The following is a 72,089-nucleotide window of genomic DNA, read 5'->3' on the forward strand; positions in this document are numbered from 1 at the left end:
TACAACATGTTGCACATGTAAGTTAACATAAAACAAGATTGTCAGTTGTTGGCCAGGCTCTGAGACTGCCCTTTGTGCTTCATGTCCAGACAACACACTGACATTTTCCAGAATGGTTGCTTAGGGCCAAATCTGTGTTTGAAGTGTTCGACAAGCACCAGAACACAATTCCCTAGAAAACGTACCTACTGAAGATTCCAGTTTGGTCTGACCAGCTGCCAAACACAGGCGAAGCTTGTCAAACTAGTACACCATTTTGCCTGCTTGTAATGTGCTGGTAGAAATGAAGGTTTCTGCATTACTGTACTAATGCCATGTCAGACAAGTGGCTTTAAGAAAATAACACAATAGTAACTCAAACGTTTGTTGTATAAATAATGCGCCACTTGGCAAAGATTGTCTATCAGCTTGACTAGCTCTGCCTGTGTTTTGAAAGCTGGAAGCTTGCCAAACCAAGCTGGATTATTCAACAGGATTGGCACTATCAAAGCAAGGGAAGGTGTAATCAAATGTTAAGGGAAAAAAAATGACACATCTTACTAACTGCCTGAGAAAATGACACATCTTACTAGCTGGGGAAATTGGCCAGTTCCTGCATAACAAGACTTTCTCAGCAAGACTTCCTCAGCGTTTTGACACACTGTTTAACACACTGAACATTTCAGAAGTATTCAAGGTAAGACTTGTGATAGATCTAGATGGTTTTTTTCTCATCATATCCTGTAGTAGTGAATGGTTTAGACCAGTGGTTCTCAAAGCAGGGTCTGGGGACACCCAGAGGGTGCATGATTTTTCTTTAGTTACTTACAGTGTTGGAAATTACAACCTACAATTATCAAAGTTAGATATTTATTATTCAGTTTTATTGCTATTATCCAGTTTGACTGCTCACTTAAATTGAATGGATTGAATTCAGACCTCATGGAAATTGAATGGATTGTATCCAGTAACTCAAAAACTAGTCAGCCTATAAATAAATTCAGCATGGACCTAGTATGTTCTGTTGGAGGAAAGGAATAGCAACCTAAATGGACAAAATATTATTGGACACATTTAAATAAGTGAAATAAATTTATTGGAATTTAAATTAGAATTTATTTTATATTATATTGAGAGCATAGCTGATATTGCATAATGCTAAATGAATCATTGCTACTGATTTTAAAGGATTTTAATGAAAATATCATACAGTAGCTGAATCTGTACAGGTTTTAATGAGCATCATGGTTTAGGAAGAGCCACTGAGTTTGACTTGTGTCATACAGAAATGATTTTTATGAAAAAGTATTAAGCAAGAAGAAATTTAATTCTTTGTGTATATATTTTCACAGACTGCTGCCTATATCTGGTAACATTAAAATAACATTGGAGAATGAAAAGATTTTTTGAATCTGCAGGGGTTTAGGACATACATCTGTTTCCTTTGTTTTTTCCAGTACTTGAAACGATACTATTAAATGACTCTAAATTTAAATTTATTTAATAAGCACAAAACATTGCTTTTCTGCTACACCGTAACCCGTGTTCGCCATGGTAACCATTTGTGCCAGTGCATTATGATGGATATCCGACATGTTCAGCATGAACTCGACCTTTTGGACTGCTGAGCTGATTTATATGACTATGCACTCAGCATTTTTCAGCTGAAATCACAATCGACTGAAGTGGAAGGAAGGAATTAAATCAGTATTTAAAAGCATACTACAAGAGCAGAAAAGGGAAAGAAAGACAATGGGAGTCATAAATGAATGAGGTTAATTTTCTCTAAGAAAAATGCACTGTAATTACTCTATTACACTGTAAATTCTTTTCACTGTACCTTCTTTTTATGAGGGATGACAGAGAGCATGGGCTTAGCGGCTTCTCATTTGCTCTTGATATATAACTGAAGCTGTACATATTCTCTAACCATGCAGAATAAATTCAATATTTTATGCCTTGTGGATAGTTAAGCAAATGATTTAGTGTCTTTTACCAAGAGTAGATCTTAGGACATGCAATATGTTTTTTTCTACTTCAGTAAAATATGAAATCATGGAAATGTGTTTAAAAATTAGTGCTAAAGAATTATCAGTAAGAGGTCATACTTATAATGAACTATGAACACATTCATATGTTATAATGATTCATAAAGCATTAAACACAATGTAATAGTTTTTTATAAAATGCATTAGACTTTATAGCTATCTTTATTATGTGTTAGGTAATGTTAACATGATATAAGTTCTGTTCATTATAAAACCACTACCGAAGAAACCAAGCACCTTTGTACAGTGCATTATGAGACCTGTTTCTTTTTTTCTTTAATAAATCAGTTATACCAGAGATTATCAGGAAATCATATTACAAACATCTTATCAATAACTTTACCATGAACTTTATGATGAAATATAATGCACTAATTAACTGGGGCAGAATTGATTTGGTATTGCTGATATGATGTGTTATAAGCACTGCTTATAATGATAGAGATGTACAGTATATAATGCCTTATGGATGCATTATAGCAAGTTATAAATGTATTCATAGGGCACTAAACATATGGGCTTTACAGAAAGTGTTACCAAATTTCCTCCTCAACAATTAGTATAAATGCAATCTGGAGAATTTTATACATACCATGTAGTAGGAAACATGTTGGTGCATAAATAGTTTTATTGAAAAAGAAGCATTTTATGCATCTTTGCTTATCAGCTTTGTTTCATGGTCTTCTGTATTATGTAATGACAGTGTTTGTATATGTAGACTGTCATTCAGACTAGCTGTTTGGAAATTTAGACCCTGAGAGTTATCCTATCATTTTCACCAAAGGCAGGGAACTGATACGAAGTCCAACCCTGCAGTTTTCCCACCAATAATATAACGCAGCCAGAAAACGTATCTCTGCCCATATGTCTCAGTATTGCTGCTTTGTCTCTGGCTCTACATTGTCCTGTCTAGCCTTGATACTCACAAGGTTGACATCAGAGGAGAGCTCTGACACCGGGTGAGTTAGGGCTGCCAGCTGGGAGCAATCAAGTCTATTTTGAAGTCAGGGACATAAGGACCCCCAGGGCCAAAGCTGTAACTAGCCTAACCTGTAGACCCTTCTCCCCCCAAAACCTCTAGTTACCCAGCCTAGCGCTATTGATTCCAGATGTGCTAACCCCTCCGTAAAGCGATTTTACCTAAGAGGACCCTGAAATAATCACAGCTTCACAAGCGCTGATGAAGGGGCCAAAGAATGTAGCAGAGCCAACTTTAACATAAATAAGCCTACTTCTGCCCACTTCATTAGTGTGGTAAAGGACCCCAAATGGTCAATTAACCCTACTGCATGCTTTATGGTTGACCAAAATATCTTTCCGCAAATGTTCCTTGTGCGTGAAAGTCGTTACTCATTACTATTATCATTGTTATTGCTTATTTATTGATGTATGTACCAAAGTAAAGGATATCTAAATGATTAAGATTTGTAGATTTTTTAAACATGAACTTCTCCATGATGTCCATCCTACATATTTACAAGTCATACAAATTAAATTGTGTCCTTACTAAGGTATGTAGTTACGCATCATGGAAAAATCTAATGTTTACCAACTGTGTAACCTGACGTGGGATCCTGTCACAGTCCATCAGTAAGAGATTGATCAGGTTAACCACTGGATTTGTTTAAGTTTGTGTGGGACACGAAAAACAATCTCATGAAGGTTGCATTCGGTTCTGCTGACCTATCACAACACGCAGGCCGAAGTCATCATGATGTTATCAGGAAATGAGCAGTGATATGAGGAATGCCCTCAAATGGACCTCTTCAACCTTATACCCCCACTAAAACACACACACACACACATTTTATAAAAATTGGAAAAATATATGTCTAAAATATATTGTAAGATTTACATTACACTGTTAAAGTCATTTTCATTTCTGGTTCTTTAAAACATCTTAGTGATCCATGAAACCTTTTTTTTAGCCAGATTTAAGGATTAATGGATTGTATTTCTTGGGCTTTCCCACAGTTTTACAGATGACCTGACTGAAAGCTCTGTGCACCAGATGTAGGCAGGGGATGCTTCATCCAATTTCGCTTCATCAAACTTTAAAGATCAATGAGCCCACACACTTTTTTAGGTAAATAGATCCATTCAAGCCATTCAAGCTTTTTTTTTCCCCTGAAGTTTTCACTTTTTCACAACCCAAATCATGTACACTGTGTTAAATTATAGATTTGAAACAGTGTGTGTTGTTAACAGCACCTTTCCCAGGTTGATTAAAATGAGTTAGATTCAAGATGAATTTGTGTATACTACCTTTTTATTTAGTTTTAAATTAAGAAATAAATAATTTGATAAAAGCCACAGGCATTTTTAAAATTCAAGTTATTAGCCAAATAGACTTATAAACATTATTACAATATAACTGTATGTGGCGGGGTCCAAGCACCCTCTCAAACAGCTCCCTCAATTACCTTTCCTGGCCAAGTTACATTGAGCACTCTAAATCAGGGATGCTAAACCCATCTTAGGTAATGGGCCACATGTCAAATGGGCTGGACCCAAAGTTTGAACATTCTACATTTTGTAGTGCAGCAACCTTAATAAACTTATCACAAATCTACAAAAAAAATAAAGCCCATAATATTGAAGTGGGGGCAAAATCAGTATAGTTTCCAAACTTATTTACCCATAAAAACATTTTTAAAAAATTGATTGCATATGTTTTCACCCCACTGAACTGGAACCTCTAAATTCTTTTGGAAAGAAACACATTTTGTCAGTAGCTGAGTTCATGGCCCAGAGTTTATTGCTCTATTTTCTCCTCTAGTTATAACAGAGACTAGCTTTTTTTTCCCCTCAAATCTTTTACTTCAATTATGATTCACAAGATGATTTTAATGTAGAACAAGGATTCTGAATTTATTTGGTGGGCTGGATTATCGGGCCAGTCTGTGTGGAGTTATGTATGTTCTCCCTGTGTTCGTGTGGGTTTCCTGAGATCCACTGCAACCCTGACCAGGATAAAGTGGTTCGTGAGAATGAATGAATAAGTATTATTATAATAGATGGTAGCAGATAGTAGATGTGTGATTGAAAAATAACAATTACATGGCAGACCCCACTTTGAGAACCATGCAGCTACCTCTAGTCATTATGGTGGAGGGGAGATAGAGACCCCTATTTAACACATGGTGAGCTGCTGCCCTCTATAGGAAATGACAGGATGTTGCACCTGGACCACAAACCCATCCCATTTTTATTCTCTTCTCCATTTTTAAGATCATAAATACTGCAGAATCTTGCAAATTTCAAACACATGCTTATGTTGAAGGGTCAAGGTGAAATGTGATCAACTGTAAGGGTTTCTTATAAAGTATAAACCGACATGTTTCACTTCTGTCATTTCTGAACTGTACGTTTTCTGTAAAAACATAAAAAAATAGAAGAAGAAAGAAGAAAAAAGAAAAAAGAGTAAGCTATATGCCTTCTCTTAGGCTGTCACCTTGAGTCGGAAGTGGGCATTTCCGGCAGAATAACAGAAAGGGGAAAAAGAGAGTGGAAAAAAAAGCCGGAAACGTTTCGAAACAAACCTCTTACTGGAAATGGTTCAGTCTTCGAGCTGAAATGACGGTGTCTCGCCCCGCCCGCGCCATGACGTCAGAGCCGTACAGTGCTTTTTACATTCTAATATTAGCCACATTACGGTAATTTTACTGTAGTTACTGTAGTTTTAGTTTACTGTAACACGGCGACCGCTCACAGTACCACACAGCTCACAGTCACGTTATTCCGCGGACATGTTAGCAGCACCAAAATGAGGAGTTTTGATTGAAACACGGCCTTTAAAAAAAAGCAAGAATTGTTTTTATCCTGCATAAAGTCTGAATAAAACGCTTTATTCTGTTATGGATGTACAGATATTAATATTAAACCTATTACTGTCTCAATTTAAAAAACAAACAAACAAGCAAACAACAACAACAAAAAAACCAACTAGTTATTCAGTTCTGTCTTATCTACATGATTCGCGTGTGTGTGTGTGTGTGTGTGTGTGTGTGTGTGTCCTCCGGGCGGCAGGATGAGCTTTTTTATGTGCCACTGACTGGAAAGTGAAAGTAGAGTCTAGTTGGGAAGGGAAACAACAACACTACGCTACACTAACACACACACACACACACACACACATATACACACATATACACGCACACACACACCGCATACACGGAAGGAGCACACACTTCTTATTTCTCTTACATGCTTTTAAGAGCTGGAGACAACCAAAGGTAAGTTTAAGTTTAACACCATTAAGGGCACCATTTTGTCTTCCTTATGTCTTTTTAGCAGGTATTTCCGGTGTCAGTGTGTACAGTAAAACCAGACTCGGTAAGAAAAAAGGCTTACCGACGCACTTAACTCGTTTTAAAGCTCGACTTGTTTCAGAAGCGCGAAGACACCAGCGACAAAAACCTACCACAGATAAACACTTATTTATTGCACTGTGTCGCAGTTACTGAAGTTCAAATTGTTTACATTAAAGCGACTTTACAAGCTCCTGAGATGAAGCTGGGAGAAGGACAGGCCTAGAACAGGCCTTTTTTCTCTTTTCTTTTTTTCTTTTTTTCTTTAGGAATTAGCCTATATCTTTTGGTGAAGTGGAAACCTGTGGATTTGGACAGATATTTAGACAAAATGTCTCTCAGTGTCAGGAGTTTGTTAGTAGTCGCAGTCTTAGCGTTATGGAGTCATTTGTGACTATTATTATCATGAAACAAATCATTTTTTTCGAGAAACTAACAGCCTGCTACTTTCTGTTCCCTCTCCACTACATGTGCTGTAGTTTCTCTGAGGCCCACCCAGCTTTGCAGTACTATAAACCTCCAGGATGTTGTTTAGTACAGCAAAGAAAGGACTGTTTTGCATGTTGAACGCTGCATTAGTACATGACTGGTCATTTAGAAGTCAGTGTATTATAAAGTATATAAAGACACAAGGCCTGAGAGCTTTACTTGGCTGGAATGTAGTGGGTTGTATCAGGACCTGTACATATCAATCTCTCAGTTTTGACTATATCAGAATGTATCTGTGTACATTAAATGTCATATAGCACTGAGATGGCAGTTTAAACATTTCAGTCACTGGTTTGGGAAAACATTGGCATATTTATAATCTGATTTGCTCCTAGCTGTTTTTTGTTATAACACAGTTTTGGGTGTAATACAGTATCTGTGTATGTTCAGTGTCGTATAACATTATAATGGCAGTTCAGACACTTTACGCACTGGTTTGGGAAAATATTGGCATATTTATAATCTGATTTGCTCCTAGCTGTTTTTTGTAATAACACAGTTTTGGGTCTTATACAGTATCTGTGTATGTTCAGTGTTGTATAACATTATAATGGCAGTTCAGACATTTTAAGCACTGGTTTGGGAGTGTACTTGAATGATTAAATCCGACTTGCTCTTAGCGTTTGGTTGTTTATAAAAATTTTCTTCCCTGTGCTTCCTCCTTTCTGGTATTTACTCATCAACACCCTGAGCATATTTTAAATGGTACGGCTTGTCTAAGAATGAATGTCATCAGTGACATCATCATTGTCTACATAGCATCACATTAAATATTACATGTACCTTCACACGGTCCACGTCCCTAAATATACTATTACACGTTGTGTATTTCCTCAGGATGTATCATGCAGAAATGTGGATGATTGTAGATGATTTTCCCATACTGCACATTCTGTTTGCTATGAGCATTCACGTTGTGGATTCCGTCAAGCATTGTCAAGCATTCAGATGATTTTAAAACTTAATACAGATGCTTACATTGAAATGAACATATATATATATATATATACACATATATATATATATATATATATATATATATATATATATATATATATATATTATTTAAGTATGCAAAATTGAGTGTGTGTAAGGCAGTTATGTGAGGAGTGGGCCTTGGGATTTGCATCCACTGGTTATCATTTTTGGTTTTCCTGTGATATACTGTAAAAAGTAGAGCAACATTATGCATTTTATTACAACATACGTTTTGCACTGCAACTAGGAGTGAGTTATATGACAAAAAATCATATCATGATACTTGTAGACATTCCTATGACATAAAATATATAGAATATATAGTAGATTATATGAAGATCTAGTACAAAATGTTAACATCATATAAGCTGCCTTAAACGTGAGGTTGTGATTGTAATAAAATGTATAAAAATGTATTAAAAAGGTATTGTGCTACTGCAATATCTCAGAAAATTGTATTCTGACAATTTATAACAATATTGATATTATATCATCATTTTGTCCAGCTAGGATTGCAACTAATGACAAAGCAAAGCTATAACTCGTGATTAATATACACTCAGGGGCATGCAACCGAATGCAAATGCTGCACCTTTCACATCTCTCAGGGACTCCCCTCACTAAAAGCCTCTCTTGATGACTCATTCTAGACACATTCTGGTGTGTTATGGTTTTGCTACTTCTAGCATTACTGCCATGTCACAAGAATGATGGAAAGCAAAGTAGTCGTCCGGTAGAGTTGGGGTTTGTTTTAAAGCTAGAGTTTACCGTTGAATATTGCTGTTATGTGTTTGCTTCACATTAAAAAAAAAGAGTGGTTTGTGGGCATCTAATTTTTACAGATTTTCAGTTTACCTGCAATGTAATCAACCAGTCAGGCTTTTTTTCCCCTCCACGTTATTTCTACTCAATTTGGTCACCTGGCTGTTCCCACCACCAGCCTGCTCTCCCCATCATACGACAGTTACCAGCTGAGCAGGGTGAGGGCTAACATGTGCTTCCTGAAAGACACTTGAAGTCAGCCACTGCATGATTTCTAACTGCTGATCATGCTGCATCACTGGGTGAAGTAACACATTCGAAGGAAAGTGCTATCTGCCCTCTTCCACATACAGTGGATATTAAAAAGTCTACACTGTCCTGTTAAAATGGCAAGTTTTTGTGACTTGAAAAAAACAAAACCAAGATAAATCATGTCGGATCAATTTGTGATATAGAAAAGCTTACAACAACCTGGTTGCATAAGTATGTGCACCCCTTTACTAATATTTTTAAAGCATCTCTTGCTTATAATATAGCACTCAGTCTTTTAGGGTAAGAGTCTACCAAGTTGATGCATCTTGGTTTGGCAATTTTATTCTGTTCTTCCTTGAAAAAATGCTCCAGATCTATCAAATTGCGAGGGGGTGTCTTGTGCATAGCCCTATTCAAGTCATTCCACAGGTTTTCAATAGAATTTAGGTCTGGGCTCTGACTGGGTGTCAAAAATGTTAATATTCTTCTTCTGAAGCCATTTTTTTGTTGACCTGGATTTGTGCTTTGGGTTGTTATCATTCTGGAAGGTGAAATCTTCAGTTAGATTTCAGAGGCCTGCAGGTTTTGTGCCACAATACTGTAGATCGGTATCTATGTGTCCCTTTATCTTGACTAGAGCCCAAGTCCCAGCGGAAGAGAAGCAAACCCATAGCATGATCCTGCCACCACCTTGCTTCACCATGTGTCTAGCCACATTATCCCATAGCCTAGACATGTGAAGAAGACAAATAGTAGTTGCCAGATATTCTTGCACCTTAAATGTTACCTTTTTGTCAGCCTCCCTGATAAGTTTTTGTGTTGTCCTTTCGTCTAGTTTGGAGGTATTTCCTGTTCTTGGTAATGTCACTATGGTGACACTGTGGGAAAAAAAATCATGATTTACCTCTGTTTTATTTTTTACATAACAAAAAACTGCCATTTTAACAGGGGCGTGTAGACTTTTTGTATCCATTGTACATGAGCTAACGGATACCCATGATTGGCTAATGACAGCATTTAAGTTGTTTAAATGATATGATACGTGACTCTAGTTTGCCATAAACTTCTATTACTTTTAATTACATTAGCATCAAAGCTACAATATAAAACAAACAAACAGACAAAAAAACCCTGATCGACTACATTTGAGGTTCAGATCTGAATTCCTACTTTTTTTTTTAAATAGACCAGTCAGTGTAGTCTGTCTCAACAAAACCTGGCTTTGGACCATGTGTACCAGACCTCTGGCTAGTTTCTTAAATACAAATAGTTGCCTATTCTTAATAAAATAAACACTATAAACTTGTATTAAACAAAAAATACTGCCAGCTGACATTACACCTTGCATGATCAAGCTAAAAAAAAATTGGCAACATAATGCCAGCATTCTTGCGTGACGTTTTTGCTAGCGTGCATTACATAAGGGAGCATATTCTTTTAAGATGGAGGATTTTCGTGTCTGTTTCACACATGCACACTCACTTAAATGTGAGTCGTAGAGAAAGGTGTTAAAGGCAACATGTAAAGCAGATTTGCTTTAGTTTTTTCCACATTTTTTTTTCTCCTCAATCTAATCACCTGCCAGTTCCCACCCACCAGACAGCTCACCCTTAACACGTGATCTTTTCCAACTGCTGCTCATGCTGTCACAGGGCAGTGCAACACGCTCAGAGCTCACAGACAACCATGATTGACAGTGTTTAATTTGCACACTGATACATAATTTTTATCCATTTATAGTTAGATCTAATGTTGTGGAACAGCCACAAGTTAGTTCCTGTTATTACTTGCATTATAGCAGCTATAAGCAGCCCATGTCAGAAAACTTAATGCTATAGCTTTGCTTCTGTACTGACAGTGGAGACATGCTAAATAAACACACAAAGTTTCACCATATCAGCAATTACACATATTTTTAACCCATTTATGTGGAGTGTCCACCTTACAAGTCCCTGTGTCATCTGTTACTATAGAAATAGATAACATTAGAATGAGCACGTTAATATAAACCTGTGATATACCTTACAGTCAAACTACTGTCAGAGCTGCTACTACAGAAAATTAATCAGCACCTTCTGACCAATCAGATTAGAGAGTTCAAAAGCTGTGGTGTAAGTGAAATATGAGAGAAAAAAATCGTGACTAATCAGCTAGTCTGCTGTTGTGTGATAACCGATTAGTTAGTCATTCTGACTCCTTCATTTGAAGTGAGTGGAAAAAATTGAGTCAGTTTGTTTTTACTCGAACCATCCCATTAAAATCCTGTGTACTGATCAGAAACAATATTTTTACATTCCTGCTCCAGCGTTCCATGCCCCTTCTTTACATTTACAGCCCTTATCCAGAGTGTATGTGTATTCCTTTTCAGAGCGTCATTCAGCTTTGCAGTGTAATTTGTTTCTTGCAGAATTGCAGGCAAAATACTTTCTGCATGGCTATCTTCATGTATTAAGGAGTACAGGATGTGACCAGTTCTGGACAGGACTTTTGGCCTATCGGTAAAATGTTTAGGTTTTGGCTACACCTTCTTGAAATCACACAGGAACGGAAAGCCCTTTTTAAAATATCCTTTTCACTCTGGAATATTTTAGAGTTGTTTGTGTTTTAGATTACGTTCAGTGAATAAATTCATTCGTTTTCAGTTTTCATTTTCTGTTCCCTGTAACATTTCTAATTCCTGCTTCTATATCGGGTCTTATAACAGTCTCTATTATAGTTATATGGGAACTTTTTCAGAAGACAAAAGGGGTTTTCTTCTGCTTGTTTTATTATGACAGGGACATGTAACATCCTATAACAACAAGGAGCCAAAACCAACCAGTGAACACCATGTCAAACCTGCATTAATCATCCAAGCATTAACCGCAGCCAGTTCAACCCAATGGTTAATAGAATTGGGTTGAGAATATAATATTGTGTTAAGTTGGTGGCTGTTATCTTGTGTTTATGTCTTAGTTGGTCTTCTTGTAGGCTGTGTACCCATATCATAGCTGCATCTAAAACACTGCCAAGACAAACCATCTATTGTATATGGTGTGGTTGGTCTCCTTATGTTAACTGGAGATAAAGCTGACAGGATGTACTCTTTTTGAGCACAAATAAAAGTCAGGACGAGCCTTGTTCCTGTTCGTAAAATACAAATGCAGCCCATGCACTGTTAACTAAGCCTGACACACTGATCTTTTTTAAACCTGTGATTCAGAAAAGAACAGAAACGTCTTTGGTGTGGTAGTTTTATTAAGCCTACAGTTATTCAAGTCTACACGCCTTACAATTATTCAAAGTATCAGGGCTCAGGATAACGTTCATCAGATACCTTAAAACCTGCAGTGACAAACTGGAGACTGCCAAGCATAATACCTAAACAGCTGTTCTTGGCATTTTGTTTAAAGTGCATGACAAAAGAGAGCATGTTCCTGTAAGACAGAGGATTATTTTTTCACACATTATACATTCGCATAACCTGTTAGCTTTGAGTCATAGAGGATGGTGTTAAAGGCAACATGTAAAGCAGATATGCTTTCTAAAAATAAATAAATATGAAGCACATACAAGAGACCTTAGGTGAATGCTCAGTATCCCACACAAAAAGTCCTTAAACTCCTAAATGACTTTTATTTATTTAGGGTTTTCTTAAATTTAATGATATACAATTAAGATTCCCCTCATACCAGCTACCAGAAAATACTAGCCGGATTATTATTTCAGAATGAAATGTAACCTCTTAAAATTATGCATCAAGATTTTTTTTTGCATTATAATTTTCATGCTGTTTATGATTGTACATGAGGCAACAGGTCCTGAAATTTTGCATGTCACATGGTCAGACTTTCACATGACGGTTAATTGACCTATGACCTCTAAGAATATGAACCAGTGTGTCTATAATTTATGTACAGTCAGGTCCATAAGTATTCAGACAGGGACACAATTTTCATAATTTTGCCATTTTGCCATTTTTTCATAATTTTCTGTGGATTTGAAATGAAGCAATCAAGATGTGATTGAAGTGTAGACCTTCAGCTTTAATTCAAGGGGTTTAACAAAAATACTGTGTTAACTTTTTAGGAAGTACAGCCATTTTTTACATAGTCCCTCTAGACACACAACCGACTGTACCTCCGTTGAGGCTGAGAAAAAATGTCTTGGTGCATGAGAAAACAGCTGGTATCCATAACGTCAATAACCAACAGTAACCCACAAAACAAATAAACTCACCATTAATCATTTTCTCATCTAAGGAAATGTCTATACACTGAGGACATAACATTATATTTTAGGCAGCAAGTTTTCCAATGATATAATAACTAAATATGGAGAGATTTAAAACCCCAATAAAAATACAACAAATGTGCCACGTGTAGTTAATAAAGTTGTAATAAAATTGTAAAAAAATATTGTGTGTAATAGCAGTAATTTGATTATTTTTTTTACATATTGTATAAAAACTCTAGGGATGGAAATTGGAAACAAAAATCTAAAAATGACAGTTGGACTTGGATAATACAGGTTTTATTACATTTCTGTTGGCAGTGGAAGTTTTCAGGTGACTTGACATTTCTCGTTTCATTTCCTCAGGAAAATACTTAATATAGTCAGGTGCTACTTGTTGGTGTTGTGTTTTTCTGTTCAGAAATACAGTGAGCGTGAGCAACACTTTTCCTGAAGTGATGACAGCAGCTGCATAGAAGAACAGAACAATGAGCTAGGGTACTGGTCTTTTGCTGCTGTACGTTGCGTTCATTCGGTTTTCTTTTCAAAATGGAAATAGGAAAACAGGGAAAGGGCTTTTTATTTATTTCTGTTTATCTTGGCAATTGGAAATGAAATAATTTGTCATACATTTGTTTGTAAATAATCTTAAATAATTTTGTAATTATAAATATCTTTTCATAAAATTATTTCTGAAAAAGAATACAATATTGAATTTTTCTAGTTTTCTTTCGTTTTTGTTTTTTTACTTGTTTCACAAAACAAGGTCTATAAAAACAATTATTTATTCTCTGGTCAAAATGTGTATCCTGGATCCATATTCTGTTGGACATATGCTAAATAAATTTTGGTTGATTAAAATACTGTATTATTAAATTGCAACACCTGGAAAATCCTGCTGATTCTTTCAGCCTCCGTGTCATCCTGCTTTATGGACACCCTCTTGCTGTTTTTGAAAAGCACGTAGTAGACAGTATTAGCAGCACATCAGGCACTAGCAGCAATCTGTAATCTGCCCAGTACTTGCTGATACACACATGGGTCATTCAAATTCGTTCAGTAATTTTACCCCCAAAATGGATCAGAAATGATGAAAAGCAGGCAAAGGAGAAATACGACAGCTTGACATCATATTTAGTGTCTTAAAGCCAAAAATGGTTTTGAGCATTTTGTCTACATATATACTGTATACATACACTCACCGTCCACTTTATTAGGAACACCTGTACACCTGCACATTCATGCGGGTATCTGATCAGCCAATCAGCGTGTCAGCAGCACAATGCAAAAAAATCACGTAGATGCAGTTCAAGAGCTTCAGTTAATGTTCACATCAAACATCAGAATGAAGAAAAAGTGGGATCTCTGTGACTTTGATCATGGCATGGTTGTTGGTACCAGATGGGTTGGTTTGAGTATTTCAGAAACTGCTAATCTCCTGGGAGTTTCACACACAACCGTGTTTAGAGTTTACACAATGGTGCGAATAACAAAAAACACTGAGTGAGTGACAGTTCTGTTGGTGGAAACGCCTTGTTGATAAGAAAGATCCGAGGAAAATGGCCAGATTGGTTCAAGCTGCCAGGAAGGATATAGTAACTCATATAATCACTCTTTACCACCATGGTGAGCAGGAAAGCATCTCAGCATGTACATAACAACTGTCCAGTTTGGGTGAGTCTGTGCCCATGATAGCCTCAGATTCCTGGTCTTGGCTGACAGGAGTGGAACCTGATGTGGTCTTCTTCTGCTGTTGTAGCTCATCCACCTCAAGGTTTGATGTGTTTTGCATTCTGATATGCTTTTCGCTTCACCATGGTTGAAAAGAGTACTTATTTGAGTTACTATAGACTTCCTGTCAGCTCCTGTCATTCTCTTCAGATATATATATATATATATATATATATATATATATATATATATATATATATATATATATATATACATTGTAGATTTCCAAATATTAGTTTTCCAGCACAAAATTAAATGTTACAGAAAAATGTATGTTTCAGTAAAGAAAGCAGCATATTACATAACAGACCACTTTCAGACAAAAACACATAATGAAGGGTTCTGGGTTATGCATGAAAAAATAAGAAGCAAGTGCGACAGTCAAAGTCTCCAGAAGAATTGCGGCTGGTTCTGCAAGATGCTCAGTAACACTTCCAGCTGATTTCCTTATAAAACTGCAGTAATTGTACATGAGACTACTAATGTTTTTTAAAACAAAGGGTCATCACACCAAATATTGAGTTTTTCATCTGTTACTGTCTACTGCTCTTTATAATATTTTTTAATGTAGAAACATTTAATTTCTTTATTTTTGCAGGCATCTTTGCTCTACAGCATACACACCACACACACAGACAATACTGTGCAAAATATAGTAAAAAAGAATTTTATTTCGAAATGAAAAATGAGTGAACGCAACCGGGATGAACCATAATGACTCAGCATAATGGAAGGTTATTTGTGTAAACATGCTTCTACGACTGAGTGGAGGACCACCAGGATGGTTACCTTTGAAACTAGTGGAATCTTCCAGGGTGTTTTTTCCTTGCAGAGCACATAGCACAGTTCACAATTCTGATAGTGACAGCATTAAGGGGTAGCAGCTTAACAATTAGGGGACCAGGTGTGTGAACATAATGAAATCGTTCAATTATTTGTGGAAGTAAGTCCCCTGGAACAAGACGTTTCTAAGCTTCGAGGGATTGCGAAGGGGGAAAAAATGTCTAATGACCTCCCAATACAGCTCTATAACACTTACATGGTTGTATTTTTCTCTGACAGCTGAAGCTTCGCCTCACTATGGCGCTGTGGATGCAGATTTCCCAGAAGCTCCCTTATTTTACCAATGAGACCCTTGTGGAGCTCTATCCCACAGATACTTTCCCCATAGACGTCAGGCACTACCTGGCCAGCTGGATCGAGGAGCAGAGATGGTACCGCTCTTTTCTCTCTCTCTCTCTCTCTCTCTCTCTCTCACTCTCTCTCTCTCTCTCTCATGATATTAATGAAAAATGTGCTAATTACAGAATGATAATCCAGCATGTGCTATGTGTGTGTGTTTCGTCTCAGGGAGGACTTTGACGTCAACAACTTGGAGCAGGAACCACAGGCTCTCCAGCTGCTGGAGCGAATGGTGGAGCTTCTGCAGGAAGTGGTGTTCCAAAACCCCAATGTGGTGGAAAAGGTCAAGCTCCAGCACATCTGCAGAAACATGGTACTTGCCATATTGATCTTTCAGATGAAGTTTAAAAAAACAGTACAAAGGTGATCTTCATAAAGTGTAAAAGCATTATTTATTTAGTATTCAATTAAAGCGTTATTTACATCAAAGATGTAAAAACCAAATTTGAATAGCATTTGAAATAAAACTGATATGGGTGGCGTGTTGGTGCAGCGGGTAGGTTTGTTGTCTTACAGCTCCAGAGCTCAGGGAGCGATCTTGAACTCAGGTTACTGTCTATACAGAGTTTCACATTGTCTGGTAGGTGGATTGGTGACACTAAAGTGCCCCTAAGGGTGAAGCCCTGTGAGGTCTGGCATCCAATCCAGGATGTTCCTCTGCCTTGCACCAGGTGGTTTCCAGAACACACACCTCAGGATAAATTGCTAATATTATGAGTGAATATAATTCACATCAAAAACTTCATACAGCTAAGTAGACAGATTTATTTCAGCTTTTATTTACTATATCAGATTTTCAGTGAGTCAGCAGCTTACATACAATTTGTTAGTATTTGGTGGCATTGTCTTTTACTTGCTTGAACTTGAATCAAAGGCTTGGGGTAGACTTCCACAAGCTTCTACAATACTTTTCAGGAGTCTTTGCTCATTCCTCCTGATAGAACTGGTATAAATCAGTTAAGTTTGTGGGCCTTCTTGCCCAGACATGCCTTTTCAGTTCAGTCCACAAATGGTCAATACTTTCATTTTGTTGTCTTTAAGTCAATTTTTACAACTTTGGAGGTATGTTTAGGATCATTATCTTGCTGGAAGAGCTAGTTGTGAACAAGATTTAGTTTTCTCCTGATGACTTGAGGTTTTGCTTAAGTATCTCTAGCTAATCCTCTTCCTTGTGATGCCTGAAGTGTACAAGTCTCTTTTCCAGCAAAACACCCCCACAACAGTATACTGCCACCCCCATGCTTCACAGATAGGATGGTGTTTTTCTGATTAAAATCCTCATCCTTTTTCCTCCTTACATAGTGCTAATCATCACTAGAGAACACTCCTCCAAAAGGCTGGTGATCACCTGCCAACTTCAGTCTGGCTTTTTTATTCTGGTGTTAAAATAAGGGCTTCTTCCTTGTATGACGGGCTTTCAGGCCATGGCAATGTAGGACTTTCTTAATGGTGGATGCACCTACTACCTACCTGATGCCTCCATCTCCTTCGCCATTTCCTTTGTTGTTATCTTGGAGTTCATTTGAACCTTCTGGACCAAAGAATTTTCATACCTAGGAGTTAATTTGTGCCCCCTTTTTGAACAATGCAGTATCTGTGTCTCACTATCTGGGTCCCATGCAATTGTTTGTTCATGGTATCAAATGCAAAAATGCACTTTGTTAGAATTATATTATTAGAAGCTTCTAAAAGTCATTAATTTTTCGAATCTTCCAGACTATTTAGGGAGACAACTTGGTGTGTGTGAATTCAACTGGAATTCTGATATAGTGAATTAAAGCTGAAATAATACTGTCTCTAACCAATTGTTTTAAAATTACCCCTGATGTGAACAAAGTAGATGCCCTAATTTACTTGCCAAAAGAAATGTATGGTAATATATGAATTGCCTCAACTGTACAAGCAACAAATGGGTGAGGCAGGATGCAAGAGTGTAAACTCTATATGAGCTTTTATTTCATGAGCAAATCCAATAAGCTTATCCACTGTTCATAGCAGGGGTCAAAACCTAGGAAGGCAACGTCAAACAAGGATCATCCATATACTATGACAAAACTGGCAAAATTCAAACCCAGGAAGTATAATAAAGCAGAGCTCAAGGAAAACAACACTCACATTTAAAGTAATTAATTGCATGATATGATGATACAGTGACACAACAGGGTATACATAGACAAACTAATGAAGGACTAACACAGAACAGGTGAACACAGCCAGGTAACAAACCAATGATGGGACAGTGGAGGAGACAGTACTAAAACAGAAAACCAAAACAAGAGAACATGTGGTTTGTCACCATGAGAACAGTGACAGGAAGGGGGAAACGGGGACAGTACAGCAAATTATAGAGAAATCTAACTAAAATAATGCCTTATTAGTGCTGTATTATTCCGACTCCAGCTAAGAGTATGTTTTATGTGAACTTTTATATATTATATGCTATACTTTTTATTAAAAAGAAGGACTTGTTAATAAGCTGTACACACTTTAATTGAATTTAAATAGCATTTTGACAGTAATACAATTGTATTAGGAAGCATCCCAATCCTATCTAGTATAATATAGCCATGAGAGTAATTAAAATTACATTTGTATTCTTTTGTCATTCAAAGCAAAAGCTGTTTGAGTCGTATTCTTTGTGTTTTTAAATTTAGACAAAGCACTTTTAGGTTTTACCCAAATGCATCACAATTCTGTAAACATTTCAGTTTAGCATATTATTTTAATTGTCTTTTTCCTTCTGAGTGTGTGATGTTGTCAAGCTTGTAAATGTCTTGCATTTATGCCTACTGTATTATTAAATGCCATTGCATTTCGTGTGAGAAAGTGTAGCCTAACCTGCTGAACCACTTTTCAGGGCATGTTTCAGTCACAGCCTTTGTTACTGGTGAGGACAGTGAGAGATATTCTGAGGAAAGAGCGAAAACTGCTTCAACAGGTAGTCCAATCCTCTTTCTCCCACCCAAGACTGAAAACACTAAAACCTAAATCAGACGTGCATTTGTTAAATGTCAGACTAGAGACATTTCACCTCAAGATATCTGCCACTTTTTGGCCCGTTCAGATCTTTCCACAAATGCCTGCACCAGTGAATGGTACACAACAGCGCTCCAGAGAAGCCAGCAGCCATGATGTGGACAACCTGGTGCTGAAGGTGCTGGAGATTCAGGGCTGTCGTCAGCAAATTCACCAGCTCCAGGAAGAGCTCAACTGGGAAAAGCAAGAAGCAGAGCCCATGCAGGGTACGTGATGCAGTTTGCAGCTGTGAATGATTCCATTATGATTCACGTTTTCATCCATTCTGCTTCATAGTCTGGTTTGTCTTCATATCGTATGGACTTTTAATTTGCTTTTACTTAGTGGCTGTGTGTTAAGAACATTATAAGCTAAATATATTGATCAGGGTTGCATTTCCAAACAGTGAGGCAAGTCACAGAGGTGCCAACAACTAGAGTTTATTGTTGCTTTTTTTTTTTTTTTTTTGCCTTATGGTGATACGGGGTAAACTATGTTTTTTTTTTTTTAGTTTTTTTTTTTTTTTGCTTATTTAGCTAAAGCAGTGCTTAGACGCAATGCGAATACAAATGAGCCCGGCAGAAAATCCAATCCATGAAGGACACAAGAAGTGAAAGAGGCATAATCTAGAGCATTATCTTGGTTAACTTTGAGTTATGAATCCTTGAACCTTGGTCTTGTGAGCCAATAGAGCTATTCTTTTGCTATTCTGTGCAGGATAAAACGCGCTGTCGCCATTTAATATTTTCTTCAAGTATGTATTGTATACATACTGTATACAGGTTTTATTTGTGCACCTGCACTTTTGTTAATTTTGTAACAATTTTATAAAATAAGCTTATATACTTACTGTAAAAATCATATACTGCATATACTGTACAAGTCTGTTTTTTCTCTCTGCCTGCTAGGATTTTCTTGTTAGCAATGTTGGTGCCTCGAAACCATTGAACCAACATGGTACAATGGGCTCTTAGCGAAACTAATCATCTACATACAGCTCATCACCAAAACCATCATAAACCACAATATTTGAACTGAAATGGACTGAACCATGTCATTAATGCCATTTGCAGCAAACAGACTGTTCTCTTGTCAAAACTTTTGCAGAGCTAGTGAATAAATGTAATATTAGCTTTAAGCTAGAGCAGTTTGATCCTTGATTTGCAAGAATGTTTCTCGTGATTTAACTTCCTGACATGTTTAAAAATGATTACTTGTTTTATTTGCATAAACATTGTGACACACCAGTGGCTCAACATGTTAAGACACATCATTTGGTCTACTTCTTTCCTGAAATTTCATCATTGCACTTTCAAACAGATTCTCTTCAGTAGGATGCGTACGTGCATGCAGAACAGAGAGGTGCACAGGCATGCTCATCTGGAGTTGTTTGCAACATGGCGCTTCACTTTATGCTGCTTTAGAGCAACATGTACATGGCTAACAGCAATGGAAAGCCCTGAAATAATAGAAACGCTGTATTTTTTCAAGTGCTTATATTGAAAGATCTATCAAAGTTGAAATTTGTAGCATCAGCAGTACACTTGAATCACAGGAATTTTTCCACACACACCTATTCCAAAGCCTTCCATAGCCAAGCCTTGTTATTACTGCTAAAAGAGAAGGTGCTACTTCCTTAAGACACCTATAAGTACCACATCTTGTAAATAACAAAACCACTGAGCAAGATTTTTTATTTCAAGTAAAAAAAAATCCTCATCATCATTTATTCATTTTTGTGTCTCCTTCTTATCTGGTAGGCATTTATCAGCTACTTGTCTTGAATTCAGTCTGTCCACATCCACCAAATCTCTCGTCTTATCTTGAGATTCTCATCCTCTTCCTCCTTCACGTTTTATGCCCTCCATCGTTTCTCCTCGATCTACTGTTCCTTGATCCTTCTTTCCTTTTCCGGTTCCCACTGTCTCTCCTTTGCCTGCTATCTGTATTTCTTTATCTCCTCTTTCTCTTTCTGTTTGTCTGTTTTTCTTGCTGTTTTTCTCTCCACATGACTGTGAAATTAATTGAAATAAAATACTAAATAATTAAAAAGCCATCCACACGTTATACATTTAGAAATACAACAAACGCACAGAATTGTTTTCCGTAGCAAATTCTGCTTCTTAATCCGCTCCCTGTGAAACTCTATAAATTTTACTTTTGTTAATTAATTTAAAATTTTGGCCTTGGGCACTGTGTTCCTCCAGATCTGCCTCAAACATGACCAGGATACAGCAGTTACTGAGAATGGATGAATTAAAAAGAATTGTTTCTTAATTTAAAAAAAAATGAAATGCACAAGCACATTATCCTTTCCTGTTTTAAGCAAACTGGCAGAGTTGTGAGGAGTTAACAGGAAACCTGTCATATGAGTTAACTAGGCACAGGCAAAATATAAGAATCAAGACACATGCAAAAGTCAGAATACCAGAACATCAAACACAGAATAAGGCTTGGTAAAGTTCAGGTGTATGGGACAAACTGAGTATTAACTTTGCAAACAGGCTGGGAATGAAAGTCTGTTTATAAAGGGTGAGTGTGAGTGCAGGTAATTGGGAACAGGAGTGTGTGTGTCCAGTCATTGGGAAAGGGGGAACAGTGTTGTGTTTTGGGGAGCGTAGTCCGGGGCAGCCATGTTTGAAGGCTGTGGTGTGTTCTGGGAAATGGAGTTCATGGACCTAACAAAATGCTGGTTACGGATGTAACCATGTTTTTGTGAATTCCGGATGACCACCAGAGATGGTGTTATAGCAGTGGATAATCGCAGCGCCAGCCCAATAGGTCAAAAAACATATACCAACGATGTCATGTAGTGACTTGAGCTGAGCTTAGGGCATATAAGCCACTGCAGCTCAGCACCTCACCTTGGAGCATCTTTCTCACATCTTCTGAGTGACACGGAACTCACAAAGCCAAGGTTACATCCATGAGACCCTTGAGCAAGGCACCGAACGCCCAACTGCTCCCTGGGCGCCGCAGCAAAAAAGGCTGCCCACTGCTCTGGGTGTGTGTTCACGGTGTGCGTGTGTGTTCACTACTGTGTGTGTGCACTTGGATGGGTTAAATGCAGATTCCGAGTAAGGGTCACCATACTTGGCCACAAGTCACTTCACTTCACTTCATAACCAGTGTTCTGTTTCATTCCTCCTGACCGCCAGAGATGGTGTTATAGCAGTGGATGACCCATACCAACAAAGTCACGAGGAAGTAACTTACCAGAAAAACAGGGATTATCGGCAAAGCACAGCCGAGCTCACATCCTGGGATAAAGCAAAATCGGCATTGTAGAATCTTGCGAATATACAGGGAGAAGATCTTGTTGTTGCAGCACAGATGTCACTAACAGAAACACTCCTGAAGGCAGCCCATGAAGAGGAAGCAGCACTGGCGGAATGGCAAATGATGGCCCCGGGTATGGGTTGCCGAGCCTTCTTGAACCCCTAGGCAATAACCTCAACAACCCCCCGTTACAGCCTCTGCTTACACAGAGGGGCACCTTTCTTAGCGCACCCATAACAGACAAACAACTGATCTGATCCACATAGCACCTCAAGGCTCGTACAGGGCACAGGATCAGAGAATGTGGTTCAAGAATTGTTGGTTGGAAGGAACGCAGCTCAATGGACTGATTAATAAAGTGGTGCAGGAGCACTTTAGGAAGGAAGGTTGGATTGGGCCAAAGGATAGCACCAGTACCCTCTGGTTTCCATCTCATGCAGGACTGGCTCATGGACAGTGCATGAAGTTCACTAACCCTTTTCGTAGAAGCCATGGCCAGGAGGAAGGCCGCTTTCAATGACTTCCACCTAAGATCTGCATCCTCCAATGATTTAAAAGGAGGTTGACAAAGATACTCCTATACCAGAGGTAAACTCCACACTGGAGAACGGGGAGAGCGAGCAGGATTGAGGCACCTCGCACCCTTTAAAGTCTGCAAATTAGGTTGTGGGAGCCCACAGAAGAGCTGTCCACAGCTGAATGGTGCACAGAAATAGCCGCAACATAGACCTTTAAGGTGGAGGCTGCCCTGCCACTGTCCAAAAGACCTTGTAGGAAACTCAAAATTACTGAAACCGTACATTGTACAGGGTCAAAACCACAAGACTCTCACCACGAACAAAAAGACTTCCATCGATAGGCATAAAACGTGTGTGTAGCAGCAGCCCTTGCATTGAGAAGAGTGTAAATGACCGAGGGTTTACAGTCTGCTAGAAGGGAGTTGGACCCAGAGGCCAGACCCATAACTGTAGACGGGCTGGGTCTGGATGCCAAATATGGCCAACCAGCTGGTATAGCAGATCCCTCCTGAGAGTATGCTGCCTCGGTCTGTCCACCAACAAGGTTAGGAGCAAGGGAAACCATGGTCTGGACAGCCACCGTGGTGCTATCAGAAACACCCTGTGTCTGCTCTGAGCAATTATGTGAAGTGTCTCCCACAACAGAGGAGTCAGAGGAAATGCATACAGGAGACAATCCGGTCAATCGTGTGACAGAGCATCCTGCCCCAGCGGACTGGACACTTCCATCTGAGCAAACCACAATGGGCAGTGAGTTGTGTTCTCCCAAGCAAATAGATGTCCACATGTCTTGAATGCGGGCTACAATGCGGCACTGGTCTGTAAGTGCTTCCTTCAGATGCTGAACACCCAGGCATGACGGACAGAGATGATGCCCATCGTCAGGAAGAAGCTCATTATGACAGAGCTTGCAGTTCAGAGGACAGGCAGTAGAAATGGAGCTGAATAAGAAATATAAAACCCCCGGATAGAGCCGTGAGGCAAGTGGCAGAAATGTGAGAACTCACCAACAAGTGCGAGAACTCACCAACAACTTGTAATGAAGGAAAAATAATCCAATTAAATGCAAAAAATGTATCATCACAGCTTGGAAGGATGAATTTCACTGCTCCAAGAAAGCTGCACTTGACGATATGATGAAATTGAAAACACTACGACCTAATCCAAAGGCGAGAAAGTGAAAGAAGCGGGGTGCTGAGCTGCAGTGGCTTATATGCCCTCAGCTCAGCTCACATCACTACGCAACTTTTTTTTGTTTTTCGAACTATCTGGCTGATGCTGTGATTATATTTATTATGGTTTGAAGCACATCGATTTGACTAAAGACAGTTTCTACAAACTCCTACATAGAAATATGCTTTTGGAAAACACACCGCAGAGCGAGTTATAAAATAAGTGTCTTTGACAGTGAGCATTTTATGCCTGTTTACATGGTTTACCAAGACTGTGTCATCAGATTCATTCATTTAGTAGAGGCAGAACTGGAAATATAGCCATTTGAATGTGACTTTTCAGTAAAAACACTGCATGCTGTATATCAGCTCTGAGTGAACTTTTTGTAGAGCACTTTTTGTACTCTTACACAGTTTAGAAAGACTGAACAGTGAATAAGTAAATAGACTTATAAATAGAAATGTGTGAAGGGAAAGTAGAGGAAAGTAAGTAAAAGTAAATACAGAAGAATGTAAAATGATGGCAGTTAAAATAATTTAACTAGTGTCCACAGAAATATAAAAGGCAGAACTTTAATTAAAATTTAATTACATTGTTTTTTTTTTGTTTTTTTTTTAAATGTAATATGATTAATATTAAGGCATTGGAAATATAGAATACAGGAAGTAACTGCAGTGTACTTCAGCACAGATAGTGGATTTAGTAAAAGTGAAGCAGTTAAGTACACAAAACTTTTCCAGAGAAATAGGATGCTTTGGACAAATGTGCTTCATCTTGCTTGCACAGCTGAAGCAACTTGCTTGCACAGCTGATGTACATTTGTTCAAAACGTCCTGTTTCTCTGGAAAACGTTTGTGTGCTAGGCTATATATACACCCCTCTTAACTTTAAAATGAACACCTGTACACCTGCATGTTCGTGCAGTTATTTAATCAGCCAATCATGAGTCAGCAGGGCAGTGCATAAAATCATGCAGGTACAGGTCAAGAGCTGCAGTTGACGTTCATCAGAGTGGAGTAGAATGGTGTGAAAAACAAAAAACATCCAGTGAGCAGCAGTTCCGTAGGCAGAAATGCCTTGCTGATGAGAGAGGTCAGAGGGGAATGTCCACACTGGTTCGAGCTGAAAGGAAGGCTACGGTAATTCCTATAACCACTCTTTAAGCTGTGTTTTTGGGAAGGGAAATGTGCACTATTAATGTGTACTTTTTTTATTTTGGGAAAAGTAGAAAACTGTAAAGTGTAAATTTTTCAGAATTCAGTCTTTAGCATAACTTCCAGCAAACACTGACATTTTCATTTCATGGCAGTGCAGCAAAAGATGGTAATGATTAATCCTAATCCAGCGATAGCAATTTGTAAAACATATTTTGCAAGCTCTCTGTGTTTTAGAGAAATGCATTTATGTTTAATGGTTTATTAACTATTACCTGACTAACTATATTAAGGGCTGTAGATTTTAGTATGAGTTGCGTGCTATTTCACAGTTTTTTCTCTTTGTTTTTTTGTGGGTATAACTCTCCAGGAAAGTACAACTCATCAGGAGAGGAGTTTTGCACTGGTTTTGATATTGTCCATGTAAATCACATTACAGAATTACAAGAAAAGTATATGTATAGTATAAAATATAGTATAAATTATAAAGTATAATATTTTCTGAATGTGTTTATAGGGGATATGTCTGTAGCGTAATTGATTCTGAGGGCTTTTCTTGCAGTATAATGCAAAAAACAGGTGACTTGATTGGATTTATTACAAATAAAGGCATAAGATATGAACCGTGCCACTCACTTTAACCTTAAGCTTAATTATTTGTAACTTACGGAATGAGTTCTTGTCAATTTGGAATTGAGACCATGTTGATAAATCATAGAAATTGACAAAGTTTTGGCTATAATTTCTAATAATTAATGTAATGTTTAGATTAGCCCAATAATATATTTTCTTGATAAATAGAATGATTGGAAATTATTACATATATACATTTTACTATCTGTACATAATACTATTTGTAAATAAATCTGATGGCACCATTTTAATTCTGTGTTATAGCATAAATATGTATACTGTTCCTGTTTACTTTCCCCTGATCAGGGTGTTGATTTGTGCTTCTTTATCCTGTTTGTGCTCTTGTCATATCAAATATGTTTCATTATACAGTAGTTCTTTGTTTCAATGTGCTTTCCACTCTCAAACTATCTTTCTGTATTTATTTCTCCACAGGCCAGAGTGAGATGGAGGTAAAACAGCCAGATCAGGTCACCAAACAGAATCGCATAGCACAGCTGGAGTGGAAATATCAAGGCTTTACGAAGGTAAACACTCAACAAAGACAACCTTTCACTGAGCATTTTAGCCTAAGGTGTACCTTGGAGACAGACCTTGCACAAACAGCAGCATGTAGTTCTGGTATGTGAATGGAGTGGTTTGTGTGTTTGTGCGTGCATGTGGGTGTGAACACAGACGCGTCTGCAGCTGCTGCAGGAGGCAGTGTGTAATCTGGAGCAGTGTCAAACTCGGCTCATCCACCGTATTAAGTCTTGGCGCTGGGAGCAGCTCCGCTCCACCATTGGACGTGGCTTCGATGAAAATCTCCTCCCTTTGCAGACATGGTGAGCTTACAAAACTTGCTAATCTAAGCTGAAGTCTTTCCCATAGCAGAAAACATACTCATAATAACTATCACTGGGCACTGACACTGGACTCTATGTTGTGTGAGGTGACGATGTTGTTTTATGTAGCACCTAGGTTCTGGAGAAACGTTGTCTCATTTCACTGTGTACTGCGTCAGCTATATATAGTTGAAATGACAATAAAAGCCTCTTGACTTGACTTGGAGACTCTTTTCAAAAATGTTAATGTCTACAAAAGCATAATTAATGATTATACCTTTTTATTTGTTAAATAACAGCACATTTTAAATCAGTTTTTTATTAGTCTTAGATTATGTGGCGCATCCACCATACAGGTCCCTGAGAATTAGACATAACGTATTAAACGATAACGTATTAGAACAACAGCATTAATATAAACCTGTGATTTGTCTTGCAGCCAGTCAGAGATGCTCTTTAGAAAATGAAAAGACCTTCTGAACAGTGAAAGTGGAGAATTCATCAGCGCTATTTAGGAGCATGAGGAGGTCACATAAAGCAGTAACATTTTACTATAAGGTCCACAAATAAATAATGTATTAATACTTTGTTTTTAATGCTTTTTATAATGATGAATAATGCAGTAATCATTCAGAAATCAGGAAATAATAATAATAATAATAATAATAATAATAATAATAATGCAGGAAATAAGTGCAATAGGAAATAATGAAGCTTATACATTTATAGCCTCTGTTGATTCTGGCAGTGTATTAATAACACAATGAGTTAACAAGATGCTAATAGTAAACTATTGCTATTATTAACAGCTGGTCATATATGACTCAGAGGCTATTAAAAAAACACTTCATTATTTTTTGATATGCTAAGGACTAGTGCAGGTATTCATTCATTCATTATTATGAAAGCATAAGTTAAATACTAACAAATGACCTGTTTGTGGAATTTATAGTAAAGTGTTACCAGAAAAGCTATTGAGCTCTGCTTACTCATGCAAATATAATCTACTTTAGCAAGAACAGCTAAGAAATGTTTCTTAGAAACTAGAATATTTACTTTCACTTTACGTACTTTACGTTCAGTTAGTGGACAAAAAATATCTTAGAAATATGCCACAGTCATGGTGTGTACCCGCCCAGAACACAGACAAAAAAAAAAAAAAGGAAGAAGGATGAAAGAATGAACCGTCACAGATTTAAACTGATGATAAACCTGGTGAACTTTGTTGTTGGTGAATGTGCTTTCAGTCATCTTGCAATGCAAATGAGAAATGTAGCACCTAACGCCTGTTGTGTTACACCATGACGCTGACAGAACAGGATAGACTGCCATGGAGTTTTTTTTACATTGTATCATCATTGCTTTGTAATGCTCAATAATTTGGAATTACCTTCTTCTTGTAGATAATCTAAAAGCATATTTCTCTTCTGTAAAATTGAAATTGTCTGAGGGAATGATCGGGCCTATAAGACTTTGCATGTTTTACAGTGATGCAAATATTTCAAGCATATGTATACAGTCAGCTCTAAAGTTATTAGCAATAGACAAAATGATTCTGTAAAAATCATGTAAAATATATAATCAGGCAAAAGTACCATTAAGAACAATCAAAAATAAATCAAAATTCTGAAAAACAGTTTAAATAATGTATAAGGAAGTGGATGCTCTGAGCATAATGTTAAGTCAGAGAAAGCATTGAGTCTGTTCATGTTGTTAAGTATAATTGCTGGTTTAAGCACATCGTTAGCATGTTGTCGTTTAGCAGTGAGATAGCAAAGGCTAGAGCCAAGAGCAAATGTTTACATTTCAAAGTGTTTACATAGTATGAGGAGGACTAGATGAGAATTAAAAAAAAAACTGAACTGGCACAACAGAAAAGCATTCGTTCTGTCATCAGGAGATCCCAAGTTCGTCTATGGCCAGAAACCAAGGGAGCAAAATTGGCTGTGCTCTCTGGGTGGGAGAGATGGCATAGTGTCTCTCCCCTGTCAATCAGAGTGATTCTAGCCAATCTCAGGTGTCTATGAGTTCATGTATGTGGAAAAGGGTGGATAGTGCTTTCTTCCGAGGCAGCATGAGCAGCGGTTCGAAAAGACTCAGTGGTTAGCTCGGAGGAAGCATGTGTTTGCCCCATTCTCCCGGGTTGGTAGCGGCCATATGATAGCAGGGAGAGTTAGCTAGTTGGTTAGAATTGCCAAGACCACATTGTTTACAGAACCGTCAAACTTTTTTTTTTTTTTTTGGTTTTGGCTTGTTTAATCATGTGCAGTGTGAATCCAAACCAAACAGATATCAAGTTTTAAATTCTTTTTCTCTTCCCTTTCATGTTCTTTTCCATTGCTTTTTCCTTTTTCTTGCTTTTGTCTGCCGAATGCATCCCTTTCATTTTCTCATTCTCTAATTCTCTCTTGCTCTCTCTTTAGGTGTGAACAGTTGCTGGGAGTGAATGGTAATTTGAGACAGGAGCTGATGTTGGTCAAAAGGGAGCATGGAAGTGGCGAACACATTCACAACCTAGAAGAAAACCTGAACCGCCTTCTGCAAACTCTCATCCAAAGGTACATCCATACTCAAATATGTTCAGTTTAGACTTATTCTCTTCTGTAGAAGTTGGGCTGGGTTTTATTTCCTCAACAGGGTTTTTTAGACTGATAGTACTCTTAGTCCCTGACCTAGTGAACCAGTATCAGGATGTGTTTATTGAAAGAGACTTCGGAGCACTTCTGTCGCTCTGGAAAAGGCGTCTGCCAGATGCCATAAATGTAATTGTATTTGAGTAAATGCTTGGAGCAGTTATTTGCCTCAGATGTGCCACAGACGTTCCACAGACAGAGTTTTGATTTTAAAAATGTGTTGGGACAAGTTTCAGTAGAATCAGTATATATTCCAATGTAAAAAATGCCAGGAGAGTTTGCGTATCTGTTTCTCATTCTATTTTATGGTTCCTCAGCTCCTTGGTGGTGGAGAAGCAGCCCCCTCAAGTGATTAAGACGCAATCCAAGTTCTCCAGCACTGTGCGTTATCTTCTGGGAGAGAAAGTGGCTCCTGGGAAGCCAGTGCTCCTGAAGGCACAGATCATCACCGAGTCACAGGCCAGAAACATAGGACAAGGGCTTATACCAAAGTAGGCAAACCCTAACCCTGCACACACTTATGGTCATACAGTATACAGTACACATTATTTAACCATATATTTGTTTTAGAATGCCACAGTTTACTTAATAGGTGTAACTTCCTATAAAAAGGGGAAGTTAATACTATAATAATAAGGGGAAATAATGGGGTGGCTAATATTGTTTTGCGCTTTTACTTCAAGGCTTATTCGTTTATGGGAAATTCCCTCTCAAAGCACAAAATGCTGAGTGGAGATTATTGTATGAACATGTTTCCATTTATCAAGGGTGCTGGTAATTCCCTTGCGCTCTGAAAAACCTAGAAAATCTGGGAAATGTGTTTTGATGCAGTCTTTGGACTCTGAAGGTCTAATTGTTTTTTGAAGATGATTTAAAGACCTTTAACCTTTTGAATAAGTCATTTTAAACCTTTTAAACTTAACCAGCCACTGGTCTCTAACAGTGAATAAGTGAATATACTTTTAATACACATTTAATATTTCGGCAAAACAGTTGTCTATGTTTCAGTAAGTAAAAGGCCATTACGGGTTGTATTATTCACTTTATTGTTACAGATGCCAGCAGTGTGAGCAACTGGCAAACTTGTATACCATATACAGTCATGTAAACGTCTAGAAAATAGACTCCATAATGAGATTGAGAACACTGGACTCATTAACTTTCTGACTGCATGCATTATTCGAAGCCTGTGACAAGCTGGTGTTATTTTTGGTGCAAATATGGAAAACAGCATGGATCGTGAGAGTTATCAAACACTAATTTTTATGATAAACTCATTTCCAAAAGTTTCATTACTACAAAATTACAGGGCGAAATCAAAACACGTAATAAAATTAAACATGGATTTTTCAGCATTGCAGTTCACAAATGTACTGTGTACAATAGGAGCAACTCGTATCAGACCACCAGCTGGACAGAAAGCACACACATTCCTTAAACGTTCAGGTAGTGGGATATTTAAAATCATTTAGACATTTGGTAAAATGTGCAAACAGTGATACAAAGCACCTAGCGCATCTGTAAGAATTCATAAGCTGAAAGACAAGGGTGTTCGAGTATGTATATACAATACAAAAAAATCAATTGGCCACCAAAGAGACCATTTAAAACCCATGTTTATAAATTATATTAAAAATTATTGAAAAGAAGTAATACAAAGTGGTGGTCCATAATACAAGGTGGTCAATGTAAATAAATTTTTTTGGACATGCCCAGTTATAAAATCATTTTGGTATGTGTAGAAATAATTAGTAACGACAGTCTAGGAACAAACAAGTAGCTTGTCTTGCTCTTTATATTGACATACATATCAGAATCAGTACTGGCTGGAGAGAAGTACTTATTTAGCATAATATTGGCAGCAGGCAGAAATTCTATTACTCAGAGGGTTTCAGCAGAGTCGTCCAACAATGAGCTGTGGAGCTGTTGGATACCAAGTGTCTTAGCTTGGTGTGCCCAGTGGATTGCGTTTGGTTTTGTCAAGGCTGAGTTTTCAGACGGTGAGTCACCAACCAGGAGGACAGACAGATCTGAAAGACAGTGTACTGATAGTAGGAATGAGAGCACAGTAGAAGAGAATGAAAACAGGAAGATACTTACAAAAGTATAATACAAGCAGAGGAAATTCGAGAGTTGAACATCAGTGGATGAGAGAATGACACAGAATAATAGTCTCGAATGTGAAGATGTGTTACTGTGAGATTTATTGTGGTAGAGCTCTTGGTGAAGACAGTATCAGTGTCTGCAAACCCACTGCAGTAATTACTTCTCTTTGTAAATATGGCCCTTATATTTTTGTTTCTTTGTTGACAAAAAATGGCTGAGAATGAATTTGATAAAAATGCATGTGATGGAAAATTGAGCTGATGACAATGCAAGTGAATGAATGATAAACAGTCATTTTAAGAGAAATTAATTAAAGCATTTGTGATTTTATTAAACATTTAACATTTATCCCCATATTCTGTTCATTTATTTATAAATATCACAAATCTTCCGCTCGCAAGTGGTCTCTACATAAGTGTGGAATTTTCCAAAATAAAAAACGGCAGTAAAAAAACACAATCCAGAAAGTAAATAGATTAGAAATGTGATTTGCACAACCATTTCTTGCCAGCCTTGTTCAAAGATTGCTGTGGTTTCACCTCACTTTTTCACTTTTTTTGTACCACTTGTCATGGGATTGTCATTTGTCACTTGTCATTTGTTTTACTTCCACCTTTTTACCACTTTCATCTTGTTAACTTTTTGGTCTGATTTATGTCATTTACGACTCTTAAGTATAAGTGTTTGCCACCTACAAGTAAGAAAAATTACCCAAAGCAAACAAATGACAAATGACAACAAAAGTAACAAATTTTTTTTACTTTTTTTTTTTTACTCGACAAGCATTTTATCAAATCCTTTTTTTAAGCAATGACTTGTTGTTACGTTTCCGTGAAACTAAATTCATAATACTCTTAGACATAAATTGTCCCAAAAATGCAATTTTCAGATAGTTCACAGTTCACAAGTGCTTGCAATGAAGAAACGGAAGCACGCATGCTGTACTAACTCCATTGTGGTACATGTATGCATTTAACAGTTACACCTTTCCAGCTCATCTACCCCCACGCATACACACGTTCCAGCACTGCCTCAGTGCCCTCTACACACTTAGACATTCAGATCTTTAAAACTTGTATACCCATAGGGCTGCACACTGCTTTGCTTAAGATGAGATGAAGATACAGTATGCACATTGTATGTGGCAATAGCCAGGCATGCACAGTTGTGTAACCACCCACAGAACAAATGTCATAATACCTCATTACGACATCTGATACCACACAGAAGTGTAAAAAAACTCTTGCCAGCCTGCATGTACACCCACATTGGAGTTTGAACATTTGCATTACTTACTTCCAGTGTATCGCGCTTGACCTTTTAACACCTCCCATCATTGCACACTCACAAAAGCTGACAGAATTTAAACAATTTATTTCCGGAAACAGGAATGAAACACTTTTGAGGAAATCTCCAGTGCGTTTAATATACGCTCCAGAAATTAAACACTATAACTAGTGCTGTTTTGTGTCTTCTACTATACCAGTCTTTAGAAGTTCACATGCCCCTTTTTGTCATCACCTTCTTTCCTGTTTCTGGCCACAAAAGCTGACACCGCATACAAATTGCCACCACACGACTCATCATGGGCCATTTGGGGGAAGTGAGCTGCTGTAAATGTTCTCAGATTTGAGAAAAATGCAGATAAGGGCGATATTTCTGCAGCTGATTGTACCTACAACATCTGTGGAACTGCAGTGACACGTTATCATCCTACTGAAAAATGCGAATTCAAACCGTGATGTGGTTTATTGCATTGAACTACAGACACATATCGGCGTTTAAAGTGCCTGTTTCAATCCGAGACCTATCATTTGCATCTCAAATATGCCCTTTCACAGAAATTAACCAGATAGTTTAGCAAAGCATTTTCTGAACATTGTGGTTTTAGGAGCTTGTTTGTATGTCAGTATACAAGGTAACATATTACATAATAGACCAGTTTTCAGACAAATAAGGAATGCTGGCTGTCAGGGATTACCTGCAAAAACAGAAGTGTGACAGTCAAAGTCTCCAGAAGAACTGCAGCCGATTCTCCAAGATGCTTAGCAAAACATGCCAGCTAAACCTGCTGTTTATGGAAGTTTTTTATGTAGAAAATGTTTAATTGCATTATTTTTGAAAGCATCTTTGCTTTACAACATTTCTTTGCATGTGCCTATGACTTTTGCATATTACTATAGTTTACTGATTTTAACTATATACCTGTCTAATATTAGCTAAAAGTACAGTGATAGATTTTATTTCACATTAATGAACCCAAAAAAATTCTCCGTTTACCCAAAGCGATGGTGCCACATTTTTTTCAATCAGGAAAATCGAGACAGGATCTACCTGAAAAACATTATTAATGTGAGATAGAGGAAGGGGGCGGGGCTACCAGAGGTGTCAGTTAAAGCATATGCATCTGTCAATCATTTCAGATTTATATCACTTGGTTCATCTGACATTTGTATTGGGGGAAAAAGAAGACCGATTTTTTTGCCTTTTTTTTTTTTTTTAGTGATAACCTGTAGCAGTGTATTACAGTGTTAAAATGCAGGGCTGCATGGCAGGTCTGCTTTAATAGACTATACAGGGTTGTCCCGAAACTCTCCATACATAGGGACTATGTATGCCAGCACCACGTCAGTTGTGCCTTCGTCAGTAGATGTTTGTGGACGCTCATTTTTCGGTTGGTCCGGAAGACTTCCAGCCTTTTTGAATTTGTTCATAAGTTTGGGAACAGTACCATGTGTGATGTGCTTGCCATGTTTGCTGTTAAAGTCCTTCGCAACCTTGCAACAGCTTCACGATCCAGCCATGAGAATGATTTCAGAATGTTCTTCTTTTGTCAATGACAAGGCTATGTGAAAAAAATCATATACTATGTTTGAAAAATTTTGGAAGACATTTTGCTAAAAAGTGTGAATTTTCCCTATGTATGGAGACTTCTGGGACACCCTGTAGATTTTATGTTGCTGTGTGATCATTGTGGTCAAGGATATGAGCTAATTTCCTCTCCCAATGATTTTTATTTTTCAGTGAGAACGTAGGAGACCTGATTAACAGCACAGCCATCTTAGAACACAACACAACCAGCAAGAGCACATGTGCGACTTTCAGGAATATGGTTTGTACAGCATGAGCGCCTTTTTACAACATGCAATAAACTTTCTTATTTTGATGGAAAGAACACTTAATTGCTTAGAATTCTGGTGATAATTTTTGTAAGTGGTAATTGTTCCTTTTTCACAGTCCATCAGGAAGATCAAGCGTGCAGACAGGAAGGGCTCGGAGTCAGTAACAGAGGAGAAGTTTGCTTTGCTTTTCACTACAGAGATAACCATCACAGGCTGTGACAGTCCTTATAGTGTCCAGGTACCTTTGCATTTGTCATTGTTTTGTTTTCTTTGCTTTTTCAGAGTTACATTTAACCCTGCCAAGATACATAAAGAAAAAAACGGAAGTCCTGTTGCTGTTTAATAATTTGTCACCGTTTTGCGTGTTTAGTATCTGTGGTGCCGTATTCAAATCTATTCAAACTGTAGCAGTCGTGTGGTTGTCTTGTGGTCAGTGGACAAGACCCTGCAGAATCTGCTGACGTTCTCAGTGAAGTGATCTGTCAGCAATGCTGTGACAAACATTGCATACCTGAGACATTACACTAACAGACAAACAAAGGTTCTTGTGTGACTCCTCCTACCAGGCACAGAAACCAAATCCGTTTCAAGTGTGATACAGGATTACAAAGACCTCAAATTACAAAGAAGCAGTACAACTAGTTTGAGGTAATAAAAATGGCATGTTATTAAACAGTGATAACATGACATGTATTCATGCCATGTTCATTACTAGCACGAGGATGTGTTTTTGAGAGACTGCAAAGTACTCCTGTAAGTCGCTCTGGATAAGGGTCTCTGCTAAAGGCTGAACATGTGAATATACTGGTGTCTGTGCTTGAGCTGATGGCAGATTATCACTCTGGTGATAGAGGTGATCACAAGAGATTTTGCTTATCAACAGTTTAGTCAAGAACCTGAAGAACTGGTAATGTCCAAGAAAGCAACATGCTGCTTAGTGCCACCTGCAGGGACGTTAAGCAGAGCTCATGGAAACATATAGCAAAACCTACCTGTGTTTTTTAATGGCACTTTTTCCAACAAAGGGAAGCCTTAGGGCCTTCTAGGCTTTTAGAGACAGCTTAAGGATTTCTGGCAACTAAAACTTTAAAATGTACTGTCAGGTGAATAAACACAGCATAATGCTTTACAACTTTGTGGCAACAGTTTAATAAAGGCCCAAATATGGGTGTGATGGCCATGTGTTGACGTAACTTTTGACCACATTGTATGTGGTTCCCCCTTTTAAGGACCAGAAGTAATTGAACAGTTGGCTACTCAGCTGTTCCATGGCCAGGGGTGTGTTAATGGCTCATTATTTCACTTACAGGTAAGCAGATAAAGTGTGAAGTGTGGTTTTCAAGTGTGGCATTTGCATTTGGAATCTGTTGCTATTAACGCTCAATATGAAGTTCAGAGAACTCTCTCTGCCAGTAAAGTAGGTCATCATTAGGCTGAAAAAATCAAAATAAGCCCATCAGAGAGACAGTAAAAGCATTAGATGTGTCCTAGGTGTGTCCAAATCAACTATGTGGTACATTCTTAAAAGTGAATGAATGAATGAATGAATGCACTGGAGCTCAGAAACAGTAGTAACATCTACAAACATCTACAACAGCAGTAACATCTACAAACATCTACAACATCCTATGGATAGATGAGCCAAAGATCAACTTGTACCAGAATAATGGGAAATGAAGAGTATGAAGGAACTGCTCGTGAACTGAAGCATACCGCCTCATTTTATGGCATGGGCATGTATGGCTGCCCACAAGCAGGAACTAAATACAACTGACCTGCTCTTCCACTGCCAACAGCAAATCCTCTACCTGTGCTCCACTCTCCGGCACACACCCGTGTAACTGTACACGTTCACTGTATAAAGTATAAAGTTGGCAAAACACCAATGATCTCTCCACACATTCCCTCTGCACTCAGCGCAGAGAGAGAGAGAGAGAGAGAGAGAGAAAGTACAGATAATTAAGGTAGTACCATTTCTCACACAAAATAAAGACAGTGAAGAAATGTTTGAAATTGTTGTCCCTTACAGAGTCAAACCTAGAACACATAAAAGCCCGTTAAATTGAACTGACCCGAATCCAAATATACAACCGATTGAACTAGAACGGTCCTGATCTGAATCGTATCGGCTGCATAGTAAATTGAAGTGTATCGAATTGTTACTTGATTAACTGTTTAGTTTTTGCCCCGTATCATATACTGTTTAGTTTTCGCACTATATCATATGCACCATATCATATATGTATCATATCATATCATATGAAAGAGGAAGATTCATACCGCTAGTTGTTACAACCAGGATCACCCATTGATTAGATTGTCAGGTGCTGCACTGAACAGCTTACATCTCTGAATAACCACCAACATAATCTGGAAGGACAGTGGAAGTATTCTGGACCATTTTCTGGGAAGAATGTCACTCCAGGACTTTGGGAAGATCAAGCTTTACTCAGTCACACACATTACATACAGACTGTTGCCATGTGTAGTTCAGTGTAATTCAGTCTCATTGGGAATATACACATTAGATTACAGTGTGTCATTATAACAAGAACTGAATGTATAAACGTGCTATAATGGCTGAGGGAGTCTATACGGATTTGCTTGTTTATTTGCTGAAAGTGGAGATAAGTAGGAGTGCCACTATACACACTGCTGTTTCACATTCATACTGAATTACAAGGTTTTCTTTAATGGGTTAAAACTAGTCTGAATGGGTTAACCAGAATCAGCTGTGTGACTTGGCTGTATGATGTTTTCCAGCCAGGCCACCTGCTGTGTTTAATATCCTGAAAGCCATGCTGAATTCAACATGCCTTTTTATTTTAAGACTTATTTTAAGGTAAAACATGAGTGTTTTGTTTGCGGCATAAAAAGCACTGAAGGTCTAGGATACTGTGTCAATGCAATTACACATACTAAAACTTGAATTTTGATATTTTTTTTTTAGAAATTTGAACTGTTGTTTTTTTTTTTTTTTACTAAGTGTGAGGTCTGACTCGTGTTTCTTTTCCTCTTGTAGGTGATCTCACTTCCCGTTGTCGTAATCGTACATGGCAGTCAGGAGAACAATGCTATGGCCACCATCATTTGGGATTGTGCGTTCTCTGAACCTGTGAGTAGCACAGACTTGGTTTCTTGTTAAATAATTAAGGAATAAACCACAGCAGTGGGTGCAGTGATAGGAAAATAATCAAAGATTATCAAAGGTGGTGTGATGCAGCCCGGCGTGAAACGGGGCACTCTGAAGTTTCCCATAAAAGAAGTCACAAAGAGTTTTAATCCTTTTATGCCACAGCAATTAGCCAATGCTAACTAGTTGTTACAAAATGACACATCATGCTTTTTATCCATTTATGGTTGAATTTAATCCAGGAAACAAATTCCTGTTATTACTTTCTTTATAACAGCTGTAACAAGTCACTCCCTCACCAGGCTCTTGTTTGTTTCTCACTTGAAGTTAATAAGATAAAAAAAGGTACTTTGTTAGTCCTGACGACTTTTCAATGTTTGAAAACTTAAATTTACAGCTTTACCTCTGACTGTTACAAAGTGCTGACACTGGAGACTCCTTCCAAAAGTCTTAAATACACACTTCATCACAGACAACTTTACCATATCAATAATACACAATTTTAATCTGCTTATGTGGAGCATCCACCATACAAGTTGTTACTATAGAAACAATAACGTATTACAAGTGCATTAATATAAACCTGTAAGTACAGTTGTGTTGTTGAGCTGTTATAAAAAATTAATCAACAACTTCTGATTCAAGATTCAGGTATAAGATGTGCAATTAAAAAGTGTTTTTGTGTCATCGTGTCCACAGAACAGGATTCCGTTCGTGGTGCCTGATCGAGTTCCCTGGAGTCAGATGTCTGAGGCTCTGAGCTGTAAGTTCATGTCCGAGGTGCAGACCACACATGCGTTAGACAGATGCAACTTACACTGCCTCGCTCAGAAGATCTTTGACAAGCCCGATATTTCAGAGGACTTCAGCAACACGCCCGTTTCCTGGGCTCAGTTCAACAAGGTATTATTTCTATTATTAATGAAGTGACAGAGCACATGTATATGCGCAGTAGTGTCCAAAAGTCTACTAGGAAACTCTTTTTTTTTTTATTTCATCTGTCATTAAACAGTAATTCAGTAATTCAGCATTTTAGTCAGCTGATACATATTTTTTCCAAGGCTAGGACAATTTCTTTTTGGTCTAATAGCATATATTTAATTAAAATCATAATACATATCCTTTTGTCCCAAGACATTTTCTGTATTGACTTGGACTTGTCTCAGACTTTTTGGCATTTGTACTTGGATTTACCTTGTGCAGTGGTCTCGTTAAATGTGGTCTTGGTCTTGACTGAGAGAAAAATAAGGTTCGTGTCATTTCTTTTTGCATCCACAAAGTTATTACATCTAGAAAACAGAGTAGTCTTTGACACAGTGCATGAATAAAGCCTAGGTGAAGTAAAAGCTTGACCTCAATAAGGATTTGATGGTTTTCAGTCTCAGTCTTTACTCTGGCTCGATCTTGCCTTGGCCTCAACCACCTTAAGATTCTCTCCTGACTTGATTTCGGATAGTCCTCATCTTGGACTTGAAAATGGTAGTCTTGATTGCAGGTCTATTTAACTCTTGTCTCTTGACTGACTAACGCTTCATATTAACTCGATTAGAACAGTCCTCTAAGTCTTATGATTATCCCTCCTTATAGTCACATGATTGAAGTGAAGTTCTCCATATCATTGGGTGCAGTGGTGCAGTGTGTAGAGAGCAGCTCCAGGTTTTATAGTTCAATTCAAATCAAATTTAATTGAATTGAACAGCTTTAATCAAGAATATGATATAGGAAATAATCTGGTAACTGCTGAAATCAGATCATTGTATTATCAGTGTTCATGTACACACACTCAGTGAGATCATATGCAGCCAAAGATTTAATATTTCATTCTTTCTGATACAGGAAGTTCTTCCTGGGCGAAACTTCACCTTCTGGCAGTGGTTTGAGGGAGTGATTGATCTGACCAAAAAATGCCTAAAGGCCTACTGGAGTGATGGGTATGAGAAGCGTCACTGTTCTCAGATTGGCCAGTAAACTTAACATCATCATTTTTCAATAATCTGTGCTGTTGTCCACTGCAGACTCATCCTTGGCTTTATTGGGAAGCAGCACCTTCACATCATTTTGCAGGACCAACCCAGTGGCACGTTTCTGCTGCGCTTCAGTGACTCTGAAATCGGAGGCATCACCATCGCCTATGTCGGCCTCAGTGATTGTACGCATGCTAAAAATGACAGATTCGTATTTGCTTGAGTAAAAACATTTCAAAGATCTATTTTGTCTCACCTTTCTGCTGTATGGCATTAATTTTGGCACCCTTATGTTTAGACATTGATTTGTACATTTACGTTGTCATCGCTCTCTTGCTTCTCTCTCTCTCTCTCTTTTTTTCTCACTATCTCTGTGTATCTCCAGCTGGATGCAGGAAAATCCAGAACATCCAACCATTCACTAAAAAAGACCTGGATTCTGTCGGCCTTGGTGACCGTATTCGTGACATTGGCCTGATATCACAAGTATATTCACATGCAGCGGGACGACCTGCACGACTAATGCCAAAGAATGAAGCATTTAAGAAATATTATACAGGTAACTATGCATAACACAATATGACACCCATCACATCTTTATGCTAGAGATATAGGAAAGTTTGTGACTTTGTTAAATGTTGTGTGATCATAAAATAAATGTTTTTTTCTGAAACTTAATGTACTTGTCAATATCTGATCAGCAATCTGATGTCTGAAAGGTACATTTAAAGTAGCCTGATATTCAATATGATGCCGTCTAGTCTGATTCAGAATTGTGCAAACAGTTCAGCTTCATTTATAAAGAGAGGTCATGCCTCCTTCACAGATACTGACAGGCATCGAGACCACATCTCATGCACTGGGACTAAAAGGCATAGGGGCCACGTCTCCTTTTTTAAGATTTTACTGAAGCACATAGTGAAGCATTTTACTGAAGCATGGAGTGGGGGAGAAAGTGAGCGAGAAAGAAATGCACCATGAGAAAAGAAATTAATTTAATAATGTGCAGCCGTATTATAAATATTGTGACTGGTGCAGCAGTTTCCATCCATACTGTTGCTAAGAACTAGCAAAATGAGGAAGACTTGTGCATGACAGGAAGTTTCATACCAGCCATTCGTCAGTATTTGTATTGACTTCTAGTTAGTAAAAAAATTACTGGCACATATTATTATCAACCACTTATCTTATGAAAAAATCATACATTTTTCACATGATGCAAATCTAATTTGTGTTAAGCACTGTTCCTGCTCACACATCCCTGACGGTCTGTACTGAGGCAGAGTTTATTCTCTATAGCAGCTTGCTTTGTTTATTTCCTCTTGCTGAAGTGGAATAACTGTACATGGGATTCCTACAAGTTATTGTATTCTATTGTTAAGAACACTTTGTGTGAGTGCCCTGTGGCGCCACTAGTGATAGAGCAAGTCCCTTTTGCTATTTTAGTGTCAGCAGTCTCAATTTCAGAACTATGGTATGTCTCCAATTGGCCTGGATTTTCTTTGGAGTGAATACTTGGTCTTCTATTGCTTCATTTATTGCAGATGTTCTCACACTGATATTTTAACTGCTAAGATTTATAGTATGCTCTTTCTTTGCTTCTCTACCAAGTAACTCTCTAAAACATTGATTCTGTATCATTATGCTGGTTAGATTTGACTCATCTTTTAATTTATTACAAAGCAAATGATTCATGTGAATGATGCAACCAGAAGCCCTGAGTCAAATGTTTGCAAATGTGCGCACTGAGTGTGCACTCCATGAAACTATTTTGTTGTAAATGTTGTAGAGGTATTACAATTAGTATTTCAGATACTAAGCCTAAAACTGCAAGCATAGTTTTCCTATTTGCTCTGTGATGCAGGGCTGGAACACTGTAAAAATTAACGCTATGATAACCATACATAACTCCCAGTATCACAGCTTTCAGTATATCACAGTAGCTGCTTACAGCTACACATTTTCAAACAGAACACCATTAAATGCTATCAAACGCCATGTCACATTGAAAGAGGTATGAAAGAGGGATGAAATAAAGGAAGGAAGGGAGAAGAGAATTGAAAAGAGGTGAGCAGACAGAATAAAAAGAAATAAATAAGAAAGAAAGTCAGGAAAAAAAGGAGGCTGGTGAAAGTAATAGAGAGATGCACCTAGTAAAGCTGAGCTGCTGATTGGTCCATGACATCACTAGATCACTAGGAAGTTAGAATTCAAATTGACTGAAATTCTGTCAATGTATTTCAGTGGGAAAGTTTCAAACGTGATTACATCAGTGTTGTTCTATTCCAAGATTTACATATCACATTGTACCATCATGCATTCGCAACCATGCTGTGAAGTAAACAAAGCTCTTTCTTTTCCCACAGTTCCCTCTGGGCCACACCCGGATGGATACCTGCCCTTCAAACTCACCACTGTGGTGGATCAGTAAGTAATACAAAATAAATATTAAAATCTCTCTTTATTAAAAACAAAACTTCACTTACCACAAAACTACAGTCAACTTTCAATTTATTGACATACTTCAAGCGCAGAGGCAAAATGTTTGATTAAAATGATGACATTCTTTAAATTTTACATTCAAACAATTGCAGTAACAATATTTATCTTTCATGTAGCAAAATCATTTTCATTAAAATAAAACATTTGCATTTTCTCCCATTTCCTCCCTAATTTGGTCACCTGCCAGTCCCCTCCCCCACAAGCCAGCTCTCATCACATGACAACTAACAGCCGGGGAGGGTGAAGGCTTGCTCTGAGACACGCGAATCCAGCCACCACATCTTTTCAAACTGCTGCTCATGCTGCGTCACAGGGCAGTGTAACACACTTAAAGGAATGTGGCATCTGCCCTCTTCCGCAAATGCCAACAAATGCCAACGATTGGCTAGTGTTGTTCTGATTGACAGACGAGAAAATAATGCCATCTCTCTCACCCAGAAAGCACGTCCAGTTACGCTGTCTAGACTCCCAAATGGCTGTGAAATTGTGATCTCCCAATGATAGGGTGAATGCTTTTCTGTTGTGCCACTTGAGAGCTCCCAAAGAAAACTTAAAAAATTAAAAAAAAAAAGGAATTTCTCTCAAAAATATATGAGGCAACATTACTGAATTATTGATGCCAAGAACTGTGCAGCATCTCAAAAACATTCAAGCTCAAAATATGACCTTATTATTTAAGTAGTATTCATTTTAGATTTTAATTTTAATGGAGGGTGCCAATAATTCTGGAGTTGACGGTTCATACAGTAACAAATGCCAGATCAGTTTCCAGTAGTTTCTAGTAATACGTTCCATTACATCAAGGACAGCTAAACAGGTATTTCAAAACATTCACGAATGGATTAACGGATTTATCTGATTTGAAATCAGGATACTCTGAGGCAGAGATTTGGCAGATATTAAATTACTGTATTTGTTGTATTTATGCTGGACATTTGTGTGTTCCGTGTCCAGGGAGCATGGAGCTGTCATGATACCTCAGCCTGAATCAATACAGGAATCATTCTGCATGTAAATATTTAAACACACACATTTGCTCACACACTCACTCTAGTGGTTGGTATTAGAGACCTGGCCTGCTAATGTAAATCAAGCTACAAGAAGTTTGTCAGTGTTAGTGTTTAAATACAAACTACATCTTACTCATACTGCTATGCAAGCATTAGTCACTGAACACAGTCATTTTAATAAGTGAGACTGTCAGTGGCAGATTTTCCATGAGGTCCACTTTAACATAAATATTATGACATTTTAACCTGTTGGAGGTCATGTTTTAATCACTATTCCTGCTTCTTTAGGTCCCAGGATTCAATGTTTAATATGCAAACGTAAGTATAACTGTTCATACAACTGTGACACCTTAATAATTCTGCTACTGCAAGGTAGAAATAGTGACATAAAGCATGCGCTGTTGGTAATTTACTGAAACATGATGTAATATGTTAGAAGACAAGCATGTGCTGATAATCATCTATATGATATATATTATATATTATAAGCATATTATATTATTATCACTGCAAAATATTGTTTTCACTCAGTTTTAGCTGTTTTAGTACCTTATTCACGGATATTCAGGGAGTCATGGATATTGACTTTTTTTTATTTTATTTTACTTAATTAGTTTATTTAAGGTAGTAGACATAAATGTTGACATGAAAAAAGATTAAATAAAAATGTGATTTAGGGTTAGGAAGTAACTGTGACATGAAAATTTATACATCTGTGTATGCCTGGTAAAGAGTTGTTTGGTGAAAAATCAAACCCATTCCCTCAAGTGTCAATGAGCCAAAATGCTGAATGTCTGTTCCGTGTTTTTTATTTGTTAGCTTTGTAATGAAGCTATAAAGCAAAATACTTTCAGTAATCATTTTGACACAGCCGTAAAATGTAATGACATCAGTGTCCACACTTTACCATGTAGGCGGACAGCTCGGGTAACCTTTGGTATCATTTAATTCGATAAACACAACCTACCAAAGTTTGAAAGCAGAAGTGTACCAGAAAGATGGAAGTTATACAGACAGTATTATAGTTCCCTATTAGTTACATGTAATAGGGTAAGTTAGGTGGTTAACATGCTATTTTACAAATGAGATTTTATGGCTTAACAACGTCGTTTCAAGTGAGTAACTGAAGATTTGGGCTAAGATTTTGGGTGACACTGTATTATGCTGTGTTCAAAGTGAAGTTGCAGCTTGTAATTCCCTGTCTGCAACCAGTAAAAGCCACCGAAAACGCCCCCTCAGCTCGTCAAATTGGGGTAGTCTTCTCAACTACAAGTTCCTTCCCTGTTTACAGAGTGACATCAAATTCACATGGTGCACACTGTGAACTGTGTAAAGTTCCCCGTCTCTACTTTCAAATGCAATTTTAAATACTACTTTTTTATAGCAGTATTGGCTTTAGATCAGTTAATATACAGACACAGTACTTGGTTAAATCTGACACTGACCACACTAATGGCTGTTTTGAGAAGGTAATCATCAACATTAACGGCACTCGCTGTTGTTGCTGTACTGCAATTTCAGTCCAGAATGTTGCATGAAGTTCACTATAGTAAAACAGTACCATCAGCCACTCAGGCTAGTAACTGTAAAAGGGGAGGTAAAGTAGCTTTTTATGAGCTTTACATGCTCTGACAGAGCAAACAAAAGACTCGCATTCATGGAGGCGCCCATGTTTTTTCTTTTTTCCATTTCGCATGTCGAATGTCCAGAGTTAGAAAGTGACGTTATTACAACTTGCAAATTACCACTTCCAAGGTACCACGAACGCAGCATTAGCCTCCAGGGAAAAACTGAAAATGAAGGCACCAGACATGCCATGACTGATTGACTACATTTGAGCTAAAGGAGAAAATAGATTTTTCCACCAAACTTTAACTTTAAAACTTTGTTTAATGAACCAACATTATAGCTGTAATGTTTAAAACGAGTGACTCACTTTTTGCACAGTCCTGTCTCTCTCCCCTCGACTCCGTTTGCTTCCCCATATCCTGACGCTCCCATGCCCAACCAAGGAGAAATGTACCCTTCTCTCCTCTACAGCAATAGCATGTGAGTCATCACACACTGCACATGTTCACACACGCTTCCAGCCCAAAACATAAGCTTGCTTTTCATTTCCACACTGCATGTCATCTTATTATTTTGTCTCATCTCATTCAGGGATTTTATTTACCAACAATAAAAAAAAACAGCTGCAAATATCAGATTTGGTAAGTTGGAACCCCTTTTTGTTATCAGGACACCAGAAGCACCAAGTAACATGGAGCTGGAGGAAATTCTCTCCAATTTGAACACTCAGTTATGATATGAAAGACTGCAGCCTGCAGCAGAAGCCCCGCGCAGAACCAGAAGCAGAGCATTATGTGCAAAAACACACGCTAACATGCTTTGGGGCATAGAATGAAATAGAAAGCTCCCTGGGGATGGAACTTGTCTCATCTTTGTTGTATCAAGGATATCCAGTGGTCCGCTACACTAAGGATGTACAGAACAGTGCACACGCTTTTGCCTGAACTTTATTTATCACATCCGTGATATTTAAGTTTGGGTTATACACGCAGGCTTAAAGGCACGTTTAAGATGATATTTCCATTAAAAGAGTAAATAAATATTAAATGAAAATGAATTGGGCTTAACAATAGCCTATGGTAAATGTGGAAGTGAATAATGAAGCCTAATGGCTGCTTTCTGTTGTCCGCACTGGGCGTGTACGTTGTTTACTTCTCTTTTGTACAATCTGGCCAGTGGTGTGACTTATAAATGAAAACTCAAAATATTGCTTAGAGTACCTTTAAGCCTGTAAATGGTGTAATGGTAAAAACTGAGGACAAGCCTTCTATGCTTCTTATTTCTTTTGCCTAATAGGAAGGAAATTACACATTCAGCTCAGCTTGCACAGTTCCTGACATATGCCAGACTCCCTTAAAGCCACAGTGAGGAATTTGTAATGTCATCTTTCATAGTGTTTACAAAAAAAGGGCTAAATCAGAATTTATATTTCACTGGCTATTGGTTTTTGAATTCATTTACATTTGGCAGACACTCTTACAAAATGTGCAATACAAAGGACTTGAAGAATCTGTACGAATTCACAGTCTGAAAGGTCAGAGACTAATGCCGGTTTATACATGTGCGAGAGTGATTTGAAAAACTACTATTGCTAAAGGTTTGCATGTGTTCAAAATTGATAACACTCCAAAAAACATGAGGATTTTGCTGTTCATCCACATACACACACACACCACTAAATATTACCATGGTAAAGTTGTATATTCAGTATTCATCACTCACATTCACATAATAACATTATAAATATTACACAGTAATATTATAAATCTATTTAAAATATTATACAGTACACAGTAATATTTTAAATGGACTTCTCAAACTTGTTGTAGCCAGGGATCCATTACAGTATACAAAAAAAAATATCTACAGACCTCATTATGATCAAAGTGAAGATTTATTCTTTATACCTCATTCAGTTAAGCTAGTGTGCCATCATTTGCACTGACCTAGCATTCACCTAGTTTTAAAATTGCAGTTGGATTCAAATAAAACTGCTAAACTTGTTTTTGAGTTTTTATGGTTTTGTTTTAATCAGGCTTCTAATGGATAATAACATTATAATAATTATAATAATTTCAATGACTTTAATCATGGTCATTTATAATAAAACATTGCAGACCTAGCTATACTTTATAATTTGCCTTTTTTTTCTTTAAACACGTCTACAGTCTTATTTTGCATCTCACTGTCTTTAAGGTGTGTTATAGTTGATGCACAATTATTCAATTATTCATGTATGGAAATTCAGTTTCACTTTTATGCTTCTGGAAGTGTCTATCAAGAAAAATAAGCACACGCAAAAATGTGTCACCAGTTGACATCATTTAGGCAAGAATTTTTAGAAAATCACCCGCAATAAGCTTACTAACTACACATGCAGCTGATTCTGTTCTAATTAAATCAGGGCATACAAAGCAGAAATACAAAACAGTTCTATCTATGAATATTAGAAAAATCAGTGTTCGTCTTCCACTTGTCTAATATAAAATTCCTGACTGTGGCTTTAAGCAAGCATTCATTCCTCTCATTCCTCTTTGGCATGGATGTACCATGTCATAGTAAAAGGGCTTTCATGATTTTCACATTGAGAGAGCAGCTAAGCAGCTTGATCCTAAAAGGTATTCAGAGGCACTAAGCTTCATAGAGCTGGTAGTCAGAGTAACTCTGATCTTGGTGCTCCTGGAATGGCTCCTACACCAGTGAGGTGGATGTTTGTCTGGTGGTCTGGGAAAACCCTTTGGATGTCTGGAAAACAGACAGAAATGATAATGAAAAATTGTGTTTCCAGCAAAATTTGGTTTTTCTGCCAGTATAATACTTTGACGTATCTTCTTTAAAGAAACAAATATATTTTACCAAAACGATGTGGAAATGTTTTATTTAGGGTACTTTCCATCCTTGCCTTGGTGTCTGCCTGAAGAGATCATTCTGGGTAAGGAGTCAGTTTAACAAACATAGTGGTAAATGCAGTCAGTCTGCTAAAGATGTCTAAAACCCTGCTAGCTATGGGTCATTTCCTCACACAATGAATGTCACGCTTTGATCAAGTCGTTATATAGCTACATGCCGAAATGAACCAGACATAAGCCTAATCACTTGATTTTGTAATCAGATTCCAGCTGTCAAAATGTCTGTGACGCTCCTGCGCCATCAAGTCATCATCAAAACAGAGAAGAGCACTTACACACTCTGTACAAAAGATGACAGCGGACAAAGTAAAAATGTTTAAATGGCCTACAAGACATTAATAACAAAACGGAACTCAACCAATCAGTGATATTTTAACCACTGATGTTAGCGTGAAGAGAGATCGATGTGGATAATGCTCATAATCAAATTGAGATACCTAATGTCCTGTTGTAAACGTGTAATTCTTTACAATTTGTCAGTAATAATTGTCCATGGAGCAGAATCTTTAAATGCAGTTTTCTAAAAAGAGAAGAGAGAAGAGAAGAGAAATATATTTGTTTACAGAACTACATATAGCAGAATATGTGAAGGGTTTTCCCAGGTCACCACACATATAAAATGGTATTCTTCAGTTTGAGAGTTGGTAGTCTTTAATTCATCTTCAGTCTTTGTCTTTAATTCATCACCTCCATTCAGTCAAAAAAAAAAGGCTTTAATTCTAGACAGCAGTGTAAAATCTGATGCAGTTCCTGCACTCTCTGTCCTCTAACACACTTTCCATTGTGGTTTTGATTCCTTACTATAAATCATTCCTCTTCAGGATATTTGTAATATCCAGTATTCACAAAGTTCTACTCTGCGAATATAATAAAATTCACTCATAATAAAAGTGACAGTATATGAGCAGGTATAATCTATGCAGTAGCTCTATACAACTTATCTGTATTTTTATCATTCCTGTCTTTATAAAGGGATTTATGTAAGAAATGTTAATAAGCTTGGACTTGTTCATTCATGGGCTAGACTCTTAATAACCCAAGTCTTCAAGGTGCATGTTCTGTCTTACACGCATACACGTGTGTTTCATATTAAGGGGACCTTTAATCATAATGCAGTGTTTTACGTGTAGCCTTTAGTTTGTCCTTTTTAAAATTTTCTGTTATTATTACTAAATCTGAAATAATCATGTGCTTTCTGCTATGAAATGTGATATTGCCATGTAATAATACTGTTTGGTTTTTGTTTGTTTGTTTTTTTTTTTTTTTTTGTAAAATATTCTTTTGTGCCATGAGTGATTTGTAAAGAGGAAGCGTGGAGTCAAAATGAAATGCAAATAAATATACAACGATGCTAGCCTTCCATAATGAGACACACTGCAGTTGCCTTAAATTGCTCCCAAATTCTTCCCACTCATACATTTGTGTTTTTATGGAACAAAAGTTGTGTATTAAAAAAATAATAAAATGTTCCTTGATCAAATGTAACTCAAACTAATGCAAGTGCAAAACAAATGATTTCTTTTTTCTTCTTCTTCTTCAAAAGTTATATAAGGCTGTAAAGAATAAAGTTAGAATGAAATATGCAGTAATGTAACATTGTAATATAAATTATCAGATGTTTCTCTGTCTAGTTCAGGAAAAGACACAAGAATACCATTTTGTAACAAAATTACAGAACAATATCGATAAAAATAAGATGGAAAAAGGATGTGGATAACATGGTGCTCACTCTGATATTATTAAATAAGAAACATTCGATCATATGAAATAATTATTAATGTATATTTGTCTAGTCGGAACACTTGGAATTACAAAAAAAAAGGAAATCTTTATACTGTACATCTCGAGCACAAAATGATTTCTATTTATGTAAACATGGAAGAATCTGACAAATGTCCACTGAATGAAACATTTTGGTTAGAGAGATAAAAAGCAGCACATAAGCACTCAAACAGAGCATGCATTTGTGTGTGTATTCACTGCTCCTGGAACAGCAGGACACATGCAGGGAGGTGAAGACAAATGAAGAGCTAAGCCAAGGATTTACGTTTAACATCAGTAGAAGTGAAGCTGTGGCGAGAGCTCACCAGCGTCACCTTTTTGGATAGGAAAAACTGGCGCTGATGATTAAAAATGGTTAAACATATAAATATCCCCCTCTCCAGTAGTAAGAGAAAAAAATAAATCACTGCACTTTCATGCACTCAGTTGGCATTCAAAACAACATTTGCTCAACTTAAAGTATAGTCATGCATTTTTGCCAAAAGAACACAAGCTGAGGTCCATGACAAATCAGATGTTATCTACTCAACACACAAGATGTAACCAAACCAGTTAAAAGAAACAATAAACCTAGGCATGCCAAGTCTTATAGAAATGGATATTTAAGAATCACTAGGAAATGCATGCCAAAAAAGAGCAAGCTGAATACAATCCACAATCCAAAATCCTGGAGGTACAAAAACAGTGTCAGTTAACATGAGTTTGAAATAATACAGAAAACTACAAGTGTATTGCGAAGGGACATTTCCTTTCATGTGGTTGTTTATGAAAAAAAATTGAGACTACAAACTGAAATTTCCAACCATTTAAAGATTCATAATAATGAGCGTAAACTGTTGGAACCTATTAAAAATGTGAATTATAAAACGGATAGTTTCGGCTCTCTAAATTCAGATCGGCTGAGCTGTGTTCTAAGCCGTTTCTAAAATCCTCGATATAGGCACACGCTGTGACCGCATCACAATAATCGATGAAGTTCTGTCCAACAAAAGCTTACTGTTAACAGACTACACTGCATGGCGGACTGTTTATATTCAATATTATTAATAATGATTTAAATTTCATTGGGAGATCACAACTTTGAATCCCAATAACCCATAGCTGGAAGCCAAAGTAGCAAAACTGAATGGCATTACTATTTCTCATCAACCAGAGCAACACTAAGCAATCATAGGCATCTGTGAGCTCATGTATGAGGACGAGGGCGGAAAGCGCTTTCCTCTGAGTGTGTTATGTTGCCCTGTGGCACAGCATGAGCAGCAGTTTGAAAAGATTCAGTAGCTGGTTTTACATGGATTTTATCATATTGTTTTTGTCACCATTTTCTAAAAGCAATAAGCTCGAGGGCATGCGTTACAGTGATTTTATTATGGTTAAGGCGGGGTTTTAGGCACTCTGCTATGTGTCCTGCCTAAGAACAGCCTTATCTATGACAAAGTCACCCTTATCTATGACAAAATCACAAAATCGCATGCCTTCTCATGACTTACTGCTTTATTAAGATACCAAAATATACCAATGGATAAAGTGGGGGTGTCTTTCCCTTAGAAAAACAAAATCTTATACAAACACACAATAATCAGAATAAAAAGCCAAAATAAAAACTCAATAAAACACACACACACACAACTGGAAATATGTCTCAGTTGCCTTGAAATTACCTTAAATATCTTAAATATAGTAAAAGATAAAAACAAAACAAAAGCAAAAACTTGCTAAAACAATAGTGAACACTCAAGAACACTGTGAAACCAGAAAGCGTGCAGAATGAAGTCCACTGCTGTAGTGCACTCCTAGTCAACTACAACTCAGAGAGATGCCCCTGTCCTGAGCAGATTTAGCCACAGAGCACCGCCCTACGTGCCAAAGTCTTCTACTAAGCCTCATTCTAGGTTGTGCAGTCTGAAGGGGTGAGGTGAAGGTGACGTGGGAGATGTTTCAACACGCCCAGGCTCCAGATTCAAAGTGAGGATGAAAAGGCTATGAATGTGGGCACAGCGGGTCGTGAAGCGTGTATGCATTTGCTGAGGTGATAAAAGGATGAGAACGCCAACCTTTCCTGACTGTTTGTTTATAGAGCTTGTGTTTTGAGCTCGATTGGCTCGCCCCGCGTGTCCTGCTGGCCCTCAGCTTCGGCGGGTCGAGTGCCTTTGAGCACGGCGATTCTTTCGGAGAAACCACGCATGCGTGGGAAGAGCAGGAAGTCGTACAGCAGAGCACCCAGAGCACCGCCAATAAAAGGGCCAACCCAGTACACCTGTCAGAGATAGAAAAATAAATGTTTAGGATTTGATCTCCAACATTTCATTTGATAACATCGAAATTCATTTAAAGATACTGCTTGTAAAGTTGTCAAGTCTTTCAAGCCCTGTAATATTTCAAATATATGTTAGAGCAGCTGTATATATACAATACATGCCAGAGATATTCATTTCTGGCCTCTGTGTAGTTCTTTCTGGCCCAGAACATAGCTCTTCCACCGAACCGGAACAGACTTGCTCAGCTCATAACTTTTTCTCTAAAAGGCAACTCATAGTGCATAGGGAGTGGGATCTTAAGTCCCGTTCACACTTGGTATTAACACTGATCTCAAGTGATCTGATCACAAGTGGACAGCTGAAATGCATAACCATTTACACCTGGTATTTTGAAGGCATCTCCAGTGACCTCTTGTGATTGGATTTCATACAGCATTTTCACCGGAGGAAGGGTGTTGCGCACATTTATTATGTCAGTTTTCCTCTGCATTTGTTTTCAGGCAAGAACGTCCTGCGAATTCTATCTCGTACCTGTATGGGCTGTTTCAAACGTTTTGGTCATGTGGTCTGCTAAGAAAACTTCTAAATGAACAGGAAATGAGATGACAAAAGAATCTACAAAAAGCAGCTGCTTTTGTGACGCATGCGAATAGCTGGTGCTTTGCTGTCCGGGGCACATTGGGATGCTTTTGCGTAACATTATGTGGATATATATGTCCCAAACTACCTCCAAAGGTGATTTGAGTGAGCAGATCACAGTGCATAATATCAGAGACACATTGGATCCCATTCACACCTGTTCTTATCGCTATCCACTTAAGATCACATCACCCTGGATGCATGTTTATACCAGGTGTGAACGGGGCCTTAGGGAGAAGAGGGAGCAGAAAATTGTCAATGTTTTCATTGCAAGTGCAACTTACCTTGCAGGCACCAGGAGGCTCAAGATATTATAAAATGCTCCTTTAAAATTCTGTGCTAGTGACTTGTAGGTTAAAAGTTCAAATCCCACTGAGCAGATTTTGGCCTACTGTGCTCAGTTCTATGCTCAGATTCTCTTTACTTATATTCTACTTGTAAATTGCTTTGGATAAAATCATTTGCCAAGTCCATACTCACCCAGTGGTTGATGAAGTTCCTGACAAGCACAGCAGGCGCAAAGGACCTGGCAGGGTTCATTCCAGCACCAGTATAGTACATCTAAAAGGTTTCAACAGAAACGTTAGACTTTACACAACACAATAATTTCTTATGGTCAAAAATGTCAGAGCTTGGTTAAGAAAAGGCCAGTTATGCATTTAGATCTTTGATTCTAATAATATGAGTCTCTAATAGAAGGACAACAGACTGCTAATAACAGGAGAGTCTCTCCAGGCTGCACTCTTACCCCAAGCAGATGGCCCGTGAGCACAGAGAAGCCGATGGCTAGAGCAGCAGAGCCCATACGGCCATTACGCCGATCATCGGTTACAGCAAAGACACACACAACCAGCTGCAGAGTCAGGAACACCTCTATGGTAGTGGCCATGCCGAGGCTAACGCCAGGCTGCAGCTAGTCACAGGAAGTCATATGGACAGAGCAGAGTCAGTATCAGCATTTCTGTTGTGGTAATTAACACTCTAAGTTTGCAATAGTACCTGTGCAGCCACACCCACAGCAATCATGGCTAGATTGTCATTTTGTAATCCGTATCAATTATGGTCACGTTCATTCATACATGTACATGTAAATATGAACACATGGTTCAGTTGATTCGCTTACTACACATGTAGATATTGACTGGATTCAATCACACTTTGGACAGTCCATTTCAGAGCTATTTCAGCAATAGCTCAAAATGTCCAAAATAGGCTTTGTACACAATTTGTACCACCATTTTTGTTCAGGAAAACCCAGCTGCCCAATATATGAACACATCCGACACTTTTTCGATATCAAACTTGAAAACTGAAGTCATGCTCAGTTTACTTACTGTGTTGAGAGCCAGGCTGCCCCTCATGTTTCCCGGCGTCACCCCATACAGAACAGCAGCACCAGCTAGCGCCCCCAAACACTGAGCACAAATGTAGAAGAAAGCACGGAACAGGGACATCTGGGAGCTGACCACATAAGCAAAGGTGACGGCCGGGTTGATATGGCCACCACTGATGTGACCGATGGACTGGATGAAGGTGGCAGCTGCCAGCCCAAAGCAGAAGGACACGTGGAGCACATTGTAAGCACCGCTGGTCCAGCGCAATGCAGAACCAAGCCCAAAGAAGACGAAGAACATCGTCCCATAGAACTCGGCAAAAACGGCCCGCCAGAAAGACATGGACCGGAACTCCCACATGGCTGCAGTAGAGACGAGCTCAAACCAGTAAAAAAAGGAATATCACCTCTAAATTTACCTGCAGGAGCCTGATATATTTTGGTGGAAGGATACAGTAAAAAACAGTTGGTAAATTTTAAAGCACAAAAGCCTCTTTAACACCTCACTTTAGAGTGAAATCATCTATTTTTGTCATAAAGATTTGTGTCTCGGACTGGCGGCTCTTGGTGTCTGCATCTGTCTGAATGCAGGGTAGTGTTAATAAAGATAGACAGACAAAGGTTGAGCATGTCCTGCAGACATTCAGCCCCGGTGTCGCGGCCAGTGGTGCAGGGGGTATTTATAATGCCCTTGGGCCAGAGTGACGCCATCAACCCCCTGCAGGCCCATGGGAGGGGTGTGTGAACAATATGAGTCAAAACAAATACTTAACTCTTTTCCCACCAATGCATTCTAACCTCTAGTTCATGGTCAGGTGCAATGGTATCCATTTACTTTCACTTCAGTTTTATAGCTGTGTCTTCTTTCTTACACTTCCACAATCGCTGTCCTCAGTTCAACCCTACTGGGGTCAGGTAATATGCTTGAAACAGAAACTTGTCTTTGTTCATCCTTTATGCCACTTACAGAGGACCATGATTACTTTTGAGATTTTTTTGACCATTGGTTAAACTAGGCATTCGCAAAAACAATGGGAAATCTCTGTTGACTTTGTTATTATATTCAGAACTAGGCCTAGCCTGGAGAAGAGGCCCCAAATGATCCAGGACATTGTGAAGAGAAAACTAAAGAAGTAAAGGAAATGGTCTAGTAGTCACTTTCCCAAGACTGCAGTGTAAACCCTCGGCCTCTAAAAGCTCTAGTGCCCTCATAGTGAGGATTAAGTGCTGACAAAAAGGCGAAAGGAGTGTGCAGTCTCTCTTGTTAAGCGGGAGGACCCGGGCATATATGGCCCTATATGTGGCTACGGGAATTCTGAAATACTAATAACACGTAAATACTTTTTAATAGAACTTTCAGAGAAAAGTAATCTTAAGAATGCTTCACCCAGAATTTCAAATTTTAGGAAATCTGTGCAAAACAATTAATAACCTATATTCATACAAGCAATAATATAGTAGTTATGAAAGGCTTTTTAAAGGTGCCAATAAAGCTAAAATATTATTGTAGAAATTTATTTATATAATATTCCAAATATTTGAACAGTTTGTAAATTATATATGCACTGAAAGGGTATTAGGAATATTTTTACAGTTTTTTTTGAAAACCCCTGGTGTAAAGAACATTTGCCACACAGCCTGCTTGTTCAAGACTGTGCCAGTTTGTTTGGCATAGAAATGATTAGGCAGAGTTTTACATTGTGTGTCCTGACTGCTGCTATGCAATAAAGCTCTGGAAAATCCATGATTGGAGAGGAAAGGGGGGGGAGGGGGGGAGGGGGGGGGGGGGGCGCAGGATGGGCTGGAGCTGAGCCTCTAACATCCAGAGCAGGACAGCACTGAAAGAATACCGCTGCCCTCATCCATTTGCCTTTTAATCACAGGGTTAACAAAGTGCTGGCAGTTTCCTGCTCTGATTTGTGTTGTTCTTGATAGAGAACATATTTTTTCAGAGAAATAACTGCTGTCAGAGTAAAATCGCCAGAACATTTAGTGAGACCTGCTCCAGAACAGTATGCTCACACTGTATATTTGAAGGGTACACTATGATATACAGTATTACATGAGCCTAAGCTGCTGCCCAAGAGATAATAAAGGAAGGCATGAATAGTTTTGAATAGCTTTCCTTAGACTTTTCCAAGAGCTTCAGACCAAAGACACTAATGACTCTGTCTCTCCTACACTGTGCAATTTCTCTTCACAAGTACTTCTAAAGTGATTAATAGGGTGGTGGCTCGGTGGATAAGTTCTGCTCTAGTGGCTGGGAAGGATGTGAGTTCAGACCCCAAGACTATCAATTACCCATTATCCTCAACTATTCAGCCAAAACCTGGCACTGAATCCTGCTTCATTTACAAGTCATTTGCTTCACATGATCTGGAGAACAGTTCCCGGAAACACTGGGTTCAAAGAGGGAGAATTCACCCCGGCTGGGACGCCAGTCACACACACTCACACACTCTTTCATAACTATGGGCAGTTTTGCGCAGCCAATCTCCCTACCTGCAAGGTTTTGCACAGTGGGGAACCTGGAGGCAATCAACACGAACATGGTGAGAACATGTGAAACTCTGCACAGAGAGTAACCCAAGCTCAGGATCGAACCCTGGAGATGTGAGGTAGAAGTGCTACCCACTGTGCCACAAAGTTTTCCAAAAAAACATATGTACACATACACACAAAAAGAAAACAGAAAAAAAACAGAAATAGACATAACAAGAGATACAGTATGTGAAGAGATATACTTTAACTGCAGAATCCAATACTATTTCATTGAATTTTATTCGTACAGAGGTTCTACATTTACATTTACATTTACATTTATGGCATTTGGCAGATGCCCTTATCCATAGCGACTTACAAAAGTGCTTTTAACAAGAGACATTGTCACAAAGCAGCTTTACTGATTTAGATGCATAATGAGCAAGCCAGATGTGACAATGGCAAGGAAAAACTCCCTGAGGAAGTTCTAGTTCCTTGAGAGGAACCAGACTGGATAATGGAATTATAAATCATTACTGTATACAGCTGTAGAAGAGAAAAGGCAAATAGTACTGAATGTGTTGAAAAGATGCAGGACATGGAAAAAGTATGAGTGGATTGGATAGTTTTAAGTCATCCAGATCAGCAACGTATAATAAGTTACAAGTAGTATACACTCATCCATCCACTTTATTTTAGGAATACCTGTACACCTCCATATTCATGCAGCCACATATCAGCCATCACTTGGCAGCAGAGCAATGCAAAAAATTATGCAGATGCGGGTGAAGAGCCTCAGTTAATGTTCACATCAAAGATCAGAATGAAGAAAAAGTGTGATCTCTGGGACTTTGATTGTGGCATGGTTGTTGATGCCAGATGGGCTGGTTTGAGTATTTCAGAAACTGCTGATCTCCTGGGATTCTCACACACAACAGTCTCTAGAGTTAACACAGAACGGTGCGAAAAACAAAAAACACTGAGTGAGCGACAGTTCTGTGAGTGGAAATGCCTTGTTGATAAGAGAGGTCAGAGGAAGATGGCCCGATTTAAGCTGCCAGGAAGGATATAGTAACTCAAATAATCACACTTTACAACCATGGTGAGCAGGAAAGCATCACAAAACATTCAACCTTGAAGTGGAAGGGCTACAACAGCAGAAGACCACATTGGGTTCCACTCCTGTCAGCCAAGAACAGGAATCTGAAAAAAAAAAATCACCTGGTCTTTTTCCAGTCTTCAACTATCCAGTTTCAGTGAGCAAGTGTACAAGTGTTCATGTTAAAGTGAGTGTAGGTAGTAACTTAAAGTGACTGGAAGTGACTGGAACCTCACACAAAGTTTATCTGGTGTATCAAATGAGAAAAGCAATGTAATTGGAATGCCCCCCCACCCTTCATTAGAGATGATGAAGCACAATCCAGTAACCAAAACTATTTATTACGCAAACTGTGCAAATAGTTGCAGATGTGCAAGAGTTGAAGGATTGGTTCATACGATATGAAGAACTAGTTGTCATTTGCATCAATACCAGAGGTCTAGAGCTTAGAAAGAATATACCTTTACTGTCAAATAAGAGATTTTAAGAGTTTAGTAAAACAACCAGCATGTGTTCTCAATTAATTCTCATTTGTCTACACATTCACCTCAGGCCTTCACTCTGACCTGAACTGGACTGAGAAGTACCGAAATTCTTTACTCAAGTATTAAGTGCAATTACCCATGTAAATAAATCCTCTGGTAAAAGTACAACTACAAGTTATTCACTCAAGTTAAAGTAGCAAAGTATAAACTTTATGCGTAAATTTACTTAAGGTCAGGAATGATTGACAGAAGAAAAAAATGTCTGCCTCAAATCACACACTGATTTTAGTTACTGATGGTAAATTAGCATCCCTTTTAAACAAGGAACCAAGATTAGCTAAGGCTAACAACATAACAGCATTATTCCGAACCTCTGAAATGTTAGCTAGCATGGTAATTTCTAACAATACAAACTAGAATGCAAATGTTCATAGCTCGCTCTCACCATACGAACTGCAGTAATAAAGCGCACAGAGAGCAGCAGATAGACTACAGTAAAGGTACTGGGTCTCATACTCGCTGTCACATCTGTTCAAGTGTAGATTTGTTAGGGATTGAAGCTGTCTGATACTAAAAAGTCTGAATATTACTTTACACATATATGATTATAGAGAAATGTAGTGTTAGAAAATGTAGTGATGTAGAAAGTATTAAGTAGGTCAGAAGTATTGGGTGAAAGAAAATCTCACATAAAAGTGCAGATATTTAAAAACCAGCAAGAAAGTAATTGTACTGTTTTACTTTCCACCACTGGTACTGAGATGGTACTGAGTTGGGAATCTTGTGTATGAAAACAGGCATTTTGTAGGACAAAGTTGTGATGGTTTTGCAGAGGCAACCAGTTTGTGCATTTCTATTGTGTTGTGGATTTACATTGCTCATGTGTTGGTAAGCCACCCTTTGTGGACGGAGCATCCAGAGCATGGGGCAGTCTCGTGAAAACCTGCTTGCGTGGGGACTTTGTTATTAACTCTCCCACAGAATGCTGACACTAAACAAGCATGGCATGCTCCCGGAATGACATCAAACCCCCAAACCCCACACTTACAGTGGGTAAAATGTGAAAATGTGGGACTGTCCAAGGGCCAAAAATGGGGGGATATTTTTCACAACCCCTCAATTATCAGTTCTGTTAAATATTTTGCTAGACTTTATGGTTAAGTCTGTGTAGTGAACTGTTACAGCAGGTAAACTCCTAGAACTTCTAGGTCCAGATGTCCGCAAAGGAAATGAGTAACGATGAATGATTTAACACGCTAACCATGTCATCTGGTCCACATATCTCTGTGAAACAGTGAACTCATCTAAATCTAGCTGACAGAATACTGCCACGTTTACATTTCAGCCAATTTAAAAAAATAGAAATGCTAGCACAAACATTCGTTGTATTTGGGACATTTTTGGCCCACTTTCCGAATGCCATTAAAAACTTTATACTGTATGTGGCTGCTTACTATTGAGCCACCTTTGGCCTATAAAATGGCTATTTCCTTAACTGACCCTTCTATACATAAAGTCCAGCTATGGCCTAGATTTCTTTGCTATCTGATTGCATGAGCGTAGCTAAGGGGTGGCCAAGGCCACACTAGAGTGAAGAATTAAGACATTATGATCAGTGTCATATGATGGGAAACTGAATGTTTTTGTTAAATCTCACTGTGATAGGCTAGTTATAATAACAAAAATCACGCAACATCACCACTGGGGAATTTGAAAGTTAATTTTATCATTGTCTAATGGCAAGGATTGTCAACAAGCGAAATGTCGTGCAGGAACAAGCATGTTTAGCTAGCTAACACAGAAGCGAACTATTCCCTGGCCTCACTGACCTCAACGAACAAACAGGTGAGCAAAAACTGGTCACAATTTTTTATGTTAACAATATTAATTATTTGGAGACATAACATTGCATTCCTTTCTGTCTGACTTTTTGCAGGTTGCTAGACACAAACAAATGTTGCTTAGCTGTGTGCCTTTTGTCTGATGGAGATCCTACTCAGGCCATACACAGATTGGGGAGCCACGTTATGTCATTTTCTATGGATGCGGATTAATACTTGGCCCCGCCCTAGATCGCTACACCAGTAAAGTGATTGGGTCTAACCTGGACACCCCATTATTAAAATGTTTGGCTATGTTCCTAAGTGCAGTATATCGTTCCACTGTAGTTACTGTACAATATGCTTAAGCTGAATAGCTGAATAATAAGCTGAATAGTGGAGTTTAATGGGTTAAACTTGTACCTTTCCCATGTTTATGCCTTCATCACAGAAGGGTTCTATCCAGTGGATGGCTCATACAGGAAATGTCTCCTTCATCTCCATCTGCTGTGTGAGAATCTCAGAGCATTCTGTGAGAAAATGACGATGCGACTCCATCTGGTGGTTGCTCTGTCAGCGCCTAGAAAAAGCTGTCTTTCTGCTGTATCTACTGTTTACTGCAAAAAAGTTTACATACCCTCAGAACATGAAAGACAATATTGTAACCAGCAAGACATTGGCTTTCACAGACCTTTTCTTCAATATCACAAGCAACACAATGTATGTTAAGATGTTCAAAAGTTTCGGAATGTGATATAAATATTCTCTGATAACTTGTCAGCTTTTGGATCTCCTCAGTTTCTCCTCTGTATCATTTGTCAGGTACACTCAGTTAAAAGACTGCAAAATGTGAATGAAATCCAAGGGGCTCTAGTTCATCATGATGGATTCACAGAGAGGAAATACAATATTCTTGTTTTCATTTTTCCACTAGCTTGGCTCATTGTGTGTGTTCAGGCATGCAGCCAGGTGATTGTTTCTGTCTCCTTTTTTGAAGTGGGAGTTCTTGTTTTAAGGTGAAACTGTGTGTGTGTGTGTGTGTGTGTGTGTGTGTGTGTGTGGTTGTTCTTGAGAAGAGCTATATCACGAAGTCAAAAATCACTTGCACAATTTACAAAGTTTTCTATTTAACAAATGGTGTGACTTTTCCAACAAATAAGACAATGCTTAGGACATCACATGACTTTCTGTAATCTACGCACATACACAAAAATTCACCGTCACTGAACATGTGAATTTAGCGATGTAATGCAATCAAAGTGCTCAAAATATCTGCATCTGTAGTTTTCGGATTTAAACCTGATGTGCGCATGTCCTAAACCAGAAGGGTTTTTTTTTTTGTTTGTTTGTTTTTTATTAAATATGAACCATACAATGGAAACACTGGAAAAAGACCAACACTGTCAGCATGTTGTGTGAATTCCGGCTCTGACAGTTCCTCAACCTCAGCTACATCAAGTTCATAATTGGTCTCAACTAGCGATGGGTGTGGGTGGGTGTGGGGCTGTTTTTTTTTTTTTTTTTTAAATTCTGCTAACGTAGTTATTATTCTTGTTTATACGTGCCTGCGATATTTCCTAAGGAATTTTGTTGTTGCTATTTTCCAAAATATAAACAAACTAGCCTAATTTAAACCATGGCAACCTGACCAGGTAGTTACTAAGATGCATCCTTACTTGTCATGTTTTTTTGTCCTTTGAGCTCCATATCGTTCTGCTCGCTTGCTCCTGTATGAAAGTAAAAGCCTCCCACTGGCACAGCAAGTCTAGCGGGATCCCAGTCTCAATGCATACATCTCATCTCAAACAGATGCCATGCAAACCATTCTGCCTAGCCTTCTCTTTATAAAAAAAAAAAAAAAAAAAAAAAAAAACAAGAAAAACAAGAAAAAGACAACAGTGAGCCTTTATCTGTTCATTACAAAAAAAGTATTCATATTTGGTTACATCCCTAATGTGCATATAGAAAAATATTTTGGGAGGCATAATATTCCATTATTTGTTAGCCTTATTAGCCCCATAACTCCAGTGGAAATCTAAAAACATAAACATTAAATACCAAACATGGTCCTGACTGATCAACTACATTAAAGGTAATGGAAAATTGTCCACATATTTTGCTGGATCACTCCTTCAATTTACATGTTATTATGTACTGTATATAAACATCTAATAAGCAAAAGTGAACCTTAAAGTTATGTTTCACTAATCACCAGGGCCACCTGGATGCTCATGTTCACACATGCTGAAATCTTCCAACGTAGTCATGTAGCAATGCATGATGCACTATTTTGCAATAAATTCTGCCATCATACACCAATCATTCCTTTTCTCCTTCTCACCTGTGCACATGCGTCTACATGAACACAATGGAGCTATCCGCTCTGTCCTCCAAACCTGCAGACACTCCCTCACACTTCTTAGATGCACGTCGGAGTATGTATGATGTCTGTTTTTTTGGAAAGGCAAGGCGTTTAATTTAAGCATTTGTACAGGGGTTAACCCTAAACATGCAGCAATTCTGTTAATAGTGTTGAGAAATCATTTAAATTAAATACCTTTACCAACACCCAATCCGAGTCCTATATAATCACATGCTGACAAATGTGCACCCTGTATTAGCGCTTCAGATCCACCTTTGGGCTTTTGAACAAGGCCTTTCCCCCTCAACTGCTTAGTTACATGTTTAAATTGGATTGTGTGTCACTAATCTGATGGAAATTAAGTTAAAGCTAGATATTTACAAGAGGAGGAGCTTTCCAAGTTGGCCTTTGGTAGGCCACCATATTTGTTTTCTCCCCAATTTCCAGAGCACAGGGTACAAAACTGGAGTTTTTCTTCTTTGCAAATATTTAAAGGAAAACTCCATTTGTGATGTGTTTCTGGTGCTAATTTGTATTTGTATGTTGGTGCAGTATTTTTTTTATTCCTGTGAGAAGTTAGCAGTTGTGTACCACTCTGACGTCACAGGGATGTTGCTTGCAGTTACAATGGGGCAAAAATGAGAAAAAATTTCAACACTTTCAACTTTTAACAAGTTTCACTGTTAACTTTTAAAAACAAAAGGGATAGAGCTTCTTTTCTTACTCAACATTTTCTAAGGTCATATTTATGAGAAATCCAACAGTCTGTGAGATGACAAGCATGATAGTGTTGACAGCAGCATTACCATGAAAGTTGAAGCTTTGGAACCTGTGTTTTAGCAGGGGGTACAGATGATGAGGTGACAGAGCGGACAGACTAAAGCGCTGGGGCATTTCTGCTGCAAACAATCTGACTTCAGTCTAGGAAAAACCAAAGAAAACTCCTCCCTCAACTTGGAATTCCTACTTGGAAATCTGGCACGGTCTTCTCAACCCCAAGTTCAGCAAGTGATGTCAAATCAACATGGCTGCTCACAGCAACAACAGTAAATAAAGTAGCACTTTTTACTGTTAAATGAGTTGTACAGTATATACAAGTGTTTGCTTCAATCAACATACAGATGTTACCTTGTTAAATCTGACACTGACTACACAGTTGTTTTGAGGAAGTAAACATACATCACTCCTTACAGCCATCACAGTTAGCTGGCTAGCTTATTGCTACCAAAAGAGGAACAATGAGGTTCCATGTTTTTTTTCCCCACTTTGTAGCTTGAACACACAGAAGAAAATGATGTAAGTCTAACTTCCACTTCCGTGGTAAGTTAAACACAGCATAATAGGCCACTTGCACAAACACTTCCGCATTACAACTAAAAAAAAAAAAAAGCACGTCTGCTTCCGGCTCGTCCACTATAAAGGCAATGCTGCTATTTCACACCCAACGTCTGTAGGAGCTCCCGAAAATGAATATCAGCGACGTTCACCGTAAGTAAAAAGAAAAACTCTTATAGTAAGCTGGAGAAAGGTGTCGGACCATATGTTTAATCATACATAAACTTCTATGAAGCTAAGAAAATAACTATTAATAGAAACAAACACCCAAGAATAAAAAACTAACAACAAAATGCTAGATGTTGCTGTCTTGCTGTACTGCTGAATGTAAACAGTACTGCAGGAAACGTGAGATTCATGCTATTTCAAAACAGAAATACATAATAGCCCTGAGTGCAAGTAGCCCATTCCCACTGTTCTCGCTATCAGCAGGTAGTCAAAAGGCATTGTGGGTAATGTAGGAAACCATTAACCAAAGTAAAAATAAACCACATGATGAACATAGTTCAACAAAAATGTGATGAAACTGAGGCACAAAATTAATCTTTGACAACACTGATCACATGTTCATTATAAAGATTAATATGCAAGTCGTTGAGGGTGGATTTTTCCTTTAATTGACAGCTGCCAGAATGTGAGAATTATCCTCACCTTTAAGCTGCACTGGATAAAAGTGCCAATAAAAGTGAACAAGTAAATTTGACTTACATGGGTTACTCAACACGTGTGAAACAATTGTTTAGAGACAGTTTATTAGAAATATGTAGACAAAACCCCACTGCGTTTAACAAACTTAAATTCCTCAACCTGTAGTGGCAGGTTAGCACAACAAACATTTTTAGTCACACTTGCATTGTTATTAGGAGTGCAATCACAATTTGGTCAGCTATTGATAAGTTACCCTTTTGTTCTGTACAGCGGTGAAGCTTACATTATATCACTTCACATAAATGGAAGATATCAGTGCTCAAATGCCTGCTACACGTTCAAGTGTGACAAAGGATTAACTTGAAATCATTTGGGAAAGTCATGTGTACAGACAGGACTATGTACTTTGAACATATTTGATTTACACGTCAAACTATTTCATGGAAAAAAAATATCTAGAGTGCCAACAAAATGTTTCCCAGTGAAGCAGAATGGGCAACTTCAACTTTCAATGTAGCTGTATTTAAATCCAGTAAATGTTTTGGCTAGTATTTGCAGTTGAACAAAAGAAGCACACGTCTGAGAAGAATGCTTGCTTCACACTCACACAAAAACTGAGACTTGAATTAACATAAAAACTGAAATAAGATTTACTGTCAACCAGGAACTGGGTAATGGGGTCTAATGTGGATTGGGGGGTGGGGGGGAACATTAATTTTCCAATTACTGGGAATTACAATGTGCATATGCTATATAATGGTGTCTTACTGACACTGGGGGAAAGGCGAACTCTCTCTCTCTCTCCACACCATCCTCTCCCACAGCCACTGTTGAGTAAATGGATGATAACTAGAATCCACAAAACATCATGTAGACCTTTAATTGTCCATGCAGAATAAAAAGGTAAAGAAAGCAGTGTTGATGACTTGAAGACAGCCATTAACACAATGGTATACTCTGGTGGGACACTCAGAGCCTGGAAAACAGCTTCAATTTAGGCATTTTGTTGTGTGTTGGTTGATCTGTGTTTTTTAATTAAATGTTCACCCCCCATGCCCCTCCCGCCCCACAACAACTACCCTTTTTTTCTTTTTTCAAATAACAGTTAAGCAACGATCCTTGTTTTCTGCCACAGCATTTCCTTTGCAGCTTCACTCGAGATCTGGCATCTCTGTAAATAATTTAGGGACATTATGGTTAATTATATCACCTTACACACACACACACACACACACACATTATCCACACAGTGTGACAGACCTACGCACATATGTTTTTATGGCATTAGATTATTTCTGATGTGTGCGTGTGTGTTTGGGGGGGTGTTGGACACCACTTACTTTCATCGTCGCTATCTGCAGATTCTTCCTGCAATTTCAAACAAAAAGAAATTTAAAGATGCATTGAATTTTGGCATTTATTTTTAGGGCTGCTTATAAAAATCAATGAAAGTGCCACACAAAAAGTAGTTACTAAATACTTAGGAAATTTTAAGTAAGGAGAATTCTAAGTAGTTAGGAAGTTTTTGTAGTGAATTTACAAAAAAAAAAAAAAAAAAAAAAAATTTTAATACACTTTGAATGGGCTGTATAAGTTAAGCAGAGATTCATAAAAATTCAACACAAAATATAGTGAACCAAGACAAATCATTTATTCCTTCATTCTTAGTTTCTTTGATATTTTTATTTTATTCGCTTTACTTTTTTTTAATATAATTTCATTGTTTTTTTTTTATTCAATTTGGACAAGTAAATACGGAAATAAATAAAATAACCACAATACAATTAAACTGTGATGAGAATTTTAAAGATAATCCCTATTTCATTACTCATCTAAAGCATGATTACCATGAGCATCGTTTAAATGAATGTAAAAATCACATTTCCCAGCATTATTCGAGCTGTATCCCAAATACATGTTTGTGTGTCTAAGTTTTTTACTTTTCTGCAATAAATTAGCGATGACTTGTGTTATGAAAACAACTTTAATTTCATTACTGGCCTTTAGTCTTCCCAAAACATAAATTTAAAAATATATAAATAAAAATAAAATGATGAAAGGCTATTAAAAATCAGCATTTGGTTTTCAGTCCAGCATGTCCTAAATTTTTTGGACAAGATTTTTCAATTTAGTGCATCAGTTTTAATATGATCACAAAGTGAAGCGTTCTTTCATGTGACGAGAAAATGATCTTACATCATCTGCACCATCCATGTCAGGCAGATCATCTTCCCCTCCCATGTTGTTCATCATCTGTAGAAACAACCAGTAAAACATTCAGTGCCATTTATTTCGGGAAAACATTTCACAGCACTTATCAATAGCAATTAAACTTACCTCTGAGAATCGGTCATAGCTGGACAACTCTTCATCCGAATCATCTTCCCAGTCTTTCCAGTTATTGAAGTCAACACTGAGCCAATTGAACTACATAAAAATTAAAAGGATTCAGCATCTCTTGATCACCAAATCATTTTCATGCTTTATTCATTCAAGCAACAAAGAAACAAAATCCCACCTTTGCTTTGTCTTTTGTTAACCGTGGCCACGACTTGCCAGGTTCTGCTTTTCGTAGACAGCAGTACACAGACCTGTCTGTCCGTTTGTGTTTTGACTCCTGCAAGGAAAAGGGGGAAGGGAAAAAAAAAAGAAAAGAAAAAAAAAAAAAAAAAGAGAGAACTCATTTCTTACCACATAGCAGAGCTGTGCCGGTGTTTTCATGGTTAGGCAAAATCTCCAGCAAATAAATAATTAAAATATAATATGCTAATATACTTACATTTGGGTCGATGGCCTCAAATAGTTCTACTTCATTATGATATTTGATGCTATCGACTCCACCTACACAACTGAATGGAAAACACAACACAACCATATAAACATAAGAATGAGAAAGGACACTAGCATCTACAGAGGCAAGCAGTCCATTTCGTTTATATTTTATATGTTGGCATTTGACAACATACCTGAAGTTAAGCTTTGATTTGTCGAATTTCACGTCAATATCTTTGCTGTCTTCTACACAGAATTCAATAAAGACAGAGTCCCGTCTGTCATACCACTTAGCAGTTGATGGCTGCCTGTTGAATAAAGAAATGAGTATTTAGAGCATAGAAATGAAACAGAACGTACCTTGGGACTAAACTGCACATGCAGAACCTTCTATCTAAATATAAACTAAGCATGCAACAATCAAACTTTGCATTTTTCAAGATGTACTAAGGTGCTTTCACATATGCAGCTTTTAGTCAGTTTGAATGAATCCCTGATCTCGTTTCCCCCTTTGGTGCTGTAGTTCGGGTAGGTGAGAAAACCTGGTGCCATGCAAAACAAAAGTTTAGGAGTGAGGTGGTCTCAGTCCGGTTTGAAGCGAACTCGTGCGGTTTGACTGCCATAAAAAAGCGATTCGATCCTGAATTAGCCCGACTACAGGAAATGAACCAACACCACATGTGTGTCATGGATATTTAAGGATATTCACATATTTAAACTTGCAAACAAAAGGAGAAAATAAGCACCGGATGTGATACACATTTTTTTAACTAGTTATTTATATTATTATTATTACATAATCATTTATTCAGTGCCAACTCTTCAGGCTTGGGTAATTGTGATTTCTAGGTGCCCTTGGCAAAGGTTTGTTAACTCTTTCCTTTCTGCCACTGTATTTCTGGCCAATGACCAAAAGCTTTACTAGGACGTTTTTTTTTTCCAGTGCTATATACACCTCTCAATCAACTTTTTTAGTTAAGTGAATTACACATCATAATTTAAACCAAACCACAAAAGAACCAAGAGCATAAATTTTGCTCTGATTCAGTCACAGGCATGAAATAGCCATTTGAGATCCAAGTATCAGCGGCCACATGTGAGGCAATCTGTGTTGGGTCAGTCAACATCACATTCACTTTAGTACATCAGTGAATCTATTCGGAAAAAGTCAAGTTTGATCTGATGCTGATCCAGAGTTTCCAGTTAGTACTGAGTATCAGATTTGAACATTCCTAACTGTCCTGTTTGTTAGGTTGTGTGGAATGGCCCAGAAACACGTAACCCCTGTCCTGCACATCTTGATGCTTTCCCTGCTCTAACACACCCAGCTACCTGAACAAGGGCTGGTAATGAGCTGATTAGTTCAATCTGGTGTGTCAGAGCAGGGAAACCACCAAAATGTGCAGGACACAGAGTACTCCTGGACCAGGGCTGGGACCCTGTGACCTGGAATAACCCACAGACTTCATCCAGCCCTGGTGCGAGTTTCATCCTGTTAACACCAGATATACAGAGCTTGCACTTAGATGTCGCGTGACCCTGATGGCCAGGGGATAGCGGACGTTACCATGGCAACCGCAGCCACATTTAAGCACCTGTCTACCGCACGCGCCGGTAGCTAGCAACCAAGCACAGAAATGTGCAGCTACACAACACTCACAATTAAAGTCCTATTAACCTGGGTATACGAATTATCCTCCTCATTCGCTATAATGTCATTTTTGATGCCGCACGTTCCCTCAAGGTCGCCTGTTTTAAATAAATGAAGCTCGCAGTAAGCCGCTTTGAGATAAGCTAGCGTCATCTAGCGCAGCTCCGATACTGCAACATCACGCTTCCACGACAGAACTGGCTAGCTAACAATAGAGCTAATGCATAGCAAAGAATGAATAAAAACTCCATAATCGGCAGGTGGCTGTGGAAAGCTTTTATAAAGTATAGACACATGAAGCAGGTCTGGAAAGCCATGCAGAAAGAGGATTATTAAGCGGGAAAAACAAAGCCTGATAATGCTAATTCAGTATCGTATACTGGGCGTTAGCTAGCATGCTAACATTTTCTCGTATTTTCCATGTGGCTTGGAGACCACCAATGCAGTATGAAGAAGTGCTACTATTAAAAAATTAGTAATTACCACATGGGTTTGTGCACTGACCTAGCTAGTTAACTATTATAACTAGATAGCTCAGGCGCTAAGTAAAGGCCACACCAATTTCTGGCATGTTTGGCCATCTGAATTAGCTAGCGTTAGCATGCTAGCAGTGCTTGCAGCAAACTGCTTTCCCTGGCGTTATAATGCTGCTTTAAATATATATTGCTCCTTTAAGTAGTCGTGGTGTTTTATATACACTTGTGTATAAATAAATGTTGGTGTTCTGTTCTACAGTTTTGAACTGAAAGCTCGGCTGACATTCTTTGCTAGCTGGCTAAATATACGCTAGCTACCGAGCTAACAAGTTAGCGCATCTCGTTCGCTTGAAGAAAACTTACATGTCGGGATCAACTTTCAGCTTTCACCAAAATTACACTTCTTTTTTTTTTTTTATAAAGCGATGGCCTCGTGCCTCAGGGACGGATCCGATATTTGCTCTGATACACTCGCAAAAACACACACACACAAAAAGAGACGGCTAGCAGCAGTAATCGGACGCTAGTGCAAATCTCCTGCTGACTCCTCGCGTGTCTCCGCCGTGCTCTGTGCGCGCGCGCTGTGACGCAGCTCGCACTTTCTGGCGTCTTCTACGGCGCGTTCAGGAAGCATGCGCGCGCGCCGTGACGCAGCTCGCGCTTTCTGGCGTCTTCTGCGGCGCGTTCAGGAAGCATGCGCGCGCACGGAGCTTGCTACGTCGCCATAGTAACACTGCCGCTTCTCTTCAGTGATGGCGGAAGAGTTGTGTGAGGTCTCGGGTCAGTTTGCAGCGTCAGCGAGCCCCATCAGGTTAATACGTCCTTTAACAGGAGAGCTGATTAGCCTCCTGGCGAGAGCTAGGGTTGTCTCGATACCACACTTCTGACCTTTATAATACCGAATACAACAATACTATCACCCAGTACCAATGATACCAATACCAAAACGATACTATGGTAAAATAAATACATATCTAAAAGTTTTATTCACCTTCCATCTCACATTACACTGTGCTTAAACAAAGACAAACTGTTTTGCTTTGTTTTTATTGTTGTGGTACGTTGTTGTGGTGCATGGGCTCCTCAGTTTGATCCTGAGCTCAGTATTCTGTCTGTGTGGATTTCCTGGGCATGTTCTCCCCGTGTGTGTGTGTGTGTGTGTGTGTGTGTGTGCACGTGGGTTTCCTCTGGGTTCACTGGTTTCCTCCCACCTCCAAAAAACAGGCTGGTAGGTGTATTGGCTACACTAATACTGCTTTCATGGTGCCACAATTGTAAATGGCAATTTGCAATCTGTAATGATGCCATTTCCCACCTTGGGACATTCAACATGCTAAAAGGAAGAGAAAAAAAAAACCTGGATGCCGCCATGAACATGTCTCTTTTGTTTGCTATGTCAGAGCATGTAAAGCTCATAAAAAGCTACTTTAACTGCACTTTTACAGTTACAGGCCTGAGTGGCTATTGGTACTGCTCACTATGGTGAACTTCAAACATTCATGCAACATTTTGGCCTGAAATCGCAGCACAGCAACAATAGCGGACAATGTGAAGTAGCCTTAGCAACAAGCTATTATTTTATTAGAGATAACTCTAACATTGATGATTACCTTCTCAAAAAGCGATTGCCTTCTCAAGAAGGGATGTAACCAAGTACTGTGTCTGTACATTAATTGATCTAAGGCCAATACTGCTATAAACTAATTTAAAAGTAGAGAAAGGCACTTAACACTGTTCACAGTTAACATCACTCCATAAAAGGGGATGAAACTGGTAGTTGGGAAGGCTATCCCGAGTTGATGTGTTGCACTTTCAAGCTGAGGACGTGTTTTCTGTGGCTTTTACTGTTTTCTGTGGCTTTTAAGTTGCAACCTCACCTCAAATGCTGCATAATTTACCTTAGGTGTCAATGTGTGTGTGCATGGTGATGGACTGGCATCCCATCCAGGGTGTATTCACACCCAGTGTCTGACCAGTTACTGAAGATAAATGAATGACTGGATGCATGACTCTGACAGGAGTTCTGGCTGCAAGGCAAATCACAGTTATTGTGCACATTCTAATACCTTTTTGTTTCTAGGTTTACACAGGGGCTTATATGGTGGACACTCCACATGATGTAAGATTAACAGTAAATGGATTTAAAAATCCATTTAATCCACTAATCCAAAATCCACTACCAAAAATGGCTTGGTAGTTAGCATATTTGCCTTGCACCTCTGGGGTTGGGGGTTCAAATCTCAGAAGCTGTGTTCTCCCTGTGCTTTGGGGGTTTCCTCCCCACCCCAAAGACATGCATTGTAGGCTGATTGGCATCTCTAAATTGTCTGCGGTGTGTCAGTATGTGTGTGATTATGCCCGGTGTTGGGTTGGCACCCCATCCAGGGTGTCCCCTGCCTTGTTCCCTGGGATAGGCTCCAGGTTCCCCTACGATCCTACATAAGTGGTACAGAAAATGGATGGATGGACTTTTATTTAACATTTAACAGTCTCCAGTGTCAGCACTGTCAGTAGCAGTCAGTGAGTTTTCTGACATGGGATAGTCTTCAGAACAGAAGGCTTTGCACTTTTCCAGTTTCTCAGTAACATGACAAGCTTTGTGTGTGTGTGTGTGTGTGTGTGTGTGTGTGTGTGTTTCACTTAACTTCAAGACAGAGAAAAAAGCAAGGCTGGCGAGGAAACATCTGCTCATAGCTACTATAATGTAACTGATAACAGGAACTTATTTATTTTACAGACTTTCCACAATATAACTCTAAAAGGATAAAAACTACAGCACTGTTGGCAAAGTGCTGTGGTACAGGAAGAATAAAATACCCTAGGATGTGCTGTTATAGGAACAGAAACAACTTCAGGGAGGCCCCATGGTGTTTTATTCCTTACACAGTTTACTTCTTACAGTGAGTAATGTGAAAGAATGGACACTTGAAAAGACCAGAGTTAGTCAAGGTCTCTCATTATGTATGATATATGACTATGTTGCCTAACCTGACAACGTGATAACAAATCTGACCCAAATCAATTTAATCAGAAGGCATGGACAGGAGTCAGCATTTAAAAATAGATCTGAATGAATGAATTTTTTTGAAGTGATGTACTTTAGTTAGTAATAAATTCAGTGCTAGCTGAGCCACAAATGCAGGTCATATTCAAAGCAAAGAAAGCCTTCATGAGTTAGACATGTTAAAGCCTGAAGCTGGTATCTTCATTTTTCATTTAGTAAACACGGTTAGACGACTCGAACATGTAGCCAACGCGAAATCTTAAACTAATCCGACACACTTATTGAAAAACTGCCATTCAAAATGGCGCCGTGCAGTGGCCAGACTCCTGCTGGACTTTAATCCGCCACGATCCGAGTGACGAACTTCCGGCTTCCCTTATCACAGGGACTGGAAACTAGATCAAGCAGAGATGACACCCACTTCACGTTACCGGTTACTTCTGGTAAATGGAACAAA

At 38.3% G+C, this 72,089-nt stretch overlaps 4 protein-coding genes across 5 annotated transcripts in view; 2 read left to right on the plus strand and 2 right to left on the minus strand.

The window, feature by feature from the left end:
* The first annotated feature begins 6,078 nt into the window (after positions 1-6,078).
* stat6 (signal transducer and activator of transcription 6, interleukin-4 induced) lies at positions 6,079-48,982 on the plus strand. 2 transcript variants are annotated; one of them, XM_026920431.3, is made up of 21 exons: positions 6,079-6,262; positions 15,824-15,975; positions 16,112-16,256; positions 18,801-18,881; positions 19,008-19,185; positions 26,151-26,242; positions 26,391-26,539; positions 28,963-29,097; positions 29,490-29,663; positions 34,303-34,390; positions 34,516-34,638; positions 37,423-37,515; positions 38,233-38,436; positions 39,370-39,464; positions 39,549-39,682; positions 39,883-40,056; positions 41,864-41,924; positions 42,954-43,010; positions 43,298-43,327; positions 44,957-45,058; positions 45,170-48,982. In XM_026920431.3, the coding sequence occupies exons 2-21, from the start codon at positions 15,842-15,844 to the stop codon at positions 45,189-45,191; spliced, it is 2,271 nt and encodes a 756-aa protein (XP_026776232.3). In that variant the 5' UTR covers positions 6,079-6,262; positions 15,824-15,841; the 3' UTR covers positions 45,192-48,982. The 2 variants fall into 2 exon arrangements, with proteins under 2 accessions (XP_026776232.3, XP_026776231.3); XM_026920430.3 differs by having other exon boundaries at positions 6,080-6,262; positions 45,248-48,982.
* Positions 48,983-49,132: 150 nt separating this feature from the next.
* mipa (major intrinsic protein of lens fiber a) lies at positions 49,133-55,126 on the minus strand. The gene is made up of 4 exons (XM_026921043.3): positions 53,501-55,126; positions 52,915-53,079; positions 52,647-52,727; positions 49,133-51,526 (listed from the first exon to the last, which is right to left on the minus strand). Exons 1-4 carry the CDS (start codon positions 53,858-53,860, stop codon positions 51,341-51,343), a joined length of 792 nt encoding a protein of 263 aa, XP_026776844.3. The 5' UTR covers positions 53,861-55,126; the 3' UTR covers positions 49,133-51,340.
* An 8,549-nt stretch (positions 55,127-63,675) lies between these two features.
* Positions 63,676-69,254, minus strand: ptges3a (prostaglandin E synthase 3a (cytosolic)). The gene is made up of 8 exons (XM_053240886.1): positions 68,992-69,254; positions 66,696-66,809; positions 66,509-66,578; positions 66,248-66,346; positions 66,067-66,156; positions 65,926-65,982; positions 65,070-65,097; positions 63,676-64,900 (listed from the first exon to the last, which is right to left on the minus strand). Coding segments are annotated over exons 1-8 (480 nt in total). The 5' UTR covers positions 68,994-69,254; the 3' UTR covers positions 63,676-64,880.
* A 2,302-nt stretch (positions 69,255-71,556) lies between these two features.
* dtx3 (deltex E3 ubiquitin ligase 3) overlaps positions 71,557-72,089 on the plus strand; it is a 6,879-nt gene continuing 6,346 nt past the window's right edge. Inside the window, exon 1 of the mRNA XM_026921327.3 lies at positions 71,557-72,089. This exon is cut by the window's right edge and continues 306 nt beyond it. The gene's annotated coding sequence lies outside the window, so the exon portion shown is untranslated.

Source organism: Pangasianodon hypophthalmus, chromosome 16 (genome assembly GCF_027358585.1).
Source record: "Pangasianodon hypophthalmus isolate fPanHyp1 chromosome 16, fPanHyp1.pri, whole genome shotgun sequence".
NCBI lineage: Eukaryota > Metazoa > Chordata > Actinopteri > Siluriformes > Pangasiidae > Pangasianodon > Pangasianodon hypophthalmus.

Coding starts and splice junctions, on each gene's coding strand:
- ptges3a (XM_053240886.1), bottom strand. Junction 66,579..66,695: donor AAATCAAAGCTTAACTTCAG/GTATGTTGTCAA, acceptor TTTTCCATTCAG/TTGTGTAGGTGGAGTCGATA. Junction 65,098..65,925: donor ACATGGATGGTGCAGATGAT/GTAAGATCATTT, acceptor TTGAAATTGCAG/GAAGAATCTGCAGATAGCGA.
- mipa (XM_026921043.3), bottom strand. CDS start 53,860: ATGTGGGAGTTCCGGTCCATGTCTTTCTGGCGGGCCGTTTTTGCCGAG. Junction 53,080..53,500: donor GCAGCCTGGCTCTCAACACA/GTAAGTAAACTG, acceptor TCCTGTGACTAG/CTGCAGCCTGGCGTTAGCCT. Junction 52,728..52,914: donor TCACGGGCCATCTGCTTGGG/GTAAGAGTGCAG, acceptor GAAACCTTTTAG/ATGTACTATACTGGTGCTGG.
- stat6 (XM_026920430.3), top strand. CDS start 15,842: ATGGCGCTGTGGATGCAGATTTCCCAGAAGCTCCCTTATTTTACCAAT. Junction 26,243..26,390: donor AATATCAAGGCTTTACGAAG/GTAAACACTCAA, acceptor GTGTGAACACAG/ACGCGTCTGCAGCTGCTGCA. Junction 34,391..34,515: donor GTGCGACTTTCAGGAATATG/GTTTGTACAGCA, acceptor CCTTTTTCACAG/TCCATCAGGAAGATCAAGCG.